The sequence below is a fragment of the Papaver somniferum genome, chromosome 11 (genome assembly GCF_003573695.1).
Source record: "Papaver somniferum cultivar HN1 chromosome 11, ASM357369v1, whole genome shotgun sequence".
NCBI lineage: Eukaryota > Viridiplantae > Streptophyta > Magnoliopsida > Ranunculales > Papaveraceae > Papaver > Papaver somniferum.
The window spans coordinates 55,050,108-55,122,196 of NC_039368.1; the positions used below are offsets into that span (position 1 = coordinate 55,050,108).

A 72,089-nucleotide genomic window follows, 5' to 3' on the forward strand; every position below is an offset into this window, starting at 1 on the left:
CCAAACCAGTCCAACTTCCGGAAGGAAACCGAACAATCAACACCATCTCGTGTTCTGAAGCCACAGGACCCTCACTTACAGCGCAGATAGGAAAGAGGTTACGGAAGCAATTCGAAGACCGCTGCGAATTATAAGGTCGATGGGATAGTGGTGGACGAACACGAAGAATGGATGGAATCTCCTATCATCTTCGATGCCGAGGATATCGAAGAAGATATGGAAGACCATAACGATCCCTTGGTCCTAACACTACCAGTAGCTGGATGTAACCTCAAAAAGATCCTCATAGACGGGGGAAGCTCCGTAAACGTCCTATTTTACGATGCATTCAAACGGATGAAGCTCCATGATGAACAGTTAATGACCTCTTATCACACCATCTACGGATTCAATGGAGCAGCCACGAAGCCCTTGGGAGACATCGTGTTGCAGGTTAACGCAGGGCCCATGAAACTGGAAACCCGATTCAGTGTGGTGGACACCCCTTCCCCCTACAACGCTATTATTGGACGAAAATGGATACATAAGCTCAAAGGAGTTGCGGCAACGTACCACCAATATCTCAGATTTCCAACACCTGAGGGAGTAATGGAAATCAAGGGAGATCGGATCACTACGCGAGAGTGCCAGGCCACTCAGGATCATATCAACAACGAGCAAGAAGAGCAGCGAAAAATCCGAAGAGTAAAAAATCAAGAAACCGCGAAAGAGAAGGCCATAGACCTGTTCCTCAAGGAAACTACAGGGAAGGGCTTGACGAAAGATGATAATGTCCTAAGCACAGAAACAAGTACTTCAACAACCAGCGAAGAACAGAAACACGCTAAATAGCAATTAAAGAACGTCCCAGTCCTCGGAAACCCGAAGCCTGTGTTCACACCAGTGGAGCCCGTAAAGGAAATCAACATAGGAAGAAGAAAACCCGAAGATGATCAAAATCGGGACCATAATGGACGAAGGAAGGGAACATTCCTTAACCAAATTACTTAAGGAATACGCGGATGTGTTCGCCTGGAAGCTAGGAGATATGCCGGGGATTGACCCAAAAGTAATCCAACATGAACTACGCATCAAACCGGGCACGCCCCCGTTCAGGCAGAAAATACGAAAAGTAGCTCCAGAGTATCATGAGGCAGTAGAAACAGAACTTCGGAAACTACTAGACGCAGGATTTATCAAGGAAGTCAAGTATCCTACCTGGATCTCCAACATGGTCATTGTTCCTAAGAAAAATGGAGGGGTTAGAATATGCATCGACTTTACTAATCTCAACAAGGCATGTCCAAAGGACAGCTATCCCCTGCCGAGCATAGATCAGCTGGTGAAGCAGTAGAAGGATACGAAGAACTGTCATTCATGGATGGATATTCTGGCTACAACCAAGTAGCCCTGGCAGAAGAAGATCAGCCACACACAGCGTTCTACACCCCACATGGCCTTTATTGCTATACTAGAATGCCTTTCGGACTTCGAAACGCAGGGGCAACATACCAAAGGATGGTCGATGCTATCTTCAAGCCATGGATTGGAGGAACCCTAGAAGTCTACGTTGACGACATGCTCGTCAAAAGCAAGCTGCGTAAAGATCACCACCAGGACCTGAGGAATATCTTCGAAGCAATGAGACAGCATCACATGAAAGTGAATCCGGAGAAATGTACTTTCGGTGTCACCTCGGGGAAGTTCCTCGGGTATCTGGTAACAAAAAGGGGCATCGAGGTAGACCCAGCAAAGATTCAAGCCATAGTAGAGATGCCGTCCCCAAAGAATTTAAAGGAAGTACAGAAGCTCAATGGATCTATAGCAGCGTTGGGCAGATTTATTGCACGGTCTTCGGACAAATGCAAACATTTCTTCAATATTCTCAAAAAAGGGAGCAGGTTCGAATGGACCGCTGAATGCGAGGAAGCATTCCAAAAAATCAAAGAACACCTAGCCTCAATCCCGATCCTGCAGAAGCCAGACCCTGACGAGGTTTTGGCACTGTACATAGCAGCAACAGAGGACGCAGTCAGCGCGGTATTAGTCAAAACCAATACAAAGATAGAACAACCTATCTATTACGTCAGCAAGACCCTCAATTCTGCGGAAAGAAATTATACTAAGATTGAACAACTCATCCTCGCACTGGTATGGGCTACCCAAAAACTGAGAACCTACTTCCTAACTCACCTCGTCAGGGTCCCATGCAAAGCACCATTGGAAGCAGTCCTCAAAAGCACGGGAAAAGTGGGCCGAATAGCCAAATGGAACACCCATCTGGACCAATTCAACATCATTCATGAAATTCAACATTCTCGGAAGTCCCAAGTTCTGGCGGATTTCTTAGCAGACCTCCCCCTTGACAACGACGAAGAGATTAAGGGAATACCAGAAGCCGAGGAAGAAAACAAGGATCCAATGGATATCCTCGAACCTGCGAGTCAAAGACAATGGGAAGTCTTCGTCGACGGATCCAAAAATAAGGAAGGAGCAGGAATAGGCATTGTCATTATCACCCCAACTGGAGAAAGGATTATACAGGCACTTAGATTGGAATTCAAAGAGCATACCAACAACATTGTTGAATACGAAGCTGTCGTACATGCCCTCCGTATAATAATAGAGATGGGGGTAACCGATGTAAGGCTGACAAGTGATTCGCAGCTTGTCATACGGCAAATAGGGCTCGAGTATAATGTGTACGATGACACCCTCTCAGCTTACATGGCCTTGGTCCAAACATTGGCATCACAAATCCCGAACATTAAGTTCCGGCACTTATGCAGAAGGGACCTCAGGCACGCGGATGCCCTAGCATATATATCATCCATGCTGAGGGATAAAAATGTCGAAGCTATTAAAATAGCAAGGGTATACGAGCCTTCGATTGCATCTCAATTCTCCTTCGCTACCAATCAAGATACAGTGGAAGAAAATATCGAAGACCAGGTAGGAGAAGACATCCATAATGACTTTGACGAAGAGGATATCCTGTCAAGAGCAAATCAAGACGAAGACTTCAGCAACGAAGATGACTGGAGAGTGACAATCCATGCCTTTCTCGAAAAAGGAAGCTTACCTGCGGATCAGAAACAAGCTAGGAAGATACTCTCCAAAGTGGGAAGATATGATCTTCGGGATGGGGTCCTGTATAAGAAATCCTTCCTTGGACCATTACTACGTTGCTTGTCCCGGAAAGAGGGGCATCGAATTCTAAATGATATCCATTATGGTGACGCGGGGAATCATAGCGGCATGAGATCACTAGCTGACAAAGCAAAAACGCAAGGATATTACTGGCCGACAATGATACAGGATGCCGCGAGGATGTCCCGACGATGTGAAGAATGTCAGCGCTTCGCAAAAAAGATCCACGCGCCGGCGACAATGTTAAACTCCGTCGATAGCCCGTGGCCATTTGCAAAATGGGGCGTAGACATCGGGCCTTTCATCGAAGGATCAGGGAAAAGACGATTTTTGATAGTAGCCACGGACTACTTCAGTAAATGGGTGGAGGCTAAGGCCTTGGCCAGGATCAGAGACGTGGATGTGTTTACTTTCATATTCCAGAACATCATTTGCAGATTGGTATACCCGCTGAAATGTATCTGATAATGGCAAGCAATTACAGGGGAAAAATATAGACATGCTCTTCGATACTTTCAAAATAAGAAAGAACAAGTCCACCCCCATATACCCTCAAAGCAACGGACAAGCGGAAGCTACCAACAAGACCCTCGCCCTTATACTCAAAAAACAATTAGACGAGCATAAGGGAAGATGGTGCGAACAACTGCACAATGTGTTATGGGCATACAGGACAACACGAAGATCCGCCACCGGGGAATCCCCGTTTCTTCTAACTTATGGAGCTGAAGCAGTCATACCTACGGAAATCCTCATGCCAACCACGAAGACCGAAGCTTGGGAGAAAAACCTCACAACAGATATGATGTTAGAAAGGTTGGACGACTTGGAAGGAAGAAGGGAAGTCGCATTACAAAAGATGGAAAATTATCAACGAAGACTAGCAAGGGAGTACAACAAAAAGGTAAAGCTCGGAATTTTGTAGAGGGGCAGTATGTGTTGAGAACAATCCCACGGTATCAGCAAGAAAAGAAATGGGGAAAATTAGCACCTACGTGGGGAGGACCTTTTTAATACACGACGTTGCGGGTAACGGTTCCTACTACCTTCGTAATCTAAAAGGCGAGGTCCTCCGGCATCCTTGGAATGCTAAGTGGCTCAAACCATACTTCCCATAGGAGCAACGCAGACTTGAATCTGCTTGGAGTGTACCAGAAGAAGAAGGGAGCCTGACCGCTCCACATGTTTCTATCTCTGGAAGAGGAATTGCAGGCCTCAACTATCAATCAAACAAGCTTTCAAATTATCAAGTCAGCGGAATCTATCGACAATATTGGGGAAAGTAGTTAATCTACAATCTCTCAGGGCTCCCCCATCAGTGTCCATAAGTGTAAGACCAGGGGGAAGGCACCCAGCAGAAAGAGATACCCAACCAATCTTAAGGCAACGGGTCGACGGAATGGGTGTGTAATATTTTAATCCCATATCCTAGAACGTTGCCCGGCCCCCACCGTCTGGGAATCCTCTGGCCCAGGATTCGCCAGCGGGGTGACAGGTCTCAAGACGATCACGAAGGTACCTTCCTTCAGTATCGCACCCAAACACTTAAAAACTTTTGTTTTGTTTTTTCACAAATGCTTAAAATAAAAACAAACCAACATTGCAGGTATATCAAGAAAAGGATCCATTTCATAAAGGATGATTACAAAAAGTGAAAGGCCAATTCAAGGATACACATCAAAAAATATTCCTTTTACAGGATATCAGCAAAAAATATTCTTGTTACATGATTACAAAAAGGGAAGGATAATGATGCCGCGGCCCCTACAAAATGCTGCGGTCTCTGCCTAGATTGCTGCCCCATCGGCAGGATTATTCCGAAGACTTGAAGGGACGCTCCCACCAGAAGAGGGTCCCGAGGAGCCAGGCAAGGCAGAAGGAACTGGACGACGAGGATAGTTCTTCACGAGACCATGCTCGTTCTTTAGGCCAAGTTCTATCCTCTCCAGCATCTTGTTCGTCTCCTCAGCCAATTGACAACGAGCCTTGTGCTTAATAACTGTTGTCCGCTGTTGGGCTTGGGATAATAACGAAGATAGCCGATTCACTTCTCTAGAAGCAGCACCAACGGCCTCCTCGCGGGTTGCCGCTAAATTCTTGAAATGATTGGTCTGTTCTTCCTGCTGCGCTAAGGAAGATTGAGCCTTTTCAAGTTTTTCATTTGTGACGCGAAGGTGTCCCTCGAGCTCTGAAAAAGACAACACCACAGATTTAGCGCAGAAAAAAAACACGGTCACACTCGATGAAATAGGATTATACCTTCGACACAAGCCGAAGCCTCTTCATACTCATTAACAACCGCATCTCGCGCTTCATCAAGATGGTCATATTCCGCGGATAATTTCTTATAGTCTAGTTGAAGGTTGGTGAGAGTAAATTGACAGGCATCTAATTCTACCTGCTTCATCGAGTCCATGTGACGAAGATGGTCGACCTCTTTATTTATCTCTGAGACCCCTTTGCTAAGTCTGTACATACACACTTCAAGATTCCTCTCAGACTCAGCCTGACGAGCTACTTCAACGCGGGACGCGGCAAGGGCCTTGCTTAGAGCATGGGCTTCGGCACGGGCATCATCTCTTTCTCTGACAAGACAGAGCATATTATCCTTAACCCCTGAAAGAGGAATGGATCGAGCCTTCTGTAATTCTTCCTCCAGCAGCTGAATCCTAGACTCCAGCAAGGAAGTACGCTCACGGGCTTCCCGCAGACTATTACGTGTCCACAGCAGTGTGCCATTAAATAAAGCACGATCATGGTTGTACAGATTTTGCATGTCGACCATCTGAACATGCCTCGCGCGCCATACCTCAGCCCGAGCATCCCATTTCTTGGCTTCATTCTTAATTTTCTCAACCAGATCTCTAATACGAGATTTTTGCCGAGCTCTTTCGTTTCGAAGCCATATCAGCTCTGGGACGCCACCCACTGGAGATAGGGTGGGGAGACTCAGACAGAACAACTAAGAAATAGAGGAATGACGACATACTGCGAGGGAAAAAGAACCAAACCTGTGAAAGTTGAAACTTGGCTGCGAATTTGCTCTAACTCAGCGCGAACAGCAACAAGCTCGGAACGAAGACCGGCCTCTGCTTCACCCAGCTTCTCTTTCTCCTTGAGGCTTTTTCTCAGTTCTTCTATTTCGACCTCAGCCGCAGATAATTCCTTTTCTCTGTGACGAAGCTTAGCCTGGAGCTTCAGAGATTTCGCTTTGAAGAACTGATACAGCACGTGGTTACAATGCTCACTCCTCATCATCTACACATCAAGATGACAAACATTATTTCACCGAAGCATTCGATTGTCACGAAAAAGTATGTACGAAAATTTACCTCCAAGACACGCTGCTGCGGAAAGCCATATTGATACCCGTCGGCGATGGCCATCATCTCTGCAACGGAAGTAGGAGGTTCCGGCACAAGGGTAGTTTCGGGAACACTCAAATTTTTTCCCCAGGCTTCAAACACCCGCGCCTTAGACGACATCTCCATCATGCGACGGGTATACGCAGTAGATTCCTTTTCCCCAGCAACAACAGGGGCAGGATGACGGACAAATAGAAGATTCTTTTCCTTGAACCAATCCATGATGGCGTCCTCGCCCTCAGACGTCGGCGACTGGGGAAGATTATCATCAGGCGCATCAATGACCGATTTCCCCTTCTCTGATACGGCCCCCTCAGCACAAATGTCGGCATGCTCCTCCGCGCCACCATCTTCAACAGTAGCGTCTCCATTACCATCACCACCAAGAACATCCCAATTATCATTGGGGGAAAGTAAAGAGAAGTCCTCGGGAAAATCGAGGGCATCGTCAAAGAACTCCCCCGTGGAGTACATCCGATCAAAAGAAAATTCTTGAGAGGCGGGAAGGGTATCCACGACATCACCAGCAGGGACAGAAATGCCCCCAATAACAACGCCATCAGCCACCACGGCTTTGTTCCTTCCTTCATCACCAACATGACCAACGAAGACCTCTTCTTCGACATTGATAGGGGAAGTACCAGTACGTTCCTCCCCATCTGTAATCTCCTCATCCTCAGCAAACTCTTCGTTCACTAGACTAGTAACTTCTTCTTGGGCCTCAGCCTCGCCCATCACAATAGTAGAAGACTGCTTCGGCTTAATCTTTTTCTTCTTAAACACCTGAAAAACAACACCACAAAAAGAATTATTTTTCCCGTCAGATGAATTTCTAAAAAGAAGAAGCGCCGCTAGAATCCGCGTACCTGAGCAGTTGAGGTATTCTTCGGTGGAAGTATAACACCAGAACCTTCCTCCTCGTCTCCCTCTACGACGTCAAGGGCATGAGGAAAATTCATACCCGCAAAGTTCAAACGCCAGGGACAGAAATCTCCATAACGAGCAGGAGGAGACTCGCGTGGCTTACTACTCTCGGTAGGCCGCCAACCGCGGGGACCAGGAATCCAACCGTAAGCCCACGGACCAACTATTTCGATAACGGTGGCGTGCCACTCGTAGTCATGATCGCGCTTGATCCTCTCGCGCGCTGGGAAGAGTTTCCGATGACTAGACCCCTCCGTGCCAGGAACATACTTCAGCTTGGCATCGCTGACCTCATTTAACAGACGAATCTCGCCCCGAGGAGCAGCGAGATTCCGAAGGCTGACACTCCACGGCTTTCGGTTCCTACTATTGACGTAATCACCGAAGGAGTTATTGAAATTCTCAGGAGTATACCATTCCTTCTCCGCGGGATTGGGGATGTAGCAAGTCATCGACGTCTCCCCCTTACTCCGCAGATAGCACTCCTTCAGGGCGCGGAGATAATTCCCCGATAGTTGGGATACGGAACGGCTGTGAGTATTTGTGGAAGAGCCTTCACGACTAGCGAGCACGTCATAGTAGAAGGAATCACCTGATTTGTACAACGGCAGCATAAGACCAGCTTCGAACGCTCCAACCGTCGTTAACAAATGAAATTCATCGAACTCATACTTTGAGATAAGCTCATAAGTAATATCATCCTCAGGGGCATAGAAACGAACCCCGAAGGCTTGAGCTCATGCTTTTCCTTGAATATTTCGAGATCAATATGCTTGAAGGTTACTTTTTTCTTACTAACCGAGACACTACGTATCAAGGGGGCAGCCTCATCCTCCTCGGCGGGGCCGGATGAACTAATGAACGCTTCGGAAGCTTTTCTCTTCACCGGAGGATTCTTTGAAGATTCAGCCCTCGGAACTACACCCTTCGTATTCTTCCCTTTAAAAGTTGGAGGGGACCGCAGATGATGCTCGGGCACTAACGAACGTAGAGGAGGAACGTCAAAAGCAACAGCACGAGGCGGAGCCTGCGTACTCCTAATATCATCACGAGGATGAGACGCTGCGCGATCGAAGACTCTTCGGGAACCAGAAGGATTTGTCGGAGGAATCTCTTCCCTAGAAGACGAGGCCTTCGCTCCAGAAGAAACTCGACTCCGACGAGCATCATCTTGAGATTCTCTACGCGGAGGAGATCTCGATAGACCAGATTCAGGAGTCTGACAAGTAAGCCGCGGACGGTCAGACATGGCTGCGAAAAGATTAAAATCAAGAACAAGTTACACACATTCAAAAACATTACCAAAGATCAAAAAACCACATCAATAGCAATACACACACGATAACGCAGAAACCCTAAAATTAGTATACATGCTCAAAATTCCATAAAATTCAGACCCTCAAAAACTCAAATACAAGCAAAACAGTGGCTTCCTTGATTTAAGATAAAGAATAGGGGCAAACTAGTATGCAAGCATCAAAAAGAAGTTCTTCATCACAAACAAGGAACAACAGTAGCAGAGAATTTACAAATCAACACAGCGTAAAACAGTGGAAATAAAGAAAAGAAAAACTTACCGGCAAAAACAGCAGCAGAAGAAACAAACAGTGGAAGCGGGCGTGATTAATGCTAAGGTGCAGAGAATTTAAGATCACAGGTTCAATAAAGACTGACAGAGAATTTAAGGTCACAGGTTCAATGAAGACAGACAGAAAATTTAAGGGCTGAAAAACAAAGAACGAAAACTGAGAGAATGTTTAGGAAGAATGAAATTAATTTTCTTTCTCTCCTTAATATACCCGAAAGAAAGAGAAGGAAATTAATGGAGGAATGGGAAACATGCCCGTTACATAAGCAGTTAATGCACAAATAAAAGACGTGCCCAAGTATCTAGGAAAAGTTATTAGGAGTGAGAAGAATATGCGACGATAGTTTTTCTTCAAGGCACCCATTAGACATTCAATCCCGAAGAAAAGGGGCAAATTGTGTACACATATATCTCACTATCAGACACGTGTATATAAAAAGATACGTGGAAAGCATGCAGGCCAAAACATCAAAACATGATGCGCCACGAAACACCAAATAAACCCCGAGGAGTTACTTTATCGCATCCCCAAAAGAGAAGCTAGGATCAACGGTGGAGAGAAAGTTAGCTGACACGGACGTGACAGGGGAAGAAGACACTTGTCTGACACGAGCAGACCCCTCAACTACCCACATTAAACACTCTGAGCAATGTACGTGTCGATCAACCTGTGGAACGAGCGAGGATGCCTCTGCGGGATCAAGGGGCAAACGCAGACCTCTGCGTGATAGACGCAAGGACACAAGAAGATAAGGTTCCAACGGTCATCAGAGATGGGTCCCACATTCTAACCTTATAAATACCCCGTCTCCACCAAGAGGAAAGGGGATCGGAAGAATCAGGAAGGGAAGGAGAGAGAGAGAGAGAGTTTGCAAGTGTAAGTTAATCATTTAGAAGAGAGAAACATGTAAACCCAAAAGTCATTCGACTATTCGTGTAACCGTGAAGAATATAGTAAAACAACAAACCCCGTGGACGTAGGCCTTAGTGCTGAACCACGTAAACCTTGGTCTTATTTACGTTTCAGCACTTTATATTTATTTAGCCCCATGGATCTTTACTGATACGTTTTGTTTTCTTTGCTTGTACTTATATCCCGTGCGCAAACGCCTCGCATGGAGTTGTTAGATGAGGCTATGATAAACCCGAAGGTTTTGAGCCAATGAATCAACACTAGGATATCATCATCATAAATCTCCTTAGATGATGATGATTGATTGTGAGCACTCGGATCCCTTCGTGATTTGTGTGTTCACAGGTGTTGTGGCTGGAATCAAACTCACTGGTAGTTATTCATTGTCTGAAACGAGTGCCGGCTGAATGGGTTTTCGTCAGTGGCGGTAGTTAGTTTGATTTGTGAGCTCTTTGTCTCGTGCATACTCGAATGTGCTGTTGTGTTCGAGGTACTGGTCTTGAAGAAATAATGCATGAATATTCAGCTGCATGTAATTGAAGGCTGAGCAGTGAAGAAAGCTGCAGGGAAGAAAGCTGGAGTGTGTGGCCATTTTGGGTTCGTTTTGAATGATGAGAACGGCGGGAAAAGCAGCTGAATTGATGTTTCCGCTGCCGTTAACTGGTTGGACGAATTGAGAAGATTAGGAGCTTGTTTTGTGTCTGATGGGAACAAGGAATAATGGATTAATCTCAGTGAGAAAGAACTGATGAAATGGAATGAAGCTTCCAGCCATGTGATGATGAGCTCTGGATGCTTATCAAGGGGTCGAGAGAACAATTCGCATCCAACAGCAAGGCAGTGGAGTTCATGTTCTCAAACTGTGGTGATTTGCCAGCAAGGTTGCAAGGGTGTTGGCTGTATGGTCGAGAATGAATTGGGTTAATGGCAGGAAATCAGTGCAGGCAGTCGCAGGCGTTGTTATCTTAAACTGGCGGTATTTTGCTGGTACTCGAATGTGTTGGCCAAGTGCAGCTTGGTAGTAAATGAGCATTGGCTAGATGGATTTGGAGTCTACTGTGGTGCAATTTAGAAGCTCAATGTGTGTGACCGGAGTCGAATGAACTTGAGCTTGACTCGAGTTTGGAGGACGCTTTAGATGCACAGAGATGGCGATGAACATCTTGGTTAATGGAAGTTGTTGCTGTTGACGAGAGCTGCTGATATTATCTGTTCGAAGTTGATGGTAGCTGGTCATGGTCATGGGATCTCAATCGAGGAACGAAATGCAGCAGACGTACAGAGAAATTGGTGTTGCCACCGGAAATGGATTGTTGGTGCTGGTTTTTGTGTAGCCTAAAAATGGGATCAATGGAGATGCATGCTGGAAAGAAGTGAATAGAAGATCATTGTGTGATCGGTGGAAGGAGGAGCCTGTCATTATTGGAAGTTGGAACAGCTACAGACATAATTAAAGACGTAAGATGGAGAGCTGTGGGAAACAGACAGAAAGGAGTTGATGCTGAGACCGATATTTATGTGGGCAGAAGACTGAGAAGTGATGTGAATGGACTAGTTGAAGTTCAGTGGGCTAGAGAACAAGAACCAGCGAGAAGAACGTGTGTGCTGGCTTAATTGTTTGGCAGTATGGCTGAAATGTTTGTAGGCAGTGGAGATGGTGCTCAGAAGACATAATATAGAAAGTGGTTCTGTGGACGAGATTTGGGAGTCTGGGGCAGTAGATGGGAGCTAGGTGCTGTAGCCTAGCATGAGAAGAATAGAAATTGGCCGGACTTCGATAATAGTCTGATTTTGGAAGTGGGCCTCGGGAAAATTATCCACTAGGTCTTACTGGAGAACTCGCAGCGCCTATCTATTATACTTGGAGAGAACAGAGAAAAGGGGGACGGAGGTGCGGCCGCAAAGCCGTTGATAGAGAAGAGGCGACCAGGGTTTGGTGTATTTGAGTTTTCTTTTCTCATGGTTTGCTAAGTTGTTTGTTAGGGTTTAGGTAGAAACCAATTTTATTGTGGAAACTCTATATTTATATGCTTAATAATGATTTGAATGACTAGTAGTTTTTCTTCACAAAGCTTGGTATTTTGTTGTTCATGTGATTTTCTTGATTATTTATGCTTTTCAATTGATATGGCGTACTTGGGTTAAATCCTTTGACGTGATATACTTTAGGATTGATAGGTAATGCTTTAGAATCACTACCCATGAAGCGAAGAAAATTATAGCGGAGAAACAATCTTTAAAAATACATGGAATATATTTTTAAAGATTAGTAGAGTTTGCATAATTAATTGGTGGAAACCTAAATCCTAATAACCCATTCCAACTTTGTTTATTGTTAGAAATTTTATATTATTTCGTTTTGTTTCAAATTTCTGAAGAATCGTTAAAACATCATCTTGTCGATTATTTATTTTTGATATTAGTTAGTAGTAGTATTTCACACTCCTCGTGGGAATGACATGTACTTGCCATTGTTCTACTAGTTAGACATTGTGCACTTGCAGTATTTTATTGTAGGTTTCCCAACCTATCATTGGACATTAACAAATCATAGGGATTTGTATCCAAAAATCGAATTAAAATAATCTTTATGCCAGTTACGGACAAAAAGATAATTTTTGATTGATATGACTCAACATAAGAAAATATTACGTTGAGTGTGCCAACCAGTAACAAAAATAAAAGTGTGATCACAAGTAGATCAATACTGCGAGAAAATTCTTAAAGAGTTTGTTATATTCCATGTTTATAAATAAACATAATAGATTTAACTTATGAGCATATATGAAAAAATAATAGATTTAACTTATGAGCATATATTAAATATTATCTATTTCACGAAAACATAAAGGCACAAATATTTCATAAGACTTTTGCAATAATTAAACCAGTAATGATTATATACTGCAAGTTCATCTTCCAACAACTCTAAAATTTAAATAGATAAATCTAAAAACATGCAAGATGAAAATCGTTGGAAATAGCTATGTGTAATCACAATTTTTGTTATACCAAACCCTAGTTATCCTTCAAAATAAGAATGAATTCTTACATGAAGTTCCCTAGTATTTATAATATTTGAATAATTCTCTATCATCTCCAAACTCTTTATCAACAACATGCATAAGAACATACGGTTCATGAGTAAAGGTGTTAGTTCCAGCGAACCTGATAGGTTTTTGATTAACAAGAGCTTATTGTAGTTTGAGAGATTTCTGTAAAATCTTCTTCAGTCCCTGCACCTCCTCTTGGTTTTCTTAAGTTCATCAAGAAGATTTTCAAACCTTTTCTGATTGGAGTAATCAGCTCTAGGTTTCTTCTGATTCCTCTTAAGAGATGAGACGAAATGAAATGACATATCTTCTTCCTTTTTGGTTGGATAAGTATCAACAACCATTGGAGCATAGGTTCCACGAGAAGATCTTGTGCTTGGAGCCTCCATGATTCGTAAGAACAAAATAAATTTGTGAAACACAAATATATATGGCTCAACAGGCAAAGCTTCTCGTGAAAGAGATATGAGTCTTGAAGTAGAAGATATTTATCATGCAGGATTTCAGAACCATAAAAATTCATGTACTAGAATATATAAAACCTAAAATGAATAAAAATGTCATTTTTATCCTTTTATAGGTTTCGTGGATAAAAATTTCCAATACCATTACTTGGGTATAAATTAAGATGCACAGCTACGAGATGGAGATCCAAGCAATAATATTAAATCTTGATCCAAAGCCATGATGTGCACAGTTCTTATCTCTTTTAAGGGAACATAATATGCCCATTTCAACACAATTAGGTTGTGTTAAGGTGAGCGTTAGATTTCTCACCACTAGATTCTTGAACGGAATTCATATCCTTCAATACAGAACGTTTCGTCCGGACTCTTCTCTTTAACTGAGATTTTCCCTTTTCCTTAAAATCAATCAATCTTTTAGAAGAAGAAGAGTTAACTTTAAGTACCCCATGATTGGACTTTTGAACAAGTTTAAGCACATTTTCCAAACAACTAACCATCAGTTGCAGTTTATTGACATACCTTAGTTTATGGTTGTATTTGAAACATTGTGCGAGTCCATGACTCTCACTAGAACAATAAGGAGATGTCGATTTGGAGATTGATTCAAGAACAACATTAGCAGCTAGACACAAGGTACCTGAAACATCAACAAAAATTTCTTTAGTATACAAAAAATCCATTCCATCCTCTAGTGATTTTGATGAAGAGTCATCAATTAAATTATCAAGATTGATATGAGTATTGCTACAATTATCAAAATTGACAATTACTCCCAAGAGTGCTACATTTGAACCATCTTCCTCTTCGGGATCATAATGATCAGGTGTTATATCAAGTATTACAGCAAGACTCTTGTTACCAGTGTATTTCTTACGATTTGGACACTCATTGGTAAAGTGACCGAACCCTTTACACTTGAAGCACTGTGGCATATCCTCATCGCAAGTATCGTTAGAGTCTCCGTTTTTGACAGAAATACGATTATGTGGCTTAGCTGATGTTGTAGGTTTTTCTCTGGAGAATCGTTTATTTCTCTTCCTAAGAAGTTTTCTAAACTGTCTTGTGATCAATGATATTGAGTTATCAAGATCCTCATCTAAAAAATCAGGATCAACAAGATCATCTCCAAAATTGTCAACACTTTCACTTTTAAGAGTTTTAATGTTTTTCAGTGTTTTGAACGCAATATCCTTTCCGGATTTGGATTGCAGTTTATGGTCAAAGATCTACAACTTTCCAACAAGAGTATTCCTGGAAAGAGTATCAAGGTTATTTCCTTCCATGATGGCATGCTTCTTAGACTCATATCTTGCTAGTAGAGATAGGAGAATTTTAATCACAATATTCTTTTTGGGAATAGTCTTCCCTATCGCAAAACATGGATTAACAAACACCTTTTGATTAAATTCGTCAAACGATTATTCGTCAGCCATACAAATATTTTCCCTATCAGGATTTAGGTTTTGAATCCTATCTTGTTTCTCTAAGGTATCTCCTTCAAATACGGTTTCTAAGATATTCCAAGCATCCTTAGACTTAGTGCACGAAGTCACATGGTGCTGAAGATCTCGGCTTATGGCGTGGATAATAGCGTATAACCCGTATGAATTATGCTTTGCAGTACTTATCTCGGATTCACTATATTGTATCAATGCCTTTGCAACAGTAGCTCCGTCTAAAACAATTGTTGGTGCGTTGTATCCAATGACTACAAGTTTCTATGTCTCGAAGTCACGTGCTTCTAAAAAGGAACACATAACAACTTTCCACCATAAGTAATTTGTGCCATCAAATGCTAAAGGTACGTTTATCGAGATTGCACTCATGTCTGTATATTCATACTGCTTCACAGACTTGTTAGGTCTTAAAGTGTTTGCCTGCGTTGATACTAATTCAAAACGCGGAGGTACCAAATTACACCGCCACTTTTTTCTTAGGAAATCTGTATGGACAAATTTGATACAACTCCGAGAGTTAAACTCAATCAAGAAATAGTATCTTAGAGTTATATCTCTATCTCTTGCGATTAGAACGTTTACATAATTGAATCCGTAAACCTAATCACAAAGAGATAACTTGGACCGTACCAAAGACCAATTTCCAAGAATCAATCAAGTCATATCCAACAAACTAGGATGGATGTCTCTACTGTGATTGATCAATGCATAACCTGTGATATTTCAATTATAAAGATAAACAATATAATGCGGAAAAACAAATAACACGGACACCATAAGTTTTGTTAACAAAGAAACCGCAAATGCAAAAACAAACTCGGCACCTAGTACAGATTTAATACCAAACTGTATTAAGTCGCTATAGACGCTAGCCATTATTTGAGCTATAATTGGCTACAATAAATATATGAATCGCATGAATGAGTTTTATGGTGGAATCCTGAATCCCAGTCTCTGGTAATATTGTTATCATTTTTTGCATATATTCAATTTTAGTTTTGTATTAGGTCTAGAATCGAATCTTCACAAGTCTGAGTTGAACGAACTTTTATTACCACTTTACAACCACGTTAAAAAATCAAGCTCCGCCCCTAAATAAGAGAATAGTAAAGATTCGAGAATTCTGAAACAAGGTAAATGTCTCTTGACATTGAGTGTCTCACCAGATGGACTAATGGAAATTTACAAAAATAGACCTGTTTTTTTTTTTTTTTTGCTTTTCAGATCTAGGCTCATTTTGTTATTTCTTACAAAACTAGGCCTGTTTCGATCCCCCTTTATTTTATTTTAAACATAAATAAAAATGGTGGATGAAAAGTTAACCCAATTAAATGGACTTAAAATGACAGAATAGTCTATTGAATCAATGATTTAAGTCTGTGTCGTTGTTTCTTTTCAAATCAGACAGAGTCAGTTAGTCTGACTCGGCTGATTGGTATGAGTTGCAAAGGCTTGTGCAAATATGTAGTGCCATGATGGCATGTAATTCATCAAACCCATAACTAGCAGCAACACCCAGCTCTTGACCAAAGCATTATTCATCAAGCATAGCATACTCTAACCATATATCCATACAGTGCAAAAACAACCCATATTCTACTCTTGTTAGCCTCCAGATCATTTCAATTGAACTTTGAACCTAACTTCCCAGCTTGTAACTCAGACTCAAAACATAGCAGTAACACTATTTTCTGCGAAAGCATCTACTTCAAACACCAACACTTTCAAGTCTAGCCTGCAACACCTTCCATTGCAACCTGAATTCATAACCAAACCACGACCAACACCATACATTAATAACCTCTTCTCCAAAACAGCACAGATTCAAGTCGTAATAACCCATAACACCATCAGTTCATACGCAGACAGTGTATCCTTATTGGCCTCTAAAAATAGCTCCTTATTGAACCACATAAACCCAACTTCAATCCACATCCATCTCAACCACACTGTCACAGCCATTGCGCTTGCATCTTCCTAATTTCTAACCAATATCAACTACCTGAAAACGTGGGGGTACCAAATACACCACCACTTTTTTCTTAAGAAATCTGTATGGACAAACTCAATACAAATCCGAGAGTTAAACTCAATCAAGGAATATTATCTAGAGTTATCTCTCTTTCTCTCCCTATTTGTCTCTCTCTTGCAATTATAACGTATCCGTGAACCTAATTATAGAGAGACGGTACCAAAGACCTGTCCAAGAATCAATCAAGTCATATCCAACAAACTAAGTTGGATGTATCTACTATGATTGATCAACGTAAAACCTGTGATAAGTTTGTGTCCGATTTGTCTCGATTCTATATATTGTTAGGGCTCATTTTTGTACTTATTATGGTGTTTTATTTATTTGTAGGTATTTTTGGCCAATAAACATTTTTGGAAAAAATTGGCTCGAAAAGTTGTCGAAAAGCACCCGGAGGACACTTGTTATTCGGACCCCAGGTTTGGATAAGGGGCACCCCCAGGACACCCCCAAGACAGTTGTTATTCGCACCCCCACTCTGGATAGGGGGCGACCACCTTTCTTCACAAATTCAAATTTCAAATTGGCGGGAGAATAGTGCAGACGCAGGCAGATTTAGGGTTGGAGTTTTAAGCGATTTCTATGGAGATTCAATGGCTTATTTTCGTTGGAATGGACCTGTTAGAGCCTGACATGGTTGGTGTGTATGTTTGGATCGAGTATTTTGGGCTTGACAACTGTGTTGGAGTGAAACATAGGAGGTGGAAGTTTATCGAAGTTCTGTTGATGACTAGGAGCAGATTTAGTCGGAGTTTGACGTGGATATTTGTTGGGATTCACTAGATTCATCAAAACAGGGATGGTAATCCCTCTAGATTCAGAAATAGAGGAGGAAATCATCGAGTTGTCTAAAACAGGGAGGTGAAGTTTCTCACGGGATTTTGGTTGATATATGGAAACTATCAGGTAGATAAGGAAATATGATTCTCTGTTGAAGTTAAGACTATCTTTGAGAGAGTCTGGGACGTTGGATTATACTTGGAAGACGCGTGAGAATCAAAACAGGGAGTGTTTGAAGCCGCGTATGAGGATATGGAAAGAATAGATAAAACCCGTAACTTTGGAAAAAGAAAAAGGAGATTTCTTGGAGATTAAATCGACCTGTGGGCTATAAAAGGAGTTGGGATAACTCATAGAAGGGGGACGAAGCCTTTCAGAGAAGTTTAGAACACCACAGAGCTCTAGAGATCGAGTTGCACGAAAATACTTTATTCTGCTGCTGCTGCTGAAGAGGAAGAACACGAAGAACATTGACGCACAAGCAACTGTCATAGAAAACTATCGTTGTTTCACAGCAGAACCTATATGTCGTTCATCACAGCGGTTGCATTAGGTCCTTAACTACTATTTCTCCCTGTAACAGTGATTCTGCAACACCAACAAACTGTTGCGAATCGTCTGTATTATCACTTTTCATCATTTTAATCATCTTTTGAGCCATAAACAAATATTTTGAGATCATGATTAATATGAGGAGCTAAACCCCATTGCTGAGGCGATAGAGGAAGCTATTTTTCTAACAAAAAGTGGTATATTCTTATTTATTTATTTATTTATTTATCGCAATTATTTTTATGATTGTTTTTCCTTGAGTGAAAATTGTTTGAATGATTCTTGTTAAGAAATTGTTATTTCTTTTGATAGAGCATGCTTGGACCTAGGTTTTTGATGTTCTATGCTTCGGATTTACACTTGTTATTTTGAGAATCTACTTGTTGCAATAGTTTAGAATCAAATTGAATGAAAAAAAATTGCATGAATATAAATATTGGATTAAATCACTTTGAATTTGGAACATAGTGGAATCTTAGCCTCAGTGTTCTTTTAATATTGATATCAACTTTGATTGAGTTTGCTATAATTTTTAGTGAGTTTTCTATTTTAATATTAGAATTTAAGTCTAATTAATATCCTTCACAAGTCTGAGAATCGAACCACTTTTACCACTATCTACAAATCACATCAACACCATACATCAATAACCTCTTATCCAAAATAGCACAGATTCAAATCGTAATAACCCATAACACCATCAGTCCATACAAAGACTGTGTATCCTTACTGGCCTATAAAAATAGCCCCTTATTGAACCACAGAAACCCAACTTCAATCCACATCCATCTCAACCACACTGTCACAGCCATCGCGCTTGCATCTTCCTCATTTCTAGCCAATATCAACCACCTGAAAACGCGGGGGTACCAGATACACCACCACTTTTTTCTTAGGAAATCTGTATGGACAAACTCAATACAACTCCGGGAGTTAAACTCAATCAAGGAATATTATCTAGAGTTATCTCTCTCTCTCTGTCTATCTCTTGCGATTAGAACATATCCGTGAACCTAATTACAGAGAGATAACTTGGACGTACCAAAGACATGTCCAAGAATCAATCAAGTTGTATTCAACAAACTAATTTAGATGTATCTACTATGATTGATCAACGTACAACCTGTGATATTTCAATTATTTTAAAGATAAACAATATATTGCGGAAAAAGAAATAACACAGACACCAAAAGTTTTGTTAACGAGGAAACCGCAAATGTAGAAAAACCTCGGGACCTAGTACAGATTGAACACCAAACTGTATTAAGCCGCTACAGACACTAGCCTACTACCAATTAACTTCGTGATGGAATGTAGTTGAGCCCTAAAAGGTATCCCACCGATTAAGGTACAGTCGCACTCGTTACGCCTCTTGAATCCCAGCAGGACTCCGCGCAATTGATTCCCTTATGATGTCACACCAACCAAGAGTTGTTTCAACTCAATCGAAGGCTTTGAACCAATCTTCCTCCTACATATTAATCCTATATATAATTTCCTTTTACAATCAAATATTTTGATCAAAGATGATGGAAATCGATAGCAATAGACAAAGTCTATCTAACCTTAAAATCCGGACTTATGCAACCCGAAGTGCAGCCTATATTATTATTCACCTCACAAGTATAAAACCTGTGGAATGAACAAAGTTTGAGACGAAGAGAACTTTGATGATTTTATCTATCTTGATCAAGTGAGTAGCTCAACAATCGATCAAGACCAGGGTACAAGAGTTATCGAGGAAATATAATTGGACCTGGTTTCACGAATCCCTATGAAGTCTTTGTAGTCGCTAAACCCTAAATGGGTTAGAAAGAGGACAACTTTAAATACAATTAGGACACACCAAAAAGTAGTGTCGGGATTCAAAAATCCCAGTTGCTTGAAGTTCCCCTTTTATAAACATTCAAAGCATATGTTGCTTTAGGTTTAAGCTAAGGTAGCTTTGGAACCAAGAAACAATATTCACCGTTATTTAAATCTTTTAATCTGATTTACATAAACAAGATATACACCCTGGTTAGGTGAAACCGTAACCAAATCGTGTACAAAGACTATGTTCAACGTGGTTAGCCAAAACTAGCCAATTTGAACTTAAAAGCTTAATACTAATTTTCATGAACACATAAGACATTATCCTTGAGTCGCAATCATGTGATCAAATAAGTCTAGTGTTTTAGAGAATTAAGCAAATGCTAATTATCTCGTAAAAATAATTTAATCGCACTTGAAGATAATCGACAAGGTTAGAAAATGCACAAAGTAAAAATACCATAGTCGTTCGTGAATCACGTCAGTCAGAGTACATGTACCGGTTTGTAAACATTTAACCAAACCAATTTTTGGAGTTGACGTAACTATTTAGGTGTGCGTACCGGTTTGGAAACCTTAAGATTATGACCGGTTTCGGGGTTCACATAACTATTTTAGTTTCCGTACCGATATGGGTATTAAACCGAGTTTGGGAACACATAACTATTTTAGTACGTGTACCGGTTTGAATACTAATCCCGATTTTGTAACCACAGTTGCAAAAGGGTTTGCATACCAGTATGCATACCGATCCGGATCACGAGTTAAAAAGATTTTTCATATGATATACATAGAATATGTGTATCACCAATCTGTAAGTCGATGTATAGCTACTCCGCTACGTGTACGAGTACATGTAATACGGGTTCAGACTTATAAAAGTTTTTCCAGTTTGTAAAACTGATAACACTGTCTTGTTATCAGAATCTATAGTAGTTATATATTTCTCTCTAAATCGATTCAAAATATTCCCGAATAACATCTCGTTGTTCCAGGCTATTTTGAATGATAAAACTTGAATCATGATTTTGATTCCGAACAATAAATTATCCTTAACTGAAATTCATCAATTATGAATAAATGTTCATTAAGCTTAGTCATTATATTTCGAGAAGTCCCTTAACTTGGTAATTAGTTCTCGACTCGAAATTCTTGTATATGCATGATAGTATAATTAGTTACGCGACAATGTCTCAAATGATAGAAAAGTGAATATAACTTGAGAAATAGGTGGTTCAGTCTCCACTTACCTTATGTTGATGAAGTTCTCCAAAAGATTCGGTTGATCTTCTCCTTCAAACGGTAGAACACAATGATGACTGCCGTGATCCTTTGTTTCTCAACTACATTCCTATCCTAGTCCGAGACTTAACTAATTGTAGACAAGAAAACAAGATATAGTTTTGACAACTAAATTTGAAAACAAGCTTGAGATAGCAACACTTGTGAGTTCATATACTACTCATTCCTCCAGTTGGATCATATAGCCCTATAGCAGCTTGCAGCAAGACCATTTTATTACAAATAATATCACTGTTTCTATAACTACACTCATACAAACCCATAACAGCAAACCAATTCTCTTTCCTGAACCCATTACTCCATTACTGTAGTTTTTGCATACTGCCACCAGTTCACCCACCATCAAATCCATGTCAAAACAGCTAGCTCAAATTTCATTCGTCCCCCATACTGCTGTTCACCATCTCCACATCCATACCAATGAACATCAACCAACACTATTAGCTTTCAATTAACAATCATTCAACATCGAACCAACAACAGACAACCACTTTCAATCCCTCATTCACAACAATAGCACAAACCCAAGTTTCACGGTGATAACAACTTCAGCTAGCACTCAGGCATTTCCTCAAACATGTTGTGTGCACAATTTGATGTTAGCAAAGAAGAATTGAGTGTGTTCTTTTAACCCTTGTCTCACGAATTCAAACAAACCCATAATTCCCGACCCCTAAAACATTCATACTCTTTACCATTTAGTCCTCATTATCAACCGCATCAACAAATTGGTCTTCCCAACTTTTAATTTTTCTCAGTAGCAACAACCCATGACTGTAACTGCTCTAACTTCGCTACAAAACCCAAATCTGATTCCAAATTCCTTTTTTGATTTATCAAACCCTTGAATCTCTTCACTGATTCTCGACCATGACAGCATATTTCAACCCATCTCCATCAGAAACACATCTAATTTTGTTGCCTAATCTCAAGCCAACTCAACCTCATTCTTAAATTCGTAATAATCCCTACCAATTCATCGATCTAATTTCAACATCTACAGATGACCGAAAATGAAAAAAAATTGGGGAAAAATGGTTTTCTTCTCGACCTAATTCAAGGTTTAGTGTGTTGTTAGGGAAATAATGTTTTATAATGAAATCATAGTCGCTGGAAATCATCGAGATATCCAGATCTTAGATGGACGCTGCAAAAGCCAAAACAATAGGCTTAGATTTGCAGTGTCCAAAAAAAAAAAAAGCCAAGCTTTGTCTAATTCCAGTGACAAATTTCTACAAAAATAATTTGTCGCAAAAGTTGTTTTTCCTCTGAATAAAAAAGATTCCATGCAGGGACGGAAGGAAGGATGGGTTAACCCGGACTGTAGCCCCCTTTTTATTCCAAAACCTTACCTGAGTATCAATTTTCCCTTACAAAAATTAAAAATTACCAAGTTAGTCCACCAGGTCGGATGATTTAGTCCACCGTGTCCTAGCATCTTTTTAATCAACCATGCATCTGATTTTTAGTCAACCGTTTGCGAACCTGGCTTAATTGAGGTATACCCATATGTATTGGGGTATACCCATTTTGTTCCCCAACCATAATAGAGGGTAAAGGGGTGTCTAATATGTGTAAAGTTACCTAATTACCCTTCTCCTAATAATAACCAAAACCACCTTTTTTGGATTTTAGATCAAAACCTTATTAATTTCTTTCCTTCTTCTTCATCATCAATCTAATGATCAATTCCTTTCTCCTACTCTATATTTCATCATTTTCAAATGAAAAAATATCGTGATTATGATTTTTTTATTGTCGATTAATCCTTTCAAATTCATTCTAGTACTTTATTTTGTTATTTGAATGACAAATTAGATCAGAAAATTTGAAATTGTTGAATTCTAGTTAAACAGTCGGCATGGTATTTGTTTGTCGAGCATGCCGACTTTTCATATTTATTTTTAGTCGGCAAGCTTATAGGATGAACAATATGCAGACTTTTCATATATTATTTTTAGTCGGCAAGGTTATAAGATGAATAGCATGTCGACTTTTCAAAGAGTTTTGTTCCTGAAAGTAATATTTACAGGGTCGGCACGGTATTCATCCTTATACCTTGCTGACTATAGTTTAGTCGGCAAGGTTACAAAATTGAAACCTTGCCGACTAATTATGCATTTGTAACACCTTTCTCTGTATGTCAAACAATCCTATAGTCGGCATGGTATTTTTTGTCGACCTTGCCGACTACAAGGTAGCCGGCAAGGTAAAAAATCAATAAAATGCTGACTAGCGAAGCATTTACAACAGTCTTCTGTGTGTCAAAAATAATAAAGTCGGCATCTTCTTCATTCACCGACCTTGCCGGTCGGATAAAGTCGGCATGCTATTCATCCGTAGACTTTGCCAGACAGATATAGTCGACATGTTCTTCATTCGTCGACCCTACCGACTTTTCATAGTTTCAGAACTGAAAGTGTTGATTTCTTCTTTAATTTTGAGTATGATTTCATACATTAGCTTAGCAATCTCCTTTTCAGAAGTGTTTGGGTAGTATGTTTTCATTTTCGTTGCAAAAAAAACATTCTCAAAACAATTTTTTTTCATCAAAAATCTTCCCACATGAGTTCAATCAAAAACAAAATTTGATAATTTAAATTCATAAGTTTTAATCTACTTAATTAATTCATCTAAACTCAATTAATTAACCTAATCAAAAAATTTAATGTTAATTAAACAAGGATATATTAGAAATTTAGAAAATACAAGGTTAAAGAGTAGCCTGTTTTACTTCAAAATGACCAGACTTTTGTGTCATTAGGTATACCCAAATTAATTTGGGTATTACCCAATCCAGCCAGGTTTGCAAATTGAAAGGAATAAACAACAAAAAGAAAAGGTAAAGTGAGATAATAATAGGAACAAAGACAAAGTACAGGAGAGCCACAATTGAATGTGGGATAATAATAGCTGAAATTGAATGTGCGAATGCAAACAATTTCACAAGATCCACTTTCTTTAGTTATGTAAGTACTTTCTTATTTTGTTTCATGTTAGACTTTAGTTGATTAGATTAGGTTTCACTGTTTGAAATTTTTGAAAGAAAGAACTTGATAATATGATGTTTAAATTGAGAGTTTGGGTTTTTGTTTTTTCTGGGTCTGATTTAGATGGAGGGTTAATGATTTTCTAAGGTCGATGTAATCATGTTACAAGTAGAAGAACTTGATAATATGATGTTTACTTTGAGAGTTTGGGTTTTTGTTTTTTTTCTGGTCTGATTTAGATGGAGGGTTAATGATTTTGTAAGGTCGATGTAATCATGTTACAAGTATATTACTGAAATTATTCATTTTTTCACAGCAAATCTAGTAAGTAATTTCTAGGGTTTGGGTTTTCTTAAAATTGTGTTAAAAAAAATGAATCTTGCTATTTGAATGAAATTTTAACTTTCTTATGTATGAATTTGGTTTTATTTTGTTGAGATTGTTGCTAAAAAATTGGGATCATGGTGATGATTATAATGTATCTTGTTATGTGAATGAAACTTTACTACGTATCAATGTATGAATTTGGTTTTCTATTGTTAATATTGTTGCTATATGATGCAAATTTTAATTTTCTTATGTTTACAGTACAGGTGACATTTACAATGTCTACTCTTCGTCAAGGGCCGCTACTACTATAGAAAAATATTACAAACCTCAATCTAGTCAAATGACTCAAATTGAAGAAGCAACGACAAGCAGTGCTCCATTTTCATCTCCATCAAACACTAGAAATCACCAGTTGTAATTTGTAAACCTTGAACATGAAGGAGTTGAAGCAATGGATATTCGAAGTGTACCTGATGTTCTCGAAAATGCATATGTTACTTCTTTAGAAAGGGACCCCGGGTTATGTATTCCAACAATGCAGCATCCTGTTAATAAGCGTGATGAAGTTTCGCGGAGGTTACCTACAAATAGGGCGCAATAGAACAAAGCTTACCAAGTATCCAGCTACTCCAGTGGGAATTCAAGTCCGTCGATTTTCTGCCAAGTGGTTTGACGAATTTCATTGGGTGGAGTATTCTTAAGATAAAGATGTTGTGTTCTGTTTTTTATACAAATGGGGCGCAATATGCCAGAGTACACTTGTGAAGGGTTTAGAAATTGGCATAATGTTAAGAATGGAACCAAGTGTGCATTTTTAGCTCACATGGGTAAAAGTAATTCTGTACACTTTAAATGTGTAGAGGCTGGTGAGAATTGAAAGAATTCAACCAGGCTACTATGTATATATGTATACAGTGATAACTTTTTTTGTATTGATGGTGTTCTCTTTAGTAGTTATATAAGTAACGGGTTCCAGAAGAAGATCATCTGAAATTAATCTTTTTGTTTCAACTGACTAGTTCATTGGTATGGTTGAGATGCAGGTTGCTTTCGAGGAGTGGTCGGACAACCGTGGATGTAAGCATGGGCAATAAAATGGGTAACAATCTTATTTTGTATTTCACACATTATTTTTTCTGCCCTTGTTTGTCATGCTAGCAGACTCAAAGTAATAATAGTCTGGCGCGAAGAAAAAAAAATTTTTAGCCCCCCCTTTCTGAAATCCTGGTTCCGCTACTGATTCCATGGATGGAAGGCATGCCAATTCACAAGCAGTAGATAGACTACAACCACCAAAGACCGAAACACGTTTATAAGAAGAAAGAAGAAAATCCTAGCCCACGGGGAAAGAAAGAAAAAAGAAAAAACGAGTCCAGTCGAGATCAAGGAGGCTTGAAGAACATTTCTTCCACTTAAATACACCTTCCGCTCGAATGCCCACTATGCAAGATTGATTATTTGTTTTATTTTTGAGTTCTCCGATTTGACAAACAAAATGTCTTTTTTTTTTTCTTTGTCAAAGTTGAAACGAACTTACGTCTGCCAATTTCTTGAGGAGGGTAACAGCAAGTCCTCAGAAGCTTGTGTTTAGTTCTACGATGTGGTTTAGGCGGTTAGTAGCCCTTGGTTTGCAAATCTTGCGTTTCCTAAAACTTTGACATACGAGTACATTATAATCTTCCTTTAAAACACAGAAGAAGATGAATAGTAATAGTGTCTTATTCGCTGATCGGCAACATAATATGGAGTCTGAAGTCTGAACGTAACCATCACAAAGCAGCTAGTTGCAAGATTAAAATAACATAGCAGCTTGTTGCAAGATTAACAAGTTAACAACCGAGTTTCATCAAATTTATGTAAGTTATGATCAGTATAACTGAATCCCATATATCTTAAGAACGTGGTTGAAAGTTGAAACTTGAAACGTGAATTCAACTTGAAGAGATTAAAATATGTATGTGGTGGTATTTTGACCCATTCCTTGTGGAGGACCTGGACCACCTGGTATGGAGGAAGTGTAACCTAACCACGTGCTGAACAATGATGCGGCACGTGTCAATGAACAACCCGACATGATCTCTAGACTGTTGGAAGAACTGAAATGGAATGATGAGTTGGCTATCTCCTTCTCTTTCCCATCTCCCCAAATTATTACTCTCCATTTTCCCCACCAGAGAAAGTGATAAAGTGAATCTCCCAAAGAAAGAAGGATTTTGAATCCATCTTGCAGGACTGCTGTATCGTGTTAGACAACTCAACCCTCGGCTTCTCTAGGAAAATCACTCGGTTAGAATCCAAGGACCATTTTGTGATTTACCGAAAGATCTTCCAGTTTATGCGTTAGGCTTAATTCTATGGTCTTCCAGTCTAGCATATAGACAGGAAGTTCACGCCAGCTAGAATAACCTCCAAGTCTTATGGCAATTCTATTCTAGCATGCTAGTCGCAAAACCAAACAACGAGTAAACATTTTTCTTATTTACTGTTGAATGGAACAACACATATACCATGGAATATTTCAATCGACGCTGAACTAAACAGCGAAAAGTTGATTATTTCTGTGCGTAACCATTCAACGAAAATTTGAAATATATCTGAAGAGATAAGTAGAAGAGAAGAATAGACAATGTTTTTTGTCTAATCTAGAAGCCAAATCTAGCCTATAAGACTTAGCCTACTTAGAAGGTTCTCGGCTGAATAAGTTAAAAATTAAAACTTAATTGAGACAAAATTTCGAAATGACTTTTTTTTTCTTTTAAAAAGAGAAAACACTTCCGATTCATGGATTAAATCTTAAGAAATTCTCGGTTTAATGACTCAGAAAGTCAAAAGTAGTTTGGGACTGAATTTAAGAATGATTTTTTTACATAGAACAGTGGTCCCTTGAACTGCATCTAGGTACATTAGCGTATGATTTATGCTATTATATGAGTTGATATCCAACATCCCTATTGGAGGAAACTTGAGAACCATCAGACTATTTGATGGTTCTCTTTAAAATGACTTCTAAAATCATAAAAATACTCTTTTTATGAAAGGGAAAAACTTTACTTATGACTTATGAGAATGAATTTTTACTTCCTGACTAGTTACCAAAGAAGTTTTTAAAGTGTTGTATATGCCATGTTAACGTAAATTGATGTGGTTTTTTGTGGAATATATTTTCCCGGAGCAAACATTATGATGCATTAAGGTTGTTATGTTTGGCTATAACCTAGCAATGAACTGCCACTATGGTAGTAAAATTTGATACTGATAGAACTCCGAATATGTACTAATGGAAAGCATGGCTTAGCTCGTGCTAACCGTGGTTTCTTGTGCGTGGATATATATTTTTTGTTTGACCAATAATTTATAATCTCTACCATCTTTGTACTCGATCTTATACTGAGTAGATGATTTTTGATTTTAAAACGAATGTGATACACAAATTTAATTCATGATTAAATCCCACACGATGTTAAACGAATATGAATTCATATATGATCTTAAACTGGGTATGAATTCCTACACGATCCTAGGAAAGTGTAAGTACGAAACAAAATTTGACTTCACATCCTCAGATCATTAAGAAAGGCACAAAAAATAAATAATAATTTTTAATCTTTTAACTTCCACTGTGCTATGTTCTCACTCGATACCTTGATTTTATTAATTCTTCAATAATCTTTCATTATCGATCGATCTGTGATATTGGCTTTAAGGGAAAACTGCGCTGCATGTTGGTCAAAGTCAATATTTAGCATCGGTGGTAACCAAATTTCCACCAAGTATTATTTATGTTAAAACTGAGTTTCCACCCACAGTTAGCCAAGGGTCATAATGATGCAATTTTCTCCCATCTTGTCTTAGTTGTTTATCTCTATTTTAACCAAAAAATAGTGCACCAAAGTGCTTTCTCTTGGTGAACGAAGAAGATGTCTTCTCATCCAAACCACACTTTAGTATTATTCTAACAATTATATAGTGACACATAACTAACGTATAAAGGATCATAAGTTAGAGATAGATAAATTATACTCATAATCATGTCTTGGATTTTATATATTTGTATAATTGCAAACGGATGTAGAAGTTTTTACCTTTTTTTCGAAATAAATAGAAAAACCGCTCCGTCTACGATGTGGTCCGGCCGCATACAATGAGTATGTGGCCCATCTTTATTTCTTGACACCTGTATAACCTAAAAACCTACCCCTCTAAATTCCCGTAAAGCATTCACTTTTTAAGAAAAGGTAGGAAGTTAATTTCTTTTTTAGTTAAACAGTTATGTAATAAAACAGTTTTTAAACTTTATTTTCTACTTTATAATATGTGTCAAAATATAAAGAGGGGCCACATACTTGAAGTATGTGGCCCAACCACATCGTAGCCGCTCCGTAAAAAAACTCTTTCGAATATAATATTAATACACCACAATTAATGTAATTAGTGTACAACCAACCAATATTCAAATGAGCAGTTGTGGTAATATATGTAGAAAGCCCGTTGCCAGTTGTTAAGCGACATTCATATTTTTTGGATAATCAAATATGAAAATGCTACATCTTTGGTAATGTGCATAGGAGTGTTTCATTTTAAAGGATCTTAAACTTGCCAAAATAAAGCAAAAGATACATAAATCTAATGGCTTCGACAAATCTTACAATGTGGAAGTTTTTCATGAATCTTGTTCTGCACAAATGATATAATGAAAACTAAGCACGAGTATCACTCCGGGTATTTCCAAACTCTCGGTTAAGAAACAATTTCTCTTAATAAAAATCTTCGAAAGAAACTTTGAAAAACTGATACTTTGATATTTGATAAATTTAGATCGTGAAAGCAGTACATTTTTTTAACAATTAAACACCATTGCAACCAAGACGTTATTTCTTGTTTGATAAAAATAAGTTATTAGTTTTGTAAGTTACATACCTCTACATATTTTATTTTCTTGAAAAACAAAACAAATAAAAGGGCCCAAATAAAAAATATAAAAAGGAAAAAAAAAATTACAAAAAATCGAATGTGAGCTCCAATCCCTTTTGAATGACAACCTCTAATATGTGAAAAAGAAAATCTCCCACTCTGACATTGACATCATGACTGGCCATGTAATTTTGCAATCTTTTCAAAAAAATCTATCATATCTCCATCGAGTTCCCCAGAATAGTGAAAGCAAGAGTTCTGAAACCGAAACCTTGAGCAATGCATTTTTCCAAATATTTGTTGTGTTTCCGAGTTACAACATTGCCGATGGTTGTGACCAGGGACAAATATAGTACACCACTTTCAGTAAAATGCGAGACACCCGTTATATCGATGCACATGTCATGACCGTTGTCAGACCAAAAAAAAAACCAACTATGACAATTGGTACTCCATCGACGTAAGTTGAAAGAAAGAGAATATACGGTTTCCTTGTGATTTCGCAATGGACATGGAGGCAAAGACATCATTACGGATGGGAGAAAGAGAATGTGAATCTAAGTCATCATCACACAAAAACCTAGCTGTACCATTAGCACATCTGGACCGCATAAACTACAGACGGTGGCGATTAAAGAAAGTGAATTTGTGGTTTATTTAAGACGAATTTCATTTGAGGTGGAGTTTCATTTGGACAAAATATTTCCTTTTTAAACACAAACGGGACGAGCACCACCACCTCTCTGCAACTAAGAGAGAGAAGAAGAAGGAAGAGATAATAGAGATAGTAAGTGGGGGGGCTTACAGACTCACGAACGCAGAATCTAGGGTTTCGTTGGTAAAAATTCATTTGTTGTCGATTGTTTCATTATCCTCATCTGCGTTAGATTCTAGGTATATGGTTGTTGTTTTTTCTGCATCATTTATCTGTAAACATTGTCTGAGCTGAATGTGTTTCGACTATTAAGAATTGGATTGTCATAATTGATTTATTGAGATGGATCCATCAATGAAATGTGTTTGGATCTAGATTTTTCAGATATTAATTTTTATGGTGGTCGATTATTTGAGATTTTTTAAGCAAAATCAAAATTTGGTGGTCTTCATTTTCGTTTTACGAATGCCATCTTTCACATTCTGGGGACATTTGCATTTTCTACCTTTAATGCGACCCTAATTTGTCGAGAATCATCTTCTGTCATCATGTTCAATTGTTCGTCGTGAATCATTATCCTGATTTTTTGTTATATTGTGTGCTACTCTACCCTTATCAGGGTAAGAGGAGAACAATTACCTCTAGTGGTTGTGTTGGATAAGCTTTGATCTATACCTTGCGGGTCTTATTTTTGGTATTGTTGATCATGTTTCTTTTGGCACCTTGTTTTTCTTTTCCACCATATAGTTTTGAGTATTTACTTTATGGTTGTACGGCTACAATTCGCATTTCTGCTCCCTCCTGGATTTCCTTGTTCCATCCTGATCTATTGATTTTTATGATTATCGGTTTAGGAATTACAATGTCTGATCATCACTCAGAGGGGTTCAATTTCTAAGAACATCGTTCCTCCGATCTCCTTTTGATAATTTACTAGCTTAAACTAAATCCTTGACAAATGAGCACCCATTTTAGCAGTGAACTACGATTAAACTTATTCCTTCTTGAATAAATCTTGCTGGTTATTGTTCTTCCTGTGCAGTGTTTGTTCCCACACATACGTTCTAGGAACAGTAAATATTGTAAATTCCATTTTGCTCAAAAATTAATTGATGTTTATACAATTTATATTTAGTGTCCTATGTGACCCAGATCTCATGTTAATATTCAAACAGTTATGTGTGTCTGATGGAATATTCAATTGATGTTCGTTTTCTTTTTCATTGATGTAATATTCAATTGATGTTCATTTTCTTTTTCATTCTGATGGAATTTTACAAAAAACAAGGAACTGAATTTTCCGTTATTATAATAATCAATTTTGACACAACTGTGAAAACAATGAAGCTGTGCACATATATTAGCCACTTCCATTTCCGCCTGAGCTTGCTCCCCAGCCTTGTTATACATATACTTGATTAAAAATAAAGATAGATTGGTGCTGGATAAATTCTTGCCTAGCTTTTATTGTTTAACATGCTATATGGGAACTAACATATTCTTCTCATGAAAGTGATGTAAAAATGAAAATGAAAATGAAAATGTGACTATATAGATGTGGTTTGCAATTGTGGGGACACTATAGTATTTATCTATTATTATCATGTTTTTATGCTCTGAAGTTGGTTTTCCATTAATTTTCAGCAGGCTATAGAAGATGGCAGACTCTGAGGATATTCAGCCCCTCGTCTGTGATAATGGAACAGGAATGGTCAAGGTACAAAACCTGAACTTCCCCCTCAAGAACTTTTATCTTTATCGCACTAGTTATTCTGACAGGCCATACCGTAACCACTTAAGCTGATATACTTGATCACATTTTGCTTCACAAATCTTAACTTTGATGTTAAACTTGCATTTTTTACAGGCCGGATTTGCTGGAGATGACGCTCCAAGGGCTGTGTTCCCTAGTATTGTGGGTCGCCCTCGCCACACCGGTGTGATGGTTGGTATGGGACAGAAAGATGCGTATGTTGGGGATGAAGCTCAATCAAAGAGGGGTATCTTAACTTTGAAATACCCAATTGAGCATGGTATTGTGAGCAACTGGGATGACATGGAGAAAATCTGGCATCACACTTTCTACAATGAGCTCCGTGTGGCCCCAGAAGAGCACCCAGTTCTCCTCACTGAAGCACCTCTCAACCCAAAGGCTAATCGTGAGAAGATGACTCAAATCATGTTCGAGACCTTCAACACTCCTGCCATGTATGTTGCCATCCAGGCTGTTCTGTCTCTATATGCCAGTGGTCGTACTACTGGTAAGCAGCTCAATTCCTGTTGATCCTTGTAAAAGCAAAACTTCGGTATTAAAATGTGAATCCCACAAGTTATTACTGCACCAAGTAAAGGATAATGATACTGTACAAGACCTTTCGTGTACATTTGTCATTTGGTTGACCTGCTATAGATTAGATACATGCTAATAGTGACGTGTGCATGTGTTCTGTTGATTTTTGTAGGTATCGTCTTGGATTCTGGGGATGGTGTCAGCCATACAGTTCCCATTTATGAAGGTTATGCCCTACCACATGCCATCCTGCGTCTTGACCTCGCAGGACGTGATCTCACTGATGCGTTGATGAAAATCTTGACGGAGCGTGGTTACTCTTTCACCACCACAGCTGAGCGGGAAATTGTGAGAGACATGAAGGAAAAGCTAGCTTACATTGCTCTTGACTACGAGCAAGAGCTAGAGACATCCAAGACCAGTTCATCTGTTGAAAAGAGCTACGAGTTACCTGATGGTCAAGTAATCACCATTGGAGCTGAACGTTTCCGTTGTCCTGAGGTTCTTTTCCAGCCTTCAATGATCGGTATGGAAGCTGCTGGAATTCACGAGACTACATACAACTCTATCATGAAGTGTGATGTAGATATCAGGAAGGATCTTTATGGAAATATTGTTCTCAGTGGTGGTTCCACTATGTTCCCTGGTATTGCTGATAGGATGAGCAAGGAGATCACTGCACTTGCACCAAGCAGCATGAAAATCAAGGTCGTTGCTCCCCCAGAGAGGAAGTACAGTGTCTGGATTGGAGGATCTATCTTGGCATCCCTCAGCACCTTCCAACAGGTAGCGTAATTTCTAATTTTTTTTAGATATACTTCCGCATTTATATGTTAGTAAACCTATTGCCTAAACCCAAAATTCAGATAAAAAATCTTTTTGAGCCTAAACCCCTCTATCCAGAATGGCCAACTGTTAACCAAAATATGGAATAGGCAAGTATTGTTATGTATATTATTGGTTTGGACAAGTATGATTTTATCCAGCAGCTTGTTTTGTGGGTCAGTGCCACTCATTGTCCAGCACCCCACCCACCTTAAGTTGGTTAGAGAACTCCGTATGGTCGAAATGAATTAAGATCACGGTTATGCAAAGATAGTTTAGTCTTAAGTCAAGTTACAAGAATAGGCATGGCCGTTTGGCAGAAAGTTTTTGACATATATGCTGTTATATGCATGGACACGAGTTACTTGTTTAGACGTTAATCTCTCTGGTTTGTTGAGTGCAGATGTGGATTGCCAAGGCTGAGTATGATGAATCTGGTCCATCAATTGTTCACAGGAAATGCTTCTAATGAGATGGTACACTAAAGAGAGGTGGATGATGAGGAAAAAAGTATTGTTGTTTTTAATGCCTCTGAGATATTATTGTGCCTTGTTACTTCTATTTCTTCCTCGTATATCATTTTGGTTCTAAGCCTTCCTCTCATTTTTATGTCAGTACAATGAATGACGTTGAAGGGTCCTAAAACCCAATTTTTTCATTATTATTTCTCCTTAGAAGATGTGTATTAAGGTACTGCTGTGGTTTGGGTTTAAACTTTAAATGCGGTTCACTGCTACTCTGGATTCCTTTTAACCAATTTAAATTCAATAAAAATATTTTTCACGACATAGATTCTTTAAACTTCTCAAACTTGGCCAAAAACATACTTTGATGAGCGCTGATGCTAATATAAAACTGGAATAGCAGGAAAATTGAAATAAAAATTGCTAGCACATTCCAATCTCACAGACAGAAAGTTTTAAATTTAAATTTTAGAGATCTTTGATGGATGCTTCAAACCTCCTCTATTGATCTCTGTTGGCTCTCTGTTGGTTCTCCCCGACTAGGCCAGTTTGCAGTTTGCACATAATAGCTGAAAAGTTAAAACTATTTTACTAGAGTCGTAATTGCAGCAAAAGTTCTATAAAAAAATTACCATATTTATTCAATCATACAATGAAAAACTGAATTGCACCGTTTCATGGTGGTTCACCTATAATCATCCAACAAACCAACACATGTTGTAGTTCTGCTTGGTAAGACAGATGTTATGAGTCTTATGACTTCATAGAATATAGAAGAGACTGGGATCAGGTTCAACTTACAAACAAAAGAAATTAACCAAAACGGAAGAAAAACAAACCACCACCAATTGTGGACGCAAAAATACACATGGAAGAGAGAAAGAACAAGCTGAACCTGGAAACTTAAAAGGAACTCCAGTGACTAAGTATGGTACTACTATGCAGAGTTTGGAGTCATATTGCTCCCCTCGAGAACAGAAAAATCAGATGGTCCAACAGAGTCCATGAATCCTCTTACTGACATTTCTGGAAAAGCACTCTTTCCTAGCACATCCTGGTCTAGGAAAATTACGACAACCGTAATATCATCATGGAAGAACCGCCTAATACCCTTCTCAACTTTCTTAAGGTCATAATACCTCATTTCTCTTTTCCTTGCTGCCTCCACAAGAGCTGTTTGAACGAGTCTTTTTGCTATTCCCTGCACCAGAGAAAGATAAAAGAGAATATAAAAAGTGAGAAACTGAGATTATGATTGGACTTTAAAAGAGATATGGCAGACCTAAGGTTGGAGAAAATAAAAGCTTACCGATCTTGGGGACTTATGAACTATATCAACAGCTTCCTGGTTCGTCAAATGCTCCCAAAGCCCATCAGATGCAAATATCAGGAATTTATCTTGTGGACGTACAGCTCTTGTATATATGGATGGTACAGCTGACAGCACAGGTCGGCCGAGGGGTTCTGTGAGCCGGAAACGCGGGAATGATGGATCCAGAGAAAATTCTGGCCTCTTCAAATACGCATCCCCTATAGATCTAGATACCTAGAAAGGCAAACATGGAAATATTCTAAATGATAGTACAAGCATTTAATGTAGTAGGGATATAAGATCTATCTAACACTCTAATGTATATTATGATCATTATTGGTACTACTAACTGGTGGTAAATTTTTGTCTGCACCATACATCGGTTTGAATGCAAGAAATATTAGCAATTGCTTAGAAGACCAACCTGAATGATGCCTTTAACACGCCAAACACCATGTTTCAAAACTACAATCTGTGAATCATCAGGATGTTGGGACTTCAACTCTTGTCTGACTTCCTCCAAACTTGCATTATGATCTCTAGTCAATTGCTCAGCAATTATTTTATTTGACCTACCTAAAGAACCTATAACAGCTCGCGAATCACCCAAGTTTGCAATATATAGCATTCCTTTCCAGATAACTCCCACCAAACAACAAGACCCAACGGCAGCAATTAGAGGTTTTATTCCACATGTCCTACGCACAAGGGTAAGAAACCCATCTTCTGTTGCAGAAAAAGCATTCCCAAGAACATCTTCAGAGATGTTCCCATTTTCTCGAGCAAGTCCTGAAAAAAAAAAGAATCCAGCATAAGACTGTAGAACAACAAAAATGCCGATTGTTGCAAGTAAAATCCTCAATTCTCAAACCAACAACTAAAGTGTAATTGGCAACAGCGCAAGTATCTCCTTGTACAAAACCATCAAACTAGTGTTTGTGCATAGAAACTAGAGAGCCAGAATAAATCCCTTATAGATACCAATATATTCCTAAGCCATTTAGCCCTATCATATAAGTTATGATTATCATCTAACATCATACCAGATAGTTTTTTAAATTTCTACCAGTCATCACGTATGGATTCCAAGTTTTAAAATGCTCCAAGACTTCATGAGAATGACATCTCCTGTATAGAAATTCATCCCACAAAGCCTGGGACCATCATTCATGCATAACCCATTCAAGCCCATCTAAATGATAGGCAGTATCTAATTTTGCTTTAGTTTTCCTAAACTATGATCACAGCAACAACACCAAACCCCATAAGATGAATTCAGTGCTATAAACCGATAATTTTGCAAGTATTATTAGATTGTTTTTTTTTTGGAAGCATATTATTAGATATTTATTTTGTATTCAGTTGAACTTTAGATCCAAACTAGAAACCCTCAGATCCAATTCTTGAAGGAAAAAAGAAACAGAAAAAGAAAAATGATGTTGACAAGAAAACGTAAGACTCTCAGTCATAAGTATTAAACAGCCAACCAAAGTCCTCAAACTTTGACCACCGCAGATTGTATTTGTATATATATCACAGGAGGGCTAGCATAACCAACACCATTAATAACCTTTAATTGCAAAGCTATCAATGGAGAAGAAACAAGAACAGTTAAATACGAATTATAGTTAGAAATGACAGAAAATTCAAGAGAAAAGAAGTACTAACTCATAAGATGAAGAAATAGGTGATCTCGAACAAATCTAGAAGCTTCAGGACCACCATGACCATCGTAAACACCAATAAACGTAGAATTTTTTCCTATCTCAACTTGACTATGATCCTCTATAATTTCATTGGCTTGCACAACAGCAAAAGAAAATTCTCCAAGTGAATGACGATCAAGATCTCTACACCAAAGTAAAGAATCATCAATTCCACTACCTAACTCATCATCCTTGTTCATACGTGCGTACTGTCTGACTGGACGTAAACATACTGCTACAATCCTTGCCAACCTTGAAAACATCCCTCATTTCCTCAATAAAGAAACCCTTATTTCAATTCTTATAAAGATCTCCCTCTTTAAGAAATCTTCAGTCAATCAGAATTCTGCTGTTGGATCAAAAATGAGGCTCAAAACAAAGAATTGTGGTGGAAAGCACCATCGGAAGTGAGATTAAGAAGTGAAATTAGGGTTTGAAAAAGAAGAAAGAGTAATTGTTAGGGTTTTGGATCAGAAAGAGAACAGTTATTTTATTTTCTTTCTCTTCTTCGAAGAGAAGGAACTACCAAAATGGGAAAGTTAGAGGGAGGCAGCAAGGCTTGTGTGAATTGTGAACTGTAAAAAAGAAGAAACAAGGAAAGAAAATCAAGTCTTTATGTGGTCCAATTTTCAAGAATGATTTACCCTTAAACCGCGGATACTTGTTTCATTTACGAGATTGCCATTTTGTTGTTATCACCCTATCCTTTAATGGAAGTCAGCGGATAAGCACATTCATCTATCTCTGCCTTCTTCTCCTACTCCTCCACAGTCCACACCCATATCAAGAAAATTAACGGAGCGAATATTCTTACACTCTTTTTTTACAGTTAATCTGAAATTTAATGTACATCAATTTGGAGAGATATCCCAGATGCCACCGCAGTACAATGGTAAAATTATTGGTAATGGATGATGATAATATGAGTTATCTGAGTTCAAAATTGATTAATTAGATCAAAATGAAAGGAAAAGATAACACTTACGTGACTTTATTACCCCGTATTAGTGAGGTTTTACCCGGGACAAATCTGTATTATGCAATTATAATTTGAGTTTGAGCTGGCAAGCAAAAAAAAAAAAAACTCAAGTCACACAGTTTCAAAAATTTATTTCTTTGGAACCTAAGACCATATCATTCGCCTCAGTGACTAGTGGTAAGCAGATGTAGTGCGCCATTAAAATCGTGAACATCAAGATTTGTAACAGCCAACTGCCAACATTTGTTAAAGTCAACTTCACGTCTTGAATTTAAACGATAGTAGTAGGAGTATTTGATTTCAGTTACGACGGAGGAGTCAGAAAATTGACGTAGAAAGAAAAATCTCAAATGATTATCTTGAAGGTCCAAAAAAATAATAATTTAGTCTACATTTAATAAAAACCGTCCAATTCAAGTGATGTAATTCATTTTTATGACACCTGGATATTAGAGATGATCCGGCGGTTATAAACTGTAACAGGTCTTAAGGGAGAGAAGTACACACTTAATTTCTTGAATACGTGACGAAGTCACACGACTTTTTGTTGCTTCAAATTTCCTCTATCCTCTTCTCACCTTTCTGATCTTTAGATTTCTCGTTCTCGGGTCTCACGTGATAACAAAATAGGTGACTCAACGAAAATAAAGACACCAAATAGTAGTTTTTAGGCCGAATCATTTTTTACTTTTTTTGAAAAGGAGATTTTATTTAAAGACTTAAATATTCAAGGGTTACATATTTTAGGAACGTACCATTCTTTGTCTTTATAATTGGGTGATTAAAACAATAGCATAACTAATTTCCAATTATAAGCATTAAACTCCGACCGTCTTGTTCGATTGTACCTTATCTCCTTGGCGGTTTGGATGTCGTTGTGAACTTTGATTCCTGTTTCCTGCATAGTTTCGTTACAATCTTGAGTATTTCTAGATTCAAGTGTCTGAATCCATAGTTGGTGTAGACTATAACAGTTACAGCTAGCCAAATAGTGAGGTAGATCCGGAGTTTGAAGGTTATAAAACCTTCTTCAATGACTATCCACAAGAATAGCCTAAATTTTGAAGGATACTTCAAAGTCGGTACAATGAAGTGATCCCTTGGTGTTGCTAATGATTCTGTAGACGAGAGTTTGGCGGATTGGTAGTTGTTGTTGTTGTGGTGTGGTGTATGGCTATTGTCCCTACCCTCTATGAGCACCTTTTGTCGTTGTTGATGTGAAACTTGCATACTTCGATCATGTTGATGATGATTCGCGGAACCTAAGCTATCCTTAGTACTATTAATAATCTTAACTAAAATCCTAGGAAAAGAAAACACAAAAATAAGTAGAGGTTCACAATTACGGTAATTTTCAGATTCGTTGGTAAAGTTGCGACTAATATTTTTGTTCCCTGATTTCAGCTTTTGTTGAGTGGATAGGATTTGTTGTTGTTGATGATGTGGCGGAGCTGAGTTGTTGGTGTTGCATCGTATTAGCCGAGAGTAACCAAAACCTGCAGAGTGATCCCAATATAGGGCATGGTAGAGACCGTAACCTGAGCCTAGATCTAAACTACAACTGACATATGGTACCATCGCACACTTATTTATATACACGGATGAAATTGATTTTTTTTTTCCATTCTCCCTGCCTTCCATTGTAGAAATAAATTTAACTGGGCCTGGGCAAAGAGATTTCATCAAATTACCTTTAGTTGTAGTCATTATCTTAATGGGATAATATACCTCCACGTGATGATCCAATTTGTGTCCTACATCCTTCTGTGCAAAAGTTTTTACGTGTCGTCCAAACAGACCCTTATCTTTTCCATTGTCAGAAACAAACATCAGACAGGTAGGCAGGCTCTTTCCCCAAAGTGATATATGTCCCCTCTAAAGATAATGTGACCCGAATCCATATTGTTCCGGGTCGAATCAAATTGGTCTTCCCCATTGAGATTGCTTCCGATTCCGTAACTCGGGTTTCCATTGACACAGCCAAACTGCTCGCAGAATAAAGTGAAAAAAAATGAAGAAGAAAGTAATGTCATCTTCTCCGTAAAACACTTAATCAGGATTGAATTTTTCTTGATACATTCAATTTGAACCGAGTTGTGAACCGAATTTTGGTGTTTAATTTCTCCGATTCGGTGGATATGGAGATCAATTTCCAAGAATTTCCGACCATCACCAGCTTGCAGATGGAGTATTACCAAAAAAATTGTTTTCTCTTCAAGTCTTGCAACCAAAATAATTTTTCTGTGTTGATTAACTATCTTCTTTGGTCGATGATTTACTAGTACCTGTATAGCCATAACTTTAATTTTCTTTGTTTGTAGCAACTTCCAGATGCGACTCCTTTTGAAGGACAAAAGAGTTATGAAAAACCCATCAAATAGAGACTGATAGTTATAAGGTCTAGTATTATGGAAGCAAGAAAACAGATTGTGGCGTGATATAGATGATGTTGATTGGGTTTTGGTCATATGAGGAGTGACCGTGGAAACTTTTGGGACTGAATTTGGTGTAGAAGGGTAAGGTAATGAGATTTAAACTAAATCAACAAGGAATGTGAGAGAACAAAGACTCGGAATTGATTTTGGTTGTTGCTATCTTTTGCCAATCTAGGTACCACAAACAAAAAGAGACGAACTAAACTGAAAACAAAGGTACGATGCTTTGAAACTTATGGGTACTTACAGGAATAAAAATGGAGAGATATTCCAGGAACTCAACCCAGTTTCCGGACAATTATATTTTCAGCTACTCGACCGAATACATCTAGAAACTCAAGAGGTATGAAGAATACAATTCTTCCGAATCCTTCATCTGTCAAGCTATCCCTATTCAACCGACATCGAATTGAAAAATCATTTTGATTCAGGTCCGAATTAGCTGATTTGGTGATACAGAAGACCAGACTATGAAGAAGAAGAAGAAGGGAGGTTGTTAATGGTGGATCGGTTACAAACTCTTAAGGAGACCGAGTTGCAGAGCAAACTCGGAAGAGAGAGAAAAAAGTGGCTCTGAACATTTCAGAAGATAAACAAGATAGGACGAATCATTCGAGAAACGATCCCTTCCTATCCCACTAATCTTCAACTCAATTATGTATTTTTAGGATAAAATAACATAATAGTGATGCATGTTTTCGTCCAAAAATGATTAAAAAAAAAGGAAAAAGAAACATTTTTCTTACCCAATTTTATCATGTGACTTGTTTGAGAAAATATTCCTGCTGAATCGAGCTACTCAATAAAAAAAAGTAAAAAAGAAGTTTATACATTAAGAAATATCAACTAGTTACAAGAGATTTCAACAAATCATGTTTATCTTGGGAACACATTTTTTTATAGAAAAAAATCAAACAAAATGATTGGACTTTTTATTTTTATTTTTGACAAAAGGGCAAATTTCGTTAAAAATTAACTATCATCGAAGGATGAAACTTAAAAATATACAAAATCTCGAAAACCAAATCAACTACTACCGAAAACAATAGAGATTATAGGAGAGAGAATATTTGGTTTTCTTGCAGCAGCAATGGCGCAAGGTTCGTCTTCGCATCAGATCAAGACATGGTTTTTGTATTTAGATCGGCAGGGTAAGCAAGATTTTCAGGGATCAAGAAAATATTTTTCGAGGTTCTCAGGAAGTACCAAGAGTTGGGTTGAAGTAGTTGGTGGCGCTAATTGTTCCAGGATCGTAGAAGGTTTCAACAACAAGTTCTGAGGGAGATGATGAAGATTGGCAGATTGTAAGAAAGAAAAAAATGAGGTGTTACTGAATCTTTTTCTCATCAAGATTTTTCATTGAGTGTGACTTCAAAGCATTCAAGTTTTTGCATACTAAAGATGGAATTTTGTTTGATGAACAAACAAGAAATACAAGGAAGATTATTCATATTTTGGTCAGTCATGAAGGAGTAATATGGATGAAAAACATTATGAAGAAGGAATCAAAAAAAGGCTTTTATGGCAGTTGGTACCGGATATTCCATAGGGGGATGAGCATATCTTGTTTTCTCGTAATAAGAACAGATTTGGGGAGTTCTTTCGTGCTACAATTTCTTGTAAAGGGATTAAAAATTCCATGTGTTTTCCAGCTGCTGAGGATGACACAAGATGGATGCGCTTTGCTAATGGTTTTGTAGACATCACTTCTAAAAAGATTTCTGTAAAACGAAAAAGTTCAGAAGATGGATGCACTATGTCTCATTCTCAACAGAAAACAACTTCTCAGATTTACCCCAATCAGATTCACTCTGATACTGTTCAAAATGGAAATCATGCTGTGATTATCGAGGCTTCTAAAAAAGTAGTTTCATGGAACAGTTTAGGCCTTGAGATCGCTAATAAATTTCATGTCAATGTGAGATTTGATATTTTTCCTTTTGATTCTAATAAAGATTTTTCTTTGATCCATCGCAGGAAAAAAAAATGATTAACACAGGAATTTGGTTATGCGGTGATCTATCTGTCGGACTTTTACCATGGTGGAATGCTTCAAATGCAGTATCTTTATCTGAGTTAAACGTTGGAGGATCATGGATTGAGGTATTTGGAGTTCCATTTAATCTTTGGGTTCATAATTTTTATATTGATCTCTGCTTAATATTTAGGGGATTACCATAGGTTCGTTCTACTACAACCAATTGGAAGATGCTTCAGCTATCCGTCTTAAGGTCAGAAGCTTTGATGGCATATCATCTTTTTTCTTATGTCATTTTGGGGATTACTCTTTTGCTGTTCAGGTTTCTTCATTAAAGCTCAATAACGGTGTGGTGGATTCTTCACATATGAAGGTGACAATACAAAATCTAGAAATGGTAGTTTCATATTTGCCAGCTAATGAGTCAATCAAGAATATCTCCGTTAATACGGAATGGCCGAGAATTTCTTATCCAATATTGAAACCGCTTGATTCACGGAGGAAAAAACTTTTTAGGAAATTTTCAGCGCAAGAAAAGACCGTACCTAGATCGTAAATTTCAAATTTGAATTCTTCTGATGATTTCGCATCTATCCCAATATCAAATTCAGAAGTTGAGTCAGACAACTCAGATTATTCAAAAAAGGAAAAAGCTATAACAACGATCATTTTGAACTCAGAAGCTGACTGTAGATGGTGAAATTTGGATAAAGGACAAAAGTATCATTTCAACCCTACAAATAAAATTCAACTCTCATGGGCAAGATTAAGCCCTTGGTCCTCAAGGCATCCTTAGCCACAATTGCTAGTATATGTCCCCGCGAGACACTGCTGGTCGTGATGCCGTGATTTCGAGCGCACATCCTCAACGAGATACTGCTGGTCACGTAGGTTCTGTAGAGCGTAAAACGTCCCCGACAGACTTATGAACCAGAACAGACACAATTCCAGCATGTTTTCGCGAGACACTACTGATTGTGATGCCATGATTCCTAGTACGTCCTCAACGAGATGTTGTTGGTCATATAGGCTTTGTAGATGCGTAAATACGTCCCCGGCGGACTTATGACCCAGAGCGGAGATTTCCGAATCTCATGTAAGAACGACTCACCAGATTTGAGATCAAAGACTGATTCCAAGTACATCATCGCGAGATACACTGGTCATGTATGCTCTAGGCTCTGACTCGACTTACTGAGGTTTCCGGATAACTCCTAGGACATCCCCGAGAGATACGCTGGTTATTCTACCTCTGAGCCTTTTCGACAGACTCCTAGAACATCCTTTCGATATACACTGGTCTTGTTAGATCATCATATGGACACACAGTTGATTCCTAGCACATCTTTGCAAGATACGCTGGTTAAATAAAAGTGAGCCAAAGTCTCGCAGAGACATTAAATCGGGCGTACAAAGCCTTTTCTCTCTCTCTCCAGGCCAAGTCCCAGCTGACCGCAGAGAGATACGGATCCGTTAAAAAATCTTCGGAGAGATTTTGATCCGTTCGCAAAAATCATTCAAATCTCTCTGCAAAAATCACGGAGATATTTTTGAGCCATCCGTAAAAATCACAGAGGGATTTTTGAGCCGTCCGCAAAAATCACAGAGGGATTCAAATCTCTCTGCAAAAATCACAGAGGGATTTTTGATCCGTCCGCAAAAATCTCGGAGGGATTCAAATATCTTCACAAAATCTCGGAGAGATTCAAATCTCTCCTCAAAATCTCTGATAGATTCACATGATAGGCACACGCCTTACCCAATGCTCAAGCCTATTTCTCAGCCTCTCAAATACACTCACGTGTAGTAAATTGAGCCTCGACTATACATGGCTATCAAAAAACGTGGATAAGCTCTCTTGAGCTCCGCATGCTCAACAAAGGGACCCACAACCAATAATACGGTCTTCACATGACATATGTGACCGGCCATGGAAAGAGGGAGATCATCCTCAGCTCCTCTCACACCCTGCACACGATTTCTGAGGAGCTTCATACCCTTTCACGTGATTTATCCTAGTCATTCTCACAAATCAGAGAATATCTCTCTATTCTGGCCAACTCGTCTAAAGATAATATTTCTCTCAACACATCATCACAAAGGCTGACTCAGCTTCACACAAACGGGGGATATCAATTAGGGTTTTGTTCTGGCGGTCTACAACACGTGTGAGAAATACCCGGCTTATTTCTCACCGCAGAAGAGAATAAAGACGATGGAATAATGAGATAAACTCAACCTAGTTTATCCCTATTCTTGAAGAGACGGGATAATTGTTCTACACGACACGGAAAGCAATGCTTATCTTCACCGACTTGAGATTAGAGAATTCAACTATAAATAGGTCATCTATTTTCCAAGCTACGACATCTTTCTCATAACCTCTCAGAGCAATAACTTGTTCTCTGATCTCTCTCTTCATCTGCTTCCCTCCCAAAGACCAGCCATAATCCTTCTTCCATGTGACTGAAGCAACATTTGAACAACCATTGTGCGTGGTTTAGGCGAAGACTGTTCGTGCTCAACCTCCCGTAAACTCACTTTCAGAAACCCTGGAATCCCACTTCTATCCCCTCTCATATTTTAGGTAACTACATTTTGACATGCAGTATCTCGACATCAAGGGTATCGACCCCAACTATCCAATCCACAGATTATTGTCTGCCTTCTCGTACGCTTCAAGGGTCTTACTTCATTTTCCAAGCGTCCTGAATCAATGGGAATCCCTAATCTTATATCAAACTGGGGACTAACAAAGAATCGTGCGTCACATACATGTATGGCCAACAGGAGGTGGCCCAAACATCAAGTTTTCAAATAACATTTTTAGCAACGATCAGCGCAAGAGTCTCAAAAGATCGGGACACATCAAGACCATTCAACTCCTCAAACCCACTTCATGACAAGTTATAACTTAGGGACTAGGAGACTAGATATCGGCCTTCAAAATCGTGAACGAAACTTATCTGTGACTCGATATCAAAGTCTCCCCTCTTTTCAGCTTCATTGAATCTGTCACAGTTAGCATGCTCTCTACAATCAGGTGACTATGTTCCAGATCTCCACTAAAGATAAGAAGATTCAAATCTGAATATTTTCATCTGTTTTAGGGTTTTATACGCGTGCACCGGGACTAGGGTTTGCAATGGGTTTAAAGAGGAGTCTACAACTTCCACTCTACTCAGGCGCGACTCATACTTTATTCATATAACTCGACGAACTAGGAAAATGGGTAGATAATTCGACAACACACCCTTGATGAGAAATACACGTTTATGTCTCTCCTATCAAGTTTTAAAATGGCATTATGTTTCAAAATACGATCCAAGAGATATTATCAAAACACATGAAGGAAGTGCTGCTGAATCTCTAGATGCCCGAGTTCAACTTCACATGTGCTTACTACTGATCAAAGAAGCTCGAAATCTATATTTGTCACTACTATATGAAAGTTGAGTCTCTTCTGTTTGATAGTTGGGGTCAACCATTGAAATCAGACGTCAAACGAAGTTTCTACAATATCCAGAGTGAAGATCGCGCAAGGAAGGACCTCCTACTACGAATTTTACTTAGGGTTTTCAGCCATCTAGGGTTTGCAAAAATTAATAACTCATGAGGGCCTTCATATGCGTACAAAATAGTTCCAGACAGGGAAAATATCAACCCTGAATAACAGAGACCCCTAAAGAAAATCTCTTGCTTCATGTTCAGCTGCTTCACGTTGGCCTCTGCATCTCGGGACAACTGTTTAGCATGTTCCATCTCTTCATTTACCATGTTTCATTCCATATTAAGAAAATCTCTAAAAATACGAGGACCTGAACTCAGCTCACCCCGATGGATCCTGACAGAATTGAGCCTCTCGCAACCACCTCACATTGAAAGAAAATATTCTCACGGGATTTCACCAAGCTTCCCAGGTTTACAATATTATCAGAAGGAAAATCATTCAGAGTTATCATTCTCATGATATTAAATCTGTCGGCAAGTGTCTCATCTGAAGTCAAGACATGGATCCCGGGAAATCACCCTCATGCCGGTCAGTTGTCTCTGAACTCCGAATCTCTTTCTGAAAGTCCTCTAAAATAGTTGAATCGCGCCCCATCTCCATACTACCAAGGACGAACTCATTCTCACCATGAAAAACATCTCTTGAAAAGCGAGGGCCATAGTGCAACAACTTTTCAAATTCGTCTTGGATATTGTTGAGCCATTCTCAGAGCCATCTCACATTAAAGCGAAGATTTTCACAAGTGGTTACGAGCTTTCTAAGATCTATGAAGTAACCAGAAGGAATGTTGTCCAGAGTCAAGTCCCGTACGACATCGAGGGTCTCCAGCAAGTCGTTAACTATTTCGATCATCGGATGAACAACATTAGTTATTATCCCCATTGTAGCAATGTGGCCATATCTTTGCCATATCAACCGGTACAGTTTGGAATATTTGGTAGCAACACCAAATATCCCTACGAGTATTTCATTTGATCTCAGGGTTGCACTAGGGACAACAAAATCAAAACCTACAGTAGGATATTCAGCGATATTCGATGAATGTGCTTCATCTCTTCGGGTTTCTTCGACACGAGAATCACGAGAACCTGAGACTGATGGGTATATGAAGCATTGTCAAGAGAGGACATTTATATTGTATTTCAATTAAATACATATTGAGTCATTCCTACGTCATGAGTCTACAAAAGAAAATGGAATCAAACAAGGTATATTGAGATATGGAAGTAAAAAGGAAATTTAGGTTTGGTGACTAAATTTGCTTCATAGGTGGGATTACAGTTCATGTAGACAAAGGCCACGTCTTATGCTAATATAAGGAATCTATTAAAGTCATAATACCCCATGAGGCATACTCAAGCTGTCACAACATGCAAATGATCAAGGAATATGGGAATCCTCTTACACTTAGGATTTTTGTACACTGCTAGTAGAAAACGCGCTAACTGACGAAAATTCCTAAGGAATTTTAGGGTATTATCTTGAAAAAATATGTTTATCAATATATATTATAAAACATATCCAAAGGGTGCCTCAAACGGACAAGCGATCTAGGAGATGTGGTCCCAACATCTAAGTATGCGCAATCTGAAACGCTTCTAAAATTCTATACGGGATTCCTGATGACAAAAGTACCTGACTGGTTGACTGACCTAAGCAAATCATAATTGGGTCATTATTTTTGTTTTGAATAGATAATTATTTTATATTTTCAAATTGGGGTTCGGATCTCTAATCCGACATGGTATGAAGATTTTAGGCAAGTCTCTCAAAACTGAAGTTTTCTGAGGAACACCCAAACGAAGAGTCCTGATACAAACAGAACGAGTAGAAGAAGGGAAGAAAGACCTCCATGACTAAGTCACGCCCAAAATATATGGAAAAGAGTTTTATTTTCAAGCCTATCTCAAACGGGAAGCCATCAATAAAAAGGAAAAGGAGTTGGAGCTAAACGAGAAAATTTGAGGAATTTGAATCAAATAAGGAAACTGAGAGGTTTATTTCTTCTAAATCTTCCTCCAAACCGTGGACAAGCCATTTTCATGCATGAAGATGTTCTTCTAGGCCAGTGGTACGTGATTTATTCTCTCGGAATTTTTTCATAGCGATCAAAGTCGAAGAGAATTAGGGTTTTGACAAAATAACCCTAATTTCAAGAATTTGGTGAAAAAGGGTTTATTCTACAAGAGAAGGAACCGAGCCTATCCCACTCTCTTGGAAGGTTTTCTAATCCTCTCTCAATTCCTTTTAGCTCATTAATCTTCAATAAAAACGAGTTCATAAGGGATTATGACCAAAATACCCTTATATTGCAATTTTGAGTATTTTTAAAGAAGAAAGCCTTAATATAGCCGGAGACCAACCAAGCTCTCATCTATTTATTTAAAAATCCTCATACACGTGAATATTGATTTCTCTAAATGTTCGAAGAAGAACGGGATTGAAACGGAATCCAGAAAAGCAGAATGTCGGAGAAAATAAAGGGAGTTTAGCTAAAACAAGGAAGTTGGAGTTCAGAATTTTCAAAACCAAGACCGTACATGCGCCTATCTCCCCCTCTCAATCCGTGACCATGCCTAAAGAGTCTCACGAAGCTTTCATGTCATAAAAATCATGCTTATATTAGATTTTGACGAAAATACCCTTGGGTTTCAAAGATAGGTATTTTCTCTCGAAAAGGAGTGTCTGATTTGTATAAGGGATTGAACAAGTTCTTGTCATACAAGGCGCTAACCCCACAAGATATATTCACACCTTCCAAGCCTCGTCAAGCCTATCGAGAACGTCTGAAGGAGTCAGACGCGAACAAGAGGGAAATTAGGGTTTAGATGCAGTACAAGCCTGAATTCAGAATTTGTATGGGATAGGAACTCTGGAACTGCAAAAGCAAGTGCCAATTTATTATCACAAGATTTTTCCCAATTTCACGGACAGCCATGAAGCCACTCAAATCTCTTCTCTTCCCCAAATACTCGCTTGCATAAACTCAGAAACCCAATGATACAAAAAGAGAAAATTAGGGTTTGGACCAAGTAAACTCTAATTTGCAAATCCCATTCGACCAAGATGGAAGTTTCCTCTGCAAGACTCTATTTCCATGACGTTTCCAATGCAAAAGGTCTAACAGTATAACAAGTCCAGGGAAAATTCCAAGCTCAGAGTGGTACAGAAGAAAGAAATTAGGGTTTTGGTCAACGAAACCCTAATTCGCAAGTCTACTCTCTCAAAAACGGAAATTTTACTGCATCAAGGATCAAGTTGCGCAATAGTAATGTCTCATAATAAAAAAATCCAGAAAGCTTCCAAGTTCAGATTAAATTCGAAGTTCAGAATCGGAGCAAGCAAGGACTAAGCATCGGGGACTCCGCAAAAAAAGTTGTAAATTCATGCCTGAACGACACGCAACCATCTATATACTCATCATAGAACAATCAAGGTTATATTCTGAGTAGGGGACTTAATGTAGATGGTGAAATTTGGATAAAGGGAAAAAGTGTCATTTCAACCCTATAGACAGAATTCAACTCTCACGGGAGAGATTAAGCCCTTGGTCCTCAAGGCATCCTTAACCAGGATTTATAGTATACATCCCCACGAGACACTGCTGGTATTGATGCCGTGATTCCTAGCGCACATCCTCAACGAGATACTGCTGGTCACGTAGGTTCTGTAGAGCGTAAAACGTCTCCGACGGACTTATGAACCAGAACAGCCACAATTCCAGCATATTTTCACGAGACGCATCTGATTATGATGCCATGATTCCTAGTATACGTCCTCAACGAGATGCTGCTGGTCATGTAGGATCTGTAGGGGCGTAAATACGTCCCCGACGGACTTACGACCCAGAGCGGAGATTTGCATATATCATGTAAGCAAGAATCACCCTATTTGAGATCAAAGACTGATTCCTAGTACATCATCGGGAGATACACTGGTCATGTTTGATCTAGGCTCTGACTCGACTTACTGAGGTTTCCAGTTAACTCATAGGACATCCCCGAGAGATACGTTGGTTATTCAACCTCTGAGCCTTTTCGACAAACTCCTAGAACATCCTTTCGAGATACACTGGTCTTGTTGGATCATCATATGGACACACAGTTGATTCCTAGCACATCTCTGCAAGATACGCTGGTCAAAGACAAGTGAGTCAAAGTCTCGCGGAGACATTAAATCGGGCGTACAAAGCCTTTTCTCTCTCTCTACAGGCCGAGTCCCAGCTGACTGCAGAGAGATACAGATCCGTTAAGAAAATCTTCGGAGAGATTTTGATCCGTACGCAAAAATCTCGGAGAGATTCAAATCTCTCTGCAAAAATCACGGAGAGATTTTTGAGCCATCTGCAAAAATCTCTCTGCAAAAAATAACAGAGGGATTTTTGAGCCGTCCGCAAAAATCTCTGGGATATTTAAATATCTTCACAAAATCTCAGAGATTCAAATCTCTCCTCAAAATCTCTAATAAATTCACATGATAGCCACACACCTTACCCAATGCTAAAGCCTATTTCTCAGCCTCTCAAATACACTCACGACTAGTAAATTGAGCCTGAAATGTACATGGCTATCCAAAAACGTGGATAAGCTCTCTTGAGCTCCGCATGCTCAACAAAGGGACCCACAACCAATAATACGGTCTTCACATAACATATGTGACCGGCCATGGAAAGAGGGGGATCAGCCTCAGCTCCTCTTACACTCTGCACACGATTTCTGAGGAGTTTCATACCCTTTCACGTGATTCATCCTAGTCATTCTCACAAATCAGATAATATCTCTCTATCCTGGACAACTCGGCTAAAGATAATATTTCTCTCAACACATCATCATAAATGATGACTCAGCTTCACAAAATTGGGGATATCAATTAGGGTTTTGGTCTGGCGGTCTACGACACGTGTGAAAAATACCCGGCTTATTTCTCACCGCGGAAGAGAATAAAGGCGGTGGAATAATGATATAAACTCAACCTAGTTTATCCATATTCCTGAAGAGACGGGAGAATTGTTCCGCACGGCACGGAAAGCAATCCTTATCTTCACCGACTTGAGATTAGAGAATTCATCTATAAATAGGTCATCTATTTTCCAATCTACGATCATCTTTCTCATAACCTCTCAGAGAAATAACTTGTTCTATGATCTCTCTCTTCATCTGCTTCCCTTCCTAAGACCAGACATAATTCTTCTTCCCTATGACTGAAGCAGCCTTTGAACGGCCACTGTGCGTGGTTTAGGCGAAGACTTTTCGTGCTCAACCTCCCGTAATTCACTTCCAGAAACCCTAGAATCCCACTTTTAGCCTCTCCTAGAGTTTAGGTAACTACACTGACTCACCTAATTCAGCCGCTAAGTCAGATAATTCAGAAACTGACTCAGCAAATTCAAATTTGAATCAGTTATCTGCAACGGTCATGTTACCTACTTTTCAAGATGAAGATGTAGTTAATGATTATTTGCAAAATGCAGTCTTGATTCCATACCTCCAAATGATAGACGAAAATGGGTCTTCTTCTTCCACGACAATCTCCACTTCTAAACAACAAGAATCTTCTCATAATCAGATAAGAGACTTCAGTTTCTTTTGGAAAACAACAGAGAAATGGAGCACTATTAAAAGTAAAGTTGATCCAGTTTTAAGAATAGAGTTTGAAACAGTCATATTTCAGATGATAGCTTTATGGCCAAATATTGGAATTAATTTCACTGTACTAAAGAAGATGTGGATGATGCTATGATGGATACTATACGGATACATCTTCTTAATTATGATATGGAGAAATTAAGAACTTCTTTGTAAGTTTCTTTGTTTTAGCTCTTCAGTTTTTCATTTTTATGGATTGTCAAATAGTTTGTTGGAATGTGCGTGGTCTCAATGATTTAAACAGAAGGGACATTGTTAAAAGGAAAATTCAAGATTTGAAGCCGGGTATTGTTTTATTGCAAGAAACAAAGATTCAGCAATGTACAGATCTTTTAGTGTGGCAGTGTTGGAGCAAAAATTCAGTTCAATGGTTAGACTCTCCCTCTCAAGGAAGTTCAGGGGGTATTCTTTGTCTTTGGGATTCAGATAAAGTTGAGGTTCTGGACTCTCTCATTGGTCCATATTCTATAACCTTACTTTGTAAAAATATCACTAATTTCTTTCAATGGATGTTCACTTGAGTTTATGCTCCTTGCTCTTCAAATACTGATGAAGTTAAACTGTTCTCGAGAGAGATTGAAGAAGTGATATGCTTCTGGAATTATCCAGGGGTTATTGGGGGTGATTTCAATGAAATTAGGTTTGTTCATGAAAGATCTTCTGGTGGAGAAAAAACAGCTGGAATGGCAAGATTCAATAATTTTATATCAAGACATCAGCTCATTGATTTGCGTCTAATTGGTGCTTCTTATACTTGGACCAATAATCAAGTTCAAACTATACAAAGTAGGATTGACAGACTCATGCTTTATGATTCTTGGGAATGCATGTACCCTCAAGTTATTCAAAAAGCTCTTGCTAGGCCTTGTTCTGATCATAATCCAATTGCCTTGTTTTGTGAAGGAGTGAAGCATGGGCTTTCTCCATTTCGTTGTGAGTACTATTGGCTTTCTCACCCAAATTTTGTTTCCACTATAAAAGATTTGTGGTCTTATTTTGTTGTTTCTGGTAATGTGTTTTCAAAGTTGTTGTAGTGATAAGATTCGTTCAAGACTTGTGAAAGCAGATTTTAGACTTAATTTTAAATAAAAAATATAGGAAACTTAAATAAAAGTGATATGAAAAATATGGAGAAGACTGAGGCTATGGATTCCACTAATTACCAATATCAAAGTGATTTATATGTTCTAATTATAATCATGCAAATCCTTCATTCAAGTTGATTCTTAATATTTCAAAAGTTGATTTTTTAGAAATGACAATTGTAAATCGAAAGTATGGGACATCAAAACCCTAGGCTAGCATGCTCCATCAATTGAAATAAATTTTTTTTAACAAAAACCATTTTATCTATTTATTTATCAAGGCAAATAATCATATAATAATTACATAAATTAAATAAAATAGAGATTACCACATTTCATTGGCGAAATAGCTTTCTCCGTCGCCCCAAAGGATGGGTTTAGCTCATCATTGTGTAAACTTGCTCAAAATATTGATTCCTGCTCAAAATTTGTTTACAAAGATGAAATGGAGAGAAAATAATGAAAATCGGGTGTTTGCAACGTTTATAATTGTTGCAAAACACTGTTACAAAGAACGATAAAAAAGAACTTTTGTTGTTGTATCTCTGCGACCCTCGTGTGGCTGTCGTTGTCACTGTAGCATGAACGATTGCCTCTGGTGGTCTTTTGTTCTTCGTGTTCTTGGTGCAGCAGCAGAAACAGAGTTCTGAAAACTCTTGATTCACGCCTCCTGAGCTCTTCTCTCGACCCCAAACTCTCTCTTCTTTATTCTGCAACACCAGAACCCTTTATATATCTAGTAGCACCAAGAAATATCGCTATAACTCAAGATAATTCTCTCTTAACTCGTCCTTGATGAAAAATATTCTGGGAATATTCTCTTCCCTGATTTAGCTTCTCACTCTGTTTCCCCACGCCAAATTACTCTCAACGCATCCAGTCATTGTCCAGAAGTGTTCCAACATGCAGTAGCCACGCGAAAATCTCTTGGTCACTCAATCAGGACTCGGAATGGAAAACCAGCCCGTGATGCTATGATTTCATATCTTGGGTTATCTAGCCAAATTTGATCGAAACAAACACCCATAACAACTTTGTTCTAACAAATCACATATACCCATGAAGTTTCAGCGATTGAATCGCACAAAAACTCCTCCAAAATCCGATCGAAATTCTTCCAGTGAAGTGAATATTTTTCCCGCCATTTTTTTATTTTTGAAATGTTGAAGATGAAGTGCCCCTATCCTTTTCTGGATGCGAATAACAGATGGGTGCTGAGGATGAATTTGGGCTACGCATAACCTTGGGTGTCCCTTAGCCAAATATGGGGTCCGTATAACAAATGTCCTCCAGGGGTCCAAATAGCACTTTTTGAGCAACTTTTTCCACACAAGTGTATTTCTCCAAAAACACCTACACAAACATAAAAACACCATAATAAGTACAAAATCAAGCACTAGCAATAGAGACACTGAGGACAATTCAGACACAAAAATGTGTCTATCATCTGGTAATGCAGGTTTTGTTTTCTGCTAGAAGTTGCAATTATTGAAACAAAAACTAAAAGAATGAAGTAAATTGGAATTTGGTGATGTTGATAGAAGGCTTGAAGAGTTAGAGACTGTTTTTGCTGATTTGGATGCTGAGGAAGATGTTAATAATGGGCTTAATGAGGAGCAATGGAATGAGAGATTCAAGCTAGACAAGAATATTGTAATCTTACTTTAAAAAGAGCAGAAAATTGGAGAGCTAGATCAAGGGTTACTCATGTTAAAGATTTTGAGAACAACATTAAATACTTTCACAGAATTGCCAATGATAGAAGAAGGAGAAGCTATATTGGTTCAATCAAGGTTAATGACATTTTGACTTCAGAAGAGAGTGAAATTAAAACTGGTATAATGTCTTTTTTTTCAAGACGTCTTTTAATCTAAAAATTAGTTAACATGGAGGGCATGAACTTTTCAAGAATTTCTGCAGATAAATGTGAATGGTTGGAGAGAGATATAGATGAAGAAGAGTGTGTCAACCATGAAGATGCTTGGTCAAAACAAAGCCATGCAGAAAAATGTGAATGGTTGGAGAGAGATATAGATGAAGAAGAGTGTGCCAACCATGAAGATGCTTGGTCAAAACAAAGCCACGGGGCCAAAAAGGTTTCCCAATAAGATTTTATGTTCTTTGTTGGGAGGTTCTCAAAGAAGATTTCATGAATGTGGTTAAATAATTGCAACAAAAGAATTTTTTGGATTGGAGATTGAAGAATACTTTCATTGCTCTAATTCCTAAGAAAGATACTATAGAAGAAATCAAAGATCTCATGCTTATAATTTTAGTGCATGGAGCTTATAAAATTGTTTCCAAAATTCTTGCTGAAAGATCCAAGCAATGTTTGCCTGAAATTATTTCCTTCAATCAAACAACTTTTATTAGAAAGAGGCAAATTCTGGATGGAGTATTGGTAGCTAATGAATTGGTAGATTCAAGAACAGAAGTGGGAAGCCTGGGATTCTTTGTAAAATTGACTCTGAAAAAGCCTTTGATCATGTTAATTGGGAGTTTCTAGATGAAATTTTTCTTCTTATGGGCTTTGGAGACAATTGGAGAAGATGGATTAGAAGATGTGTGGAGTATGCAAGATTTTTTGTCCTCATCAATGGTAGTTCTGCTGGTTATTTTAAAAGCAAGAAAGGCATAAGACAAGGTGACCCTATTTCACCATTTTTATTTCTTCGTGTTGGTGAATCTTTGAACTTTATGATTAAGTAGGCACAAGAACAAGGTATTCTTACTGGCTTCCAAGTTAAATTTGATGGCATGATGGTAAGTCATTTGTAATTTACAGATGACACTCTAATTTTTCTAGATGTTGATGTAGAGCAAGTTAAAAATCTCAGATTGATTTTTCTTTCTTTTGAGCTTCTCAATGGCTTAAAAATAAATTTTGCTAAAATCCAGATTTATGGAGTGGGCTATGATGGTGATCTCTCTATTTTTTTCTTCAATTCTGGGTTGTTATCAAGGTATGCTTCCTACTACTTATCTGGGTCTTCCTTTGGGAGACAAATGTGGTGGTATAGCTAAATGGGATAAAGTCATTGAAAGGTTCTTAATGAAGTTGGCTGGATGAAAGAAACCATTACTCTCTAGAGCTGGAAAAATCACTCTTATTAACAGTGTTTTATCTAGCTTACGTGTTTATTATATGTCACTCTTTGAGATGCTTGTTGCAGTTGTCAAAAAACTTGAAAAAATTATGAGAGATTTTCTTTGGCATGATAACAAAGGTAGGAGAAAAATCCATCCAGTTAAATGGGTTGTCTTGTGCAGAAGAAAAAAGTCAGGTGGTTTGGGCATCAAAAATCTGCAAAAGTTCAATAAAGCTTTGCTCACAAAGTGGTCTTGGAGATATGTTGTGGAGGATAATGCTTTTTGGAAGTCCATTACATCTGAAAAATATGGTGCAAGGGATACTTCTTGGATTTGTAAGACTCCTAAAGGTTCTTATGGAAGGTTAGTATGGAAAGCAATTATGAAATACAATTCCATTTTCCTAAGATATGTTAAATTTAAAGTGAATGATGGTCTTAATACAAGGTTTTGGGATGATAATTAGTTGTATGATCATCCAATAAATTTTTTCTATCCTAACCTCTATGCTCATTCTAGAGCAAAGAATTTATCAGTTGCTGCAATGAGTTCTACTGTTGATAATTCTATAAGTTGGGATTTTCTGCTGCCAAGGAGAGTAAATGCTGCTGCAACTGTTGAACTAAATCTTCTCCAGAATGATTTAGCTTCCTTCAATTTTACCAAGAATGCTGATGATGAGCTGATGTGGCCATTGTGTAAGTCTAATATTTTTTCAGTGAAGTCTCTATATGACAGACTTACTTTGGATGATGAAGATGTCTGATGAGTGCTAAAAAGTGCATATTTCTATATATTTTTCTTGGCATTTAACTCATCTTTTGTGCATTAATTCTACATTTTATCCCATATTCTGTATTTTCATTGTTTTCAAGAATAAATATTTTTATTAATTAATTTTGTATTTTTAGGTAATAAATAAAGTTTGGATGAATAGCGGAGCGAAAAGAGCAGAAAAGTAGTGAAAAGTCGGGAGAAATTACGCAAGGAAGCCGCAAAGAATGGTGCGCACAAGTCCAAAAAGCTAGGAATGGGCTCAAGAAGGAAGAATTGTTCTTAAAGAAGATATGGGCTTGGCATACCCAAGGCCCAAAACCCTCACCCAAACCCATTTCCTATATCCAAACCCGCCTCCATCTTCAGCCGTCGGATTGGATCCATCTCATCATCCAATGGTCGCTTCATCGTCGTTCATCGAAATCGGAAGCTCCTGTCTAACACTACAGCACCTAACTCCATCTGGAGCCGTTAGTTTCGTTGTATATCTGCATCCAACGGTCGCTGCCAGCCTCTTCACTTTTAGCCGTTAGATCAATCTTCATCTCCACACCCCACGGCTAAGCATCGCAAGACATCGAAATTTGATGAAACTGCCTCACACCCAAACATTAATTACCCTATACCCCAAAAGAGAGAACCCTAACCCAAATCATATCTCCTCCTTCTTTCTTCGTCTTTCTCCCGACCTGCTACCACCTTTCACGACTGCAACTCCATCATCCATCGCTCCTGTCACCACCATCTCTACCACCAACTCCTCTGTCTCAATCACCTATACATCCCCCTACTCTCTAGCCATCTATTACATCAGCCCATCACCCCTTTTTCTCGCTGGAACCCTAGGCGTGAAGAGTTGATGAAATAGATGAGGCTATAGATTGAAATTGAGGGCAGAGAAGGATCGAGAGAGAAGAGAAGAGGCATGGGTCACCACCAATTCAGCGGATTTGGTGAGCAATTTCGGAATTGAAAATACCTAATTTTAATTTTAGGGTTTGTAAATTATTGGGGCTTTTGAAGTATAAATAGCTCATGGTGTAGAGGATGAAGGGTATCTCTGGACTAGCCAGTGTATCCCCATGAGGGCTGGACTAGCCAGTTCCTCTTGGGTAGATTTTTCTTCCCTGTTTTGTATTTGTAGATTTAATTTTAATTTTCAATTTTAATTCCAAATTCAGTTTTAGTTTATCTTGTTTCAATTCAGTTTGTTTTATGTTTTAATTCACATTTCATTCTAGTTCACATGTTAGTTTGTAGTTCTCTGTTTAGTAAATGTTTTTTTTTGTTGCTGTTTTGTGAGCTCACATGTGTATGTGTATAGCTAGGCTGAGATGATGCCTTAAGTCACTGTTAGTGGTGGAATGTTAGGTTATAATTCATGTAAATAGAATTGATTGAGAAATGGAGGAAATTAGTGCTCAACTGTGCTTGTGATTGATTGTGCTGTCAAAAGACAGTCAATGCTAGGAGTAAACAGTTGAGCAAGCTTTTTATCCTTCCATTCCATTTATGTATGCCCTGGAACATAGGCAGGCTTGAACCTTCACCTAGCTCCATTAGGGACAGGGATTTAACATAGAATTACACTATCCGGCTAGGTCACAAGGTGGATTCATAACCTAGTTGTGTTGTTTCTCTGTTTTGTATCTGTAGTTTTTCTCCCCTGCCATTGCCCTTGGCTTAGGCCTTGGTTTGCAACTGTCTTGATTTATCACTACCACATTGCCACTACCATGCCATTGTTAATATGCACATGTAGATCACTGTTGTTTTATCATTGTATATATTGCCACATTGTATATAATGACACTATCTCCATTGCCATTGTCCACTTTCCCTTTGATATATTGCCCTGTTTTGCCTTGTTATGCCCTGTTTTGCTTCCCTGCCCAGCCTGCATTACCCTACTGCTGCTGTTGTGCCTCTCTTCCTTTGCCTGTGCTGTCCACAGTACCAGTCCTCTCTTGTCACTGCCCTGTAAATACCCTCTCATGTTGGCCTTGTACATACATTGTTTCACTTTGTTACTTCCTCACTGTCACTTTCTGTTTGCTCATTGTCTTTCTTTACCATTCTTGTTCACTGCTCTCTTGTTACTGCCCACTTTGCTCTCAGCTCTGTCACTTCTCTTCTGCTTTAAGCCCACTGTAAACTCTTAAGGTTAAAGACATGCCCAGTTCACTGTGAAAGCCCAACTCAATCAAAGCTTAGCTCACATCAAAACCCCAGTTTAATTCATTTCAAAACCACTGAGCCCAAGAGCACTTCAAGATCATTGAGCCCAGTCTACAGTTCTCTCTAAAGCCTAGTTTACTGATAGGCTAAAGCTAAAGCCCAGTTCATTCCCAAAGAACTCAAAGGCCCAAAGCACAATCATAACCCATTGGTTACCAAAATCCATTGGTACCCAAAGCCCAGCAATAGCAATTTAGAGCCCAAAATAGCTAGAAAACTCCAAAACACACCCAGTCTCTGTGGATCGACCCGTACTTGCACGAGCTACAACTGACGACCGTGCACTTGCGGTATTACTGTAGGCCCGTTTCATTTCGCTTCAATTTTCACGCTTTCCCGGGCCCACCAAGTTTTTGGCGCCGCTGCCGGGGAGTGGTGCTTGCTGCTGCTGATTCCTTTGCTGTCCTGACCTGCAATCATTGCACTGAGTTGTCTGAGCTTCATCACTATCATTGCAGGTGCCACTGAGTTGCTGCAGAGCTGTGTTGCTGGCCACCTGAGCTGCTGCTGCTGCTGGAACCTTGGCTGCTGCTGTTGCTGTTGCTGGAGCTGGTGAACCAAGCCTGCTGCTGCCAAGCCAAAGCAACTGGGCTGCCAACTGAAGCTGCGTTTCACTGCTGGGCTTCACTGGTGGTGGTCTGCTGGGCTTCGCCAAACTTTGCAACTGGGCTTAGCCACCTGCTGCTGCTGGGCTCTGCCTTTTTCTGTTGCTGGGCTCGTGATCTTCTGCTCCTGGGCTTCGCAGCTGATCCTCCTGGGCTCGTGTTGCTGAACCAACTCCAACTGTTGCTGGGCTTGGGCGTGAGCTGCTTAGGACGATCCTAAAGCCCAACTGGGCTAGTGCAACCAAAGGGAACAAAAGCCTAACTAGGCTTCCCTCCTTAACCAAGTAAGCCTAAACCATGAGTAACCCACTTGGGCCCCATTAAATATTCAATTTGGGTATGTAATAATTAATTTATTTTTAATTTGGGCTTGTAATAATTATTTTTATTTTTATTTTCTTTTTCTTTTATTTTCTTTTATTTTTCTTTTATGGGCTTGTAATTATTTATTGTTGTTTTTATTTTCTTTTGTGGGGTGTGATAATTTATGCTAGGCTAAGTTCAAAAAATTCCCGAGCCCAGTTTTAACCAAAATCCCTTGTTAGTCCAACACCCATTCAAAACCAAATCTTCGTAACCCTTGTGGGCCAAATTGTTTCCGATTGCTCTGTCTGACCAACATGTTAGTTGAGGTACCTACAAGGACATGATTGTGACCTATAGAGACCAAACAAACAGACTTGTTAGAATTAATCAAGAAGAACCTATCGAAATTCTGAGTTCTGAGGTAGACAGCCCAGATCAAACCGAAACAATGGGAGAACCCCGTACCCTCAAGGATTATATGTACCCAACTAGAGCCAGTCAACCTTCTTGTATTGTGCTACCCGAGGATAATGGCCATTATGAGCTGAAATCGAGCACAATACAGATGCTTCCTATTTTTAGAGGTGTTGAGAATGAAAACCCATACCACCACGTGAGAGAATTCGAGGAAATTTGTGGAACTCTGCGTTTCACTCAAATGTCCGACGAAACCCTAAAGTTAAGGCTCTTTCCTTTCTCCCTGAAAGACAAGGCAAAGGCCTGGCTTTATGCTTTACAGCCTCAATCCATCATGACATGGGATGACCTCATAAAGGAGTTTTTCAAAAAGTTTTTCCCGAATCACAAGACTGCGACAATTCGTCAAAGTCTGAATAGCTTTGTGCAATTAGAGGGTGAGACCTTAGCTAGATACTTGGAGAGATTCAATGAATTATTGCTCCAATGTCCCCATCATGGTTTTGAAAAATGGAGACTTGTGCAAATTTTGTATGAAGGTCTAGATGTGTCCACCCGAACAACGGTTGAGTCGATGTGTAATGGTATATTCGTAGACAAAACTGCTGATGCGTCTTGGGACTTGTTGATTGAAGTAGCTGAAAAGACGCAACAGTGGGAATCCATCCGTGAACCCAGAAAGACTACATCCGAAGGATTTCGAGGGAGCAAACATGGCATCAATAGTTAGGAGATTAGAAGAGTTAGAACTACATAAAAATTCAAAACCTTCCACCACTACTCTCCGAGAACATGTCGCTTCGTCTGTATGTGCCGCTTGTAACGATCCCAACCATCAATTCCAAAATTGTCCCGATTTGCTTGCAGTCCAGGAATCTAGGCTTGAACAGGCACATGCCATGTTTCAAAAACAGAGCATAACCCTATTCACAGACCTACAATCCAGGATGGAGAAACCACCCTAACTTTTCATGGTCCAAAGGACCCACTCAGGGAGGACCATCTCAACCCAATCAGAGCTATCAAAACAATCAGGGATATCAGAACAATCAAGGTTATCAACACCCGAGAACCCTCAACAACAACCTCAACAACAATCAACTCTCAACAATCATATCCTCAACACAATACCGACAAGAGATTATCCCCTAGAGGAATGTTCCAGAGTTGATGCAAAGTCAAAAATCTGATCAAAAGATGGTCAAATCTGTGTGTGAGAGAGAAAAGGGTAAACTTCCGAGCCAACCCCAACAAAATCCAAAGAGGATATTTCAAACAGGCACAACATCCTGCAGGAAACCTCCCGATCAAGTCCATGCCATTACCACCCTCCGAAGTGGTAAAGTCATCGAGAACAACGTGGGCGAACCTAATGAATCTGATACAAATTCCACGCTGTCTCCACAACCCCAGAAAACCAAAGAATCTGAGCAAGTTGGAAAGCCTGACAATTCTACTGCTGTGAATGTCCCTTTGCCAACTCATTCTCCTGTTGCCCCATTTCCTCAAAGATTGATCTATCAACAGAAAAGTACCCATTACAATGAGATGTTAGATCTGTTCAAGAGAGTCAACATCAACATTCCTTTTCTTGAAGCAATCAAGCAAATCCCTGCTTATGCCAAATTCCTCAAAGACTTGTGTACTCAAAAGCGCAAGCTCAATGTGCACAAACGTGCTTTCTTAGCTGAGCAGGTGAGTTCCATCATTCTGAACAAAACTCCACCCAAGTTTAGGGATCCAGGATGTCCAACAATTTCTTGCACTATAGGAGAACACACGGTCAATAAAGCGTTATTAGACCTAGGTGCAAGTGTTAACCTACTGCCATATTCTGTTTATGAGCAGTTAGGTCTTGGGGAGTTGAACCAACATCTATCACTCTACAACTGGCAGACCGATCTGTCAAGATTCCTCGTGGAGTGGTCGAAGACGTTTTGATCAAGGTTGACAAATTCTATTTTCCCGTAGACTTCATTGTCTTAGACACTCAACCTGTACAAAACCCAGACTGTCACATTCCTGTCATCTTAGGACGTCCTTTCTTGGCTACGTCCAACGCGATCATTAATTGTCGTAATGGAGTGTTGAAACTGTCTTTTGGCAACATGACGGTAGAATTGAATGTGTTCGATATTAGTCAACAACCTGTGAATCTTGATGATGATGATGTGCATGAAGTTAATATGATTGAAGGATTAATACAAGATTCGTTGACTAACATTCTATCCGTCGACCCCTTTCAAGCATGTATGGAGAACTTTAACTCAGATTCCTATGATGATGCATACTGTAGTGACGTCCTATCTCTGCTCGAATCTGTACCTCAAATGGACGTCACTGAAAGGAAATATGAAGTGGAACCACCCTTACTCTCTGATTCCAAGCTATTCCATCCATTGTTGAGCCACCCAAGCTTGAATTGAAAACATTGCCTAGTACGTTGAAGTACGCATTCCTAGGTTCTTCTGATACTTTACCTGTCATTATTTCATCATGTTTAGACACGGAACAGGAAAGTAAGCTTTTAGAAGTACTTAAGGAACACAAAGAGGCCTTAGGATGGACCATCTCAGATCTCAAAGGAATTAGTCCCACCATTTGCATGCACCACATTAACCTTGAAGAGAATGCCAAACCATCTAGGGAAATGCAAAGGAGACTTAATCCTAACATGAGAGATGTAGTCAAAGGAGAGATCCTGAAACTACTTGATGCGGGTATCATATACCCAATCCCGATAGCAAATGGGTTAGTCCCATTCAAGTTGTGCCTAAGAAGTCAGGCATTACTGTAGTTCAGAACGACAAGAATGAATTAGTCCCTACTCGTACAACCACAGGATGGCGAGTATGCATCGACTACAGGAAGTTGAACACAGTAACAAGGAAGGATCACTTCCCGCTCCCTTTCATTGACCAAATGCTAGAACGTGTGTCTGGACACAGTCACTACTGTTTTCTAGATGGCTTTTCCGGTTATAACCAAATTCACATTGCTCCGGAAGATCAGGAAAAAACTACATTCACGTGTCCATTTGGGACGTTTGCTTATAGACGTATGCCCTTCGGGTTGTGTAATGCACCTGCTACTTTTCAGCGTTGCATGATGAGCATTTTTTCTGACATGATAGATAGTTTTCTCGAGATCTTTATGGATGATTTCTCTGTTTTTGGTTCCTCGTTTGACGAATGTTTGAAGCATCTTGCCCTCGTGATATCCAGATGTAAAGAAAAGAACCTTGTTCTAAATTGGGAAAAATGCCATTTTATGGTGAATTCAGGAATAGTTCTAGGACACATCATCTCAGAAAAAGGAATTGAAGTGGATAAAGCTAAAGTTGACCTCATTCAACATCTACCACAACCTCGCTCTGTGAAGGAGATCAGATCATTTCTAGGTCATGCTGGTTTTTACCGGCGATTCATCAAAGATTTCAGCAAAATCTCCAGACCTCTGTGCAGTCTTCTCTCCAAAGATGTTGCCTTCAATTTCGATGCTGCTTGTGTGAAGGCATGGGAGGAATTAAAAACCCTTCTCACCACCGCTCCTATAGTCCGACCACCCGATTGGAAGCTTCCGTTCGAACTTATGTGTGATGCCTCTGATTATGCTGTTGGTGCTGTTTTAGGACAGCGAGTTGATAGACTACCATATGTGATATACTATGCTAGCAAAACCCTTAATGATGCCCAACTCAATTATTCAACTACCGAGAAGGAATTGCTTGCCGTCGTTTTCGCATTAGACAAGTTTAGATCTTATCTGATAGGGTCTAAGATCATCATATACACAGACCATGCGGCTTTGAAGTATCTTCTTTCCAAGAAGGATGCTAAAGCTCGCCTTATTCGATGGATACTATTATTACAGGAATTCGATCTCGAAATCCGTGATAAGAAAGGTTGTGAGAATGTGGTTGCTGATCATTTGTCTAGATTAACTTTAGAGTCTATTGATGAATTTGAGCTGATTAGAGAATCATTCCCAGATGAACAGCTGATGTCTATCTCAGACCTTCCTTGGTTTGCTGATATTGTTAACTACCTCGCTACAGGTAGGATGCCCTCACGTTGGTCGAGACAAGACCGCTCTAAATTCCTGGCTGAAGTTAAACATTTCCTTTGGGATGACCCATATTTGTTTAAGTACTGCCCAGACCAAATCATTAGGAATGTGTCCCCAACACCGAACAGAAAGATGTGATATCTTTCTGTCATGACCAAGCATGTGGAGGCCATTTCAGTGCCAAGAAAACCGCTGCAAAGATCTTGCAGTGTGGTTCTATTGGCCATCATTGTTCAAGGATTGCCATGATTATTGTGTTGCTTGTGAACGCTGTCAAAGCTAGGAAGCATTTCGAGGAGAAACATGATGCCATTGAACCCCATTTGATTGTGAGATTTTTGATGTTTGGGGGATCGACTTCATGGGTCCATTTCCCATGTCTGACAGCAAGTTGTACATCTAGTCGCGTTGATTACGTCTAAGTGGGTAGAAGCCATAGCAACCAGAACAAATGACCACAAGGTGGTACTTTCTTTTTAAAGGAAAACATATTTTCACGTTTTGGTACCCCTAGAGCTATCATCAGTGACGGTTCACATTTTGCAATAGCACTTGAGTTTTAGTACGCAAGTATGGAATAACTCACAAGGTTGCTACTCCGTACCACCCTCAGACCAGTGGACAAGTGGAAGTGTCTAATAGGGAAATAAGCACATTCTAGAAAAGACGGTTAACCCGTCTAGGAAAGATTGGTCATAAGATTGAATGATGCTTTGTGGGCCTATAGAACAGCTTATAAGACACCAATTGGCATGTCCCCCTATCGTCTAGTGTATGGAAAGCCGTGCCATCTCCTGTGGATTAGAACATCGAGCTTATTGGGCAATCAAGCAACTGAACTTTTCTCTGGACGAAGCTGGAATTCAACGGAAACTTCAACTCAACGAGTTGGAAGAATTGAGAAATGAGGCTTATGACAGTGCCAGTTATATAAGCAGAAGATGAAGATTTTCATGACAAGCGTATTCTACGCAAATCCTTCACTCCTGGTCAGAAAGTCTTGCTGTATGACTCCCGTTACATCTTTTTCCAGGAAAACTGCGTTCCAGATGGAAGGGACCGTACCTAGTACGCACAGTTTTCCTCATGGAGCTGTAGAGCTGGAGGATGTCTCCAACAAGAACATTTTCAAAGTCAACGGGCAGAGATTAAACCATTCCTTGACCATTCCCACCCGACATTGAAACAACCAACCTGGAGGACCCAGTCTATGTGGACTAACTGGTCCACCTTGTACATAAGTCGTTTTCTTCCCTAAAACCAAAAGCCTTTTTCCCTAAAAACCAAAAGTTTTCTCCCGACAAAACCAAATTTTTCCCAAAAAGTCCAATCCCATTAAAAACCAAATTTTCTTGTAGATAATGTGTTAGTTAAATTTCCTTTTGTATATATTTTGTGCTCATCCATTGTGACTCCTAATATGATGGAGTTTTGCCTTGATAACGGAGTTTTAATTCTGCTTTCGCCGAAATCGGGTATTCTCTCTCCTTTTACTCTACTCAGCATGTCCCTTCATATGTTGTTTTAATTCTTTCCATTTTTAAACATTGAGGACAATGTTTAGTTTAGGTTTGGGGGTATAGAGTAGATACCACGATAATATGCCATAATTGAAAACAAAACTCCTTCTTTTTGAAAAAATTGAAAAATTCAAAAAAAAAAATTAAAAAATGAAAAAACATAAAAATGGAGCTCATTTACCTTGAAATGTTGACTCTTGTGCAAATATGTAATTATTAGGAGTCTTAGTCTAGATATTTAGGCACCCTGATTCTAGCACAATTCACATAGTGATAAGAAATTTGCACGCGCACGATCTACCAATACATGTATAGCCTCGATCTTCAAGGTGTTTGATAGGAAGTTACGATTGCCAATCACTTTAGAATACTGAACGAAACTTGACTAGCTTGTTCTTTGGTTGGTTGGGATAGAAGGTGGAGGTTACATTAAGAAAAACAACCATCGAATTTAACTGGGTGCATCAAAAATGGCTACCTCTTGCAAAGTGTCATGTAATCTTTTGTTTCCTTTTGTATTTGTATCAAAAGTTGTTTCTTTTCAAAAAAAAAAAAATCAATCAAGTATTTATCAATTCCATCCTCTCTTGTTCCAAAAATAAAAGAGAGTAGTCAATGTAAATAAGAGTCATGTAAATAGTCATTTTGTTGTTTCATTGTAATAAGCAAGGAGGGTGTATGCCATTGATGTACAACGCGAGTAATTGTGAAATACCTCCAACTCATTCACAATTCTCGTAAAGTCCGGACAGCTAGCTAGATTTCGACCTCAGTTCTTAGCCTGAGAAACTATCTCTTGGTGATTAGTAGTCATAACTTCAGATCTTTCTTTACACATGTGTAGATACACTTTACACTCTTATCACATGTCTTTTTTGTTATCAGTGCTAGGATTGTGCCTTCGATAGCTAGATTGACATCTCCATTTTGCTGTGAGCTTAACTGACTTGCACATGTCACATTTGATGGAATCTGAGCTTATATTTTGACCTAGAACTTTGTAGGTACGTTCTAAGCAAACCTTCACGAGACTTAACTCGTCCACTAGGGACACTTAGTGGTTTAAAAGGCTTAGTGCATACGCTAAATGCATTCGAGAGACCAGCGACAGTGGTATAGGTAGGATTTCCTTAGTTTTGTTTTACTTGAGGACAAGTAAAATTCAGGTTTGGGGGTATTTGATGAGTGCTAAAAAGTGCATTTTTCTATATATTTTTCTTGGCATTTAACTCATCTTTTGTGCATTAATTCTACATTTTATCCCATATTCTGTATTTTCATTGTTTTCAAGAATAAATATTTTTATTAATTAATTTTGCATTTTTAGGTAATAAATAAAGTTTGGATGAATAGCGGAGCGAAAAGAGCAGAAAAGTAGTGAAAAGCCGGGAGAAATTACGCAAGGAAGCCGCAAAGAATGGTGCGCACAAGTCCAAAAAGCTAGGAATGGGCTCAAGAAGGAAGAATTGTTCTTAAAGAAGATATGGGCTTGGCATACCCAAGGCCCAAAACCCTCACCCAAACCCATTTCCTATATCCAAACCCGCCTCCATCTTCAGCCGTCGGATTGGATCCATCTCATCATCCAATGGTCGCTTCATCGTCGTTCATCGAAATCGGAAGCTCCTGTCTAACACTACAGCACCTAACTCCATCTGGAGCCGTTAGTTTCGTTGTATATCTGCATCCAACGGTCGCTGCCAGCCTCTTCACTTTTAGCCGTTAGATCAATCTTCATCTCCACACCCCACGGCTAAGCATCGCAAGACATCGAAATTTGATGAAACTGCCTCACACCCAAACATTAATTACCCTATACCCCAAAAGAGAGAACCCTAACCCAAATCATATCTCCTCCTTCTTTCTTCGTCTTTCTCCCGACCTGCTACCACCTTTCACGACTGCAACTCCATCATCCATCGCTCCTGTCACCACCATCTCTACCACCAACTCCTCTGTCTCAATCACCTATACATCCCCCTACTCTCTAGCCATCTATTACATCAGCCCATCACCCCTTTTTCTCGCTGGAACCCTAGGCGTGAAGAGTTGATGAAATAGATGAGGCTATAGATTGAAATTGAGGGCAGAGAAGGATCGAGAGAGAAGAGAAGAGGCATGGGTCACCACCAATTCAGCGGATTTGGTGAGCAATTTCGGAATTGAAAATACCTAATTTTAATTTTAGGGTTTGTAAATTATTGGGGCTTTTGAAGTATAAATAGCTCATGGTGTAGAGGATGAAGGGTATCTCTGGACTAGCCAGTGTATCCCCATGAGGGCTGGACTAGCCAGTTCCTCTTGGGTAGATTTTTCTTCCCTGTTTTGTATTTGTAGATTTAATTTTAATTTTCAATTTTAATTCCAAATTCAGTTTTAGTTTATCTTGTTTCAATTCAGTTTGTTTTATGTTTTAATTCACATTTCATTCTAGTTCACATGTTAGTTTGTAGTTCTCTGTTTAGTAAATGTTTTTTTTTGTTGCTGTTTTGTGAGCTCACATGTGTATGTGTATAGCTAGGCTGAGATGATGCCTTAAGTCACTGTTAGTGGTGTAATGTTAGGTTATAATTCATGTAAATAGAATTGATTGAGAAATGGAGGAAATTAATGCTCAAATGTGCTTGTGATTGATTGTGCTGTCAAAAGACAGTCAATGCTAGGAGTAAACAGTTGAGCAAGCTTTTTATCCTTCCATTCCATTTATGTATGCCCTGGAACATAGGCAGGCTTGAACCTTCACCTAGCTCCATTAGGGACAGGGATTTAACATAGAATTACACTATCTGGCTAGGTCACAAGGTGGATTCATAACCTAGTTGTGTTGTTTCTCTGTTTTGTATCTGTAGTTTTGCTCCCCTGCCATTTCCCTTGGCTTAGGCCTTGGTTTGCAACTGTCTTGATTTATCACTACCACATTGCCACTACCATGCCATTGTTAATATGCACATGTAGATCACTGTTGTTTTATCATTGTATATATTGCCACATTGTATATAATGACACTATCTCCATTGCCATTGTCCACTTTCCCTTTGATATATTGCCCTGTTTTGCCTTGTTCTGCCCTGTTTTGCTTCCCTGCCCAGCCTGCATTACCCTACTGCTGCTGTTGTGCCTCTCTTCCTTTGCCTGTGCTGTCCACAGTACCAGTCCTCTCTTGTCACTGCCCTGTAAATACCCTCTCATGTTGGCCTTGTACATACATTGTTTCAGTTTGTTACTTCCTCACTGTCACTTTCTGTTTGCTCACTGTCTTTCTTTACCATTCTTGTTCACTTCTCTCTTGTTACTGCCCACTTTGCTCTCAGCTCTGTCACTTCTCTTCTGCTTTAAGCCCACTGTAAACTCTTAAGGTTAAAGACAGGCCCAGTTCACTGTGAAAGCCCAACTCAATCAAAGCTTAGCTCACATCAAAACCCCAGTTTAATTCATTTCAAAACCACTGAGCCCAAGAGCACTTCAAGATCATTGAGCCCAGTCTACAGTTCTCTCCAAAGCCTAGTTTACTGATAGGCTAAAGCTAAAGCCCAGTTCATTCCCAAAGAACTCAAAGGCCCAAAGCACAATCATAACCCATTGGTTACCAAAATCCATTGGTACCCAAAGCCCAACAATAGCAATTTAGAGCCCAAAATAGCTAGAAAACTCCAAAACACACCCAGTCTCTGTGGATCGACCCGTACTTGCACGAGCTACAACTGACGACCGTGCACTTGCGGTATTACTATAGGCCCGTTTCATTTCGCTTCAATTTTCACGCTTTCTCGGGCCCACCAATGTCCTAGCTAATCCCATTTTTCATAAAATATGGAAGCTGAAGTGCCCTCCAAAGATCAGTTTTTTCTTGTGGCTTCTCTCTCACAACTGATTATCTACAAGAGATTATCTTACTAGAAGAGGCATGGATGTTTCTCCAACTTGTTTGTTCTGTAATGAGAATGAATTTATTCCTCATTTGTTCCTCCATTTCTCCTTTGCAAGAATGGTTTGGAATGAGTTTTTGAGTAAACTTCAGTAGTTCTTCTCCATGCCTAATGACACTACTACTTCTATTCATGCCTGGCACTTGACTCAGCACAGTAAAGTGAGCACTGTGGTTTGGAATTTCATTCATGCAGCAATTTTCTGGTGCATTTGAAAGGAGAGAAATGGCCATGTTTTCTCAGACACAAGGCACAATTAATGTGCAGGTTTTGGTCAACAAAGTTATATATTGTTTGTTCTCTCGGGCTCTTGCTTTTAAGGATTATGAATCTGTTAATTCTTCTGATGTAATGAGAAGGTGGTGTAACATTTACTTTCAGCCTTAACCGAGTTCTGATAGCCTGTTACCAGATCTTTTTCTCTTCTTTTTTTTCCTTGTAAGGGTGGTATAATCCTGTTATACCCTCTCTTTTTTTGATCAATCAAATCTCTTCTTTATCGATAAAAAAAAACTACTACCGAAAACATCGTCCCAGTTCCATATTAAAGTACTTAAAGAGGAGCCTTCAAACACCTTCGTAAGCCTAGTCCAGCTGTATAAAGTGAATTTTATCGAAACAACTAGTTGATCGAAATTCCTCCTATAATTCTTGTAAATCCTGCAGTTTCGCTCTCTCCAAACAGTTCACCATATAGAAAATGGAAGATATCCCCATAATTTCTTCACAATTTTAATTCCGAAAAGAACCATTTTTCCGGTAATCCTTCTCTTTCTCTTGTCGGATTTCTCGGTATTGTACTCTTACGGTATGATCTTATTCTCTTATTTACGAATTACCATTAATGAAAAGATTCCTTGTTTATCAAAACAAAACAGAACAAAAAAAAGGGTCTAAAATAAAGAAAAAAACTGGAAATAGAAGAAGGATATGAGAGTATGTCTAAGATTCTTAGTCAATGCTCAATATCATTTGTTCTTTGTGGCATAAATTTCTATTCAACTTGAAAATGTTTTGGAGGGGGAAGCTCTTAGCTCATTGATTACCCTCTAAAGAACTCTGTAGTAATTAAGGATTTCTATTATGGAAATAAAGTCGTTTTCAATCACCATGTTGTTTCCGATGTCATTGTAGTACAGTGGTAAAATCATTGGGTGATGATACCAGTGACCTGAGTTCGAAACTCGCTAGCATCAATTTCTTTACCGATCTAAAAAAAAAATCACAATGTTGTTGTAATCCATCCTTATTTTGAGAAGCTTTGATGATAGCCAAATACTCTTCGATGGTCTCCTCGATGGAAATTTTATTCTTTAAAGTTGCATCAATATTAATCTTAACAATGTGCCTTGGTGGTGGATACCATCTAGGATCCTCAAATTTGGGGAGGCAACATGTTGCTGAGGTGGAGATTGCAACCGTTGCGAAAATTATAATTCTAATATGAGTATGAGTTGAACCATTAGATACCCTGCTGAATAATTGTTATACTATGCACTTGTTCTTTATAAAGACTAAACCATTTACAACTTTCCAAATTTTCTAGAGTAAGTATGATCGCATATACAGATGATAGGTATCATCATTGATGATAGCTAATTAGTGAAAAGGGATTTTAGAGTTACCTCATTGATTGTCAACTCTTAGCCCGTGTGGAGAAACATAATGATTTCCTGAAGAAAGTGAACATTGCAAGAAAAGGTGATCTGCATGTCTCAGCAACTCCTTCGTATAATTTACAATCAGTTCAAATTTTTTCAGCAAATCTTTCCACCTTACGAAGAACCCTAATGTCATTGTGCAACAATCTCACGTGAAATTTTGTGTTTATATTTTCTTAATTGCAAAATATTTTCATAGAGAAATGGTGTCATTAAGGTGAGAAAATTCACCTGAGATTGTGTGTATAAGATCTTTAGAATGATTTTTTAATGACCCATGTGTAATGTGAATCCACGTCAGCTTGTCGTTTGACCCTTTGTTGTTATAGATTTTTAAAATATGTTATAAATTGATCAAAGATTTGAGATATCATCTCAACATTCTTGTTACCACTTATTGTGACTGCAACGTTCATCTTTTGTGGCAAGTACTCTGAATTAGTGGGAATTATATGAGTGAATCCAAGAATCTTGAATATGTATATTCATGGGCTTTCCTAAATTTTGATGTCATCCATCAACTACAGGCCATAAACCCTTTTTGGGATATTTTTGTGGCTTCTTTGCAGTCTAAAAAGGAGCATATATGAGATATTGTGCTTTCAACATAGTGTTCTAGAGAAAATAAAAGTCAAGAAATAACCTTTTATGTTAGTCCAACAATAAGAGACTTATTGAGATGTTCCAATGAATTTAACCCAACCACCATATTTTTTTTTCTAGTGAACCAATCTTAGTTCAGAAAATACACTTTGCTTTGATCTTTTGAATGGTCTTACCAGAAACTTTAATAGTTTGATTTTGGTTGTTGATGATTGGTTTTGGGGCAAAGCATTATATCATAAAAAAATGAAGGATATCTAGCATTGTTGTATGAGCATTGTCCTACATGCATGTGACAAAAAATATTTTTTCCAACCTGTTAATATTTAATCAAATTTCTCCACTGAGAATCTGTGAGAAGCGCCCTTTATTCCCTTGCTTTATGATT

The 72,089-nt window shown here is 38.8% G+C and overlaps 2 protein-coding genes and 1 long non-coding RNA gene across 6 annotated transcripts; 2 read left to right on the plus strand and 1 right to left on the minus strand.

The window, feature by feature from the left end:
* The first annotated feature begins 24,183 nt into the window (after positions 1-24,183).
* On the plus strand, positions 24,184-25,668 carry LOC113323136. Its single transcript, XR_003347457.1, has 2 exons — positions 24,184-24,343; positions 24,953-25,668. It is a non-coding gene; the product is annotated as an uncharacterized LOC113323136 (long non-coding RNA).
* Positions 25,669-30,274: 4,606 nt separating this feature from the next.
* On the plus strand, positions 30,275-34,161 carry LOC113323435 (actin). Of its 4 annotated transcripts, none has more exons than XM_026571750.1 (5): positions 30,275-30,443; positions 31,905-31,977; positions 32,128-32,521; positions 32,723-33,336; positions 33,779-34,161. In XM_026571750.1, the coding sequence occupies exons 2-5, from the start codon at positions 31,918-31,920 to the stop codon at positions 33,842-33,844; spliced, it is 1,134 nt and encodes a 377-aa protein (XP_026427535.1). In that variant the 5' UTR covers positions 30,275-30,443; positions 31,905-31,917; the 3' UTR covers positions 33,845-34,161. The 4 variants fall into 4 exon arrangements, with proteins under 4 accessions (XP_026427535.1, XP_026427538.1, XP_026427536.1 ...); XM_026571753.1 differs by having other exon boundaries at positions 30,291-30,443; positions 31,908-31,977; XM_026571751.1 differs by having other exon boundaries at positions 30,304-30,499.
* A 281-nt stretch (positions 34,162-34,442) lies between these two features.
* On the minus strand, positions 34,443-37,421 carry LOC113323434 (probable protein phosphatase 2C 25). The gene is made up of 4 exons (XM_026571749.1): positions 36,820-37,421; positions 35,576-35,940; positions 35,149-35,385; positions 34,443-35,040 (listed from the first exon to the last, which is right to left on the minus strand). Exons 1-4 carry the CDS (start codon positions 37,118-37,120, stop codon positions 34,777-34,779), a joined length of 1,167 nt encoding a protein of 388 aa, XP_026427534.1. The 5' UTR covers positions 37,121-37,421; the 3' UTR covers positions 34,443-34,776.
* Positions 37,422-72,089: the final 34,668 nt, after the last annotated feature.

Bases quoted from the DNA above. Each gene is read 5' to 3' on its own strand.
- LOC113323435 (XM_026571750.1), top strand. From the start codon at position 31,918: ATGGCAGACTCTGAGGATATTCAGCCCCTCGTCTGTGATAATGGAACA. The intron at 31,978-32,127 runs GTACAAAACCTG...CATTTTTTACAG, and splicing joins ATGGAACAGGAATGGTCAAG to GCCGGATTTGCTGGAGATGA. The intron at 33,337-33,778 runs GTAGCGTAATTT...TGTTGAGTGCAG, and splicing joins CCCTCAGCACCTTCCAACAG to ATGTGGATTGCCAAGGCTGA.
- LOC113323434 (XM_026571749.1), bottom strand. From the start codon at position 37,120: ATGTTTTCAAGGTTGGCAAGGATTGTAGCAGTATGTTTACGTCCAGTC. The intron at 35,941-36,819 runs GTTAGTACTTCT...TTTTTTTTTCAG, and splicing joins CCTATTTCTTCATCTTATGA to GACTTGCTCGAGAAAATGGG. The intron at 35,386-35,575 runs GTTGGTCTTCTA...TTGCCTTTCTAG, and splicing joins GTGTTAAAGGCATCATTCAG to GTATCTAGATCTATAGGGGA.